Here is a 69,061-nt window from a genome sequence, read left to right on the forward strand (position 1 = left end):
ACCATTTACATCAAACTCAGTGCTTTTCTTTGAGCCTTCAGCAACTCTTTCTATCAGCCAGTCCCTCAACCTGCTTCTCAATATCATCTCAAGAACACCCTCTCTTGCTTGTGGAATTGGAGTTTTATTTTCTGTAACTGATTTTAACAAATAAATCCAACCATCAGAAATGCCAGAAGTTTTGACAGCTAGTTTCTTGGCGTCGTTCAGGGCAGTGGGTGACAATTTAGTTGACATGATGCTCAAGCTCTTGGATGTAGAGAACATCAGATGAGCAAGCCGCATCTGAACTTGAAACTCCTCCCACTTGAGGATCTGTTCTGAAGTAACTTCAGGCACTTGTAAAAGTGGTGCACGATACTCAAAATTCAGGACTTGACTAATAGGTTTGTGACCATCTAAGCTCAGGTATAAATGTACAAGTCCCGGTGAATGTGGTTCTACCAGACAGCGATAAACTCCAGGTTGAACAAAATCAGCATTAATACTAGTATCACCACAAACAACAGATATATTGGACTTCGCTAGATGTACGTACTCATCAGAAAAATATCCAATGATTACAATCTGCAAAAAGTACAAAGAATGCCATTAGTATCTTTGCAAGTTGTAAGCAAATTAGCAGCAAGATGGTGTATTCACCATTCTGACTTTGACTTTAACACGCTAAAGTGAAAATGCGCCATATCAACTGAGAAAAAGTTAACCATCCAAGGGTCATGTTCACTGTACTGATCATGAAAAGATCATATTGTCAATCTTTTCAAAGTTCATGTAATGAATTGGTAAGGATCGACCATATTTATTAAAATAAATTCCCACAAAAACAACTGCACTTCACGTTTATAATGTTGATCGGTCACGTTCACAATACTGATCATGGGAGGAAAACATACCCAACAACAGCGGACAATAGCTAAGTTTTCAAATGTTGGCATTCCATCAACAAAATTCATAAACCTATTGTACTAAATTAGAGATGAATACTGTCTAAATATTCAAAAGGATAAATGGGAAATGGCCGAACCAGCCTAGCGGACACTCAAAACTATGTGGATTCACAGGGAAGAATAATACTGCAAGTACCAAATTAACTACTCAAAGGAAGTGCCTATTATTTAGAAAAGAGGAAACAAATTCAAAAGCCCTTCAAACTGTAAATTGCTTGAAAAAAATCACACTAACAGATCACAAAACCCAAGGATGTCTCCATGTTAAATTCACTTGGTCTACTACAACGATTTAAAAAAGAAAGTTCACTTCACCTAATACAGAAATGTAATGGGACTAATTAAGAGTAGCTACACAAAATAGGTCAATCATAGACTTTCTTTTTGTAAGAGAATTCTAAACTTAATTTAAACAACAAAAAATAAAAAATAAAGAGTGTGTTCTCGAATTGCAATGGCTAGCAAAAAAGAAGAATTGACAAAACCAATAAAAAAAAAGTAGCAAATAGCAGTAATAGGTTATATAATCAGATAACAAAACTAGTTTGACACTTCCACAAACTCATAAATGATGATGTTTCTTTTCTCTGTTCCTTGTTGCAGCAAATGCTCCATCCATCCAGTATCAATGTATTTCTACAAGTAAACTTATAGCTTACAGTTTAAGGCTTTGATTTATCACCTCTAAAAAATTTATTAACAAAATATGGGTCCATATTGGTATATGTTAAATAGTTTATTAGGATTAAAGGCAAAGATTGTAACAGACTCTTGTGCGAAGTTTAAATATGAAACAGGATGGTTAAAAGATTACCAACCAAATAAAACATGGACCAAACTAGGATTTAAACCTAATAATAATACTAATAACAATAATAATAGTGTAACATAAAAGGGAATGCTTTCCTTGCCTGCACGAGAAGAAATAGAAAAAAGCCCAATAAACACCGTAATATGATGCTGATATAATGTCAAATAAGTAAAGAAAATGTGAAAAGTTGGTACTAGTAAAAGAGAGAACCTTTGTTTTTTCTGTTGAAAAGGCCCACGCAGGTGAGACCTCAGTTATGTTAAAAATTTGCTCCACCGAAGATTGATGGTGATATAATGTCGAATCACAATAGGAATTGTGAACAGATGAAATGGACGGCTCAATAGCAGGATCAATGACTGAACCAGGCGAGTCAGTGATGACTTCATTTATCCATTGTCCTAAGCTATCCTGACTTTGCAATCCATTGTTTAACAAATTGTCCAACAAATTAATTGGAATGGATTCCCTACTCTCAACATTCAAATTCGTTTGACCACCCATTAATGACATATTCACACTTCCTATGCTGTTGGCACTCCCAGTTGACTCAACTGGATTATTAAATGAAGTTATCACCCCGAAGATCTTGTTGGCCACCTGCAAGGATGGACCATAAGAGTCCATAATCCATATATAAGGCAATAACCACTAGAGAAGAAGAAAATTTAAGCACCTGTATAAAATTGTGCAGAAAGAAAGATGTTCAACATAAGTAGCAGATTGCTTGATAAAAAAATATTATCAAGTAATGAAGCAAAATAAACTTGACCATAATTAGCTATCAGCCTTCTTTATCACTTATAAATATAAAAGTGAAGCAAGTTATACCTCCCATCCGCTTGGTCATGGAGTCAGACCGAGCAGTGAAGAGTAACATGCTCCGACAAATGGAATAAGAAAAGGAGGAAGGCAAGGGAGCAAACAGAAATCAAAATTCCAAATAGTAATTCACTCTACTCACACTTATTGGGACTTGGTTCTGTTGGTCAAAGCATGAAAGTTTATCTGGTGAATGAGAAGGAAAGAGTTAAAAGAATTAGTAATCTAGCCATTCACTATTCAATTCGGCAGTTGTTTTTGCATCATTCAGAATTTTTACTTCGTTACCTTCTTTAGGCATAGCAGGTTTGAGAGGCTCGTTCGTCACAAGAAGTTCATCCCACTCAAGTGTGTTGATCTCATGAAGCCGTTGTTCATGAACCATGACTGTTGTAGTGTCACTAGGCTCTGTTCATTATACATGTAAAAAAATAAAAAATAAAAACTTTTGTCTCGACCAGAATTTTCTTTAAGTGAATTCACCACAGTTTCTTCTGTTACAAGTACTCTGAAGCACATGCTTGATAATCAATCACTTTCCTGTTTGGTTCTAATATTTAAAAAATGATTTTATCTAGTTAAAAGTGCTCTTTTGAATTACTAGTATTTATTGAATAAGTATTTCTACAATTAACCATCTAAAATATAACCGATCAATATAAAAAAGAATAAAATAAGCAAGGACAGTGTGTGCATAGAGAGATTAATTTGAGAGGGCATGAGTAGAAAGAGAGTGCTAAAAGGAACTGTATTTGAGGTCAGAAATTAGACAGAGAATATGTGGAGTAAAAAGCTAATGAGAAAAGGGCATAGAAATCAGTGAGAGAGTGTGCGCAAGAAGAAGGTAATGGGAGAGTGTGTTCTTGGAAATCAGTGACATAAAGCGTGAAAAAGAAAGCTAGTAAGAGCAACAGAGTACAGAGAAGTTAGTAAAAGAAAGTGTGTGAGATTGAAATGATGCTTCAGGCCAATGTTAACTGCTTCTTTGAAAATCAATTCCAGTGCTTTTTTTAAAAGAAAAAATTATATCTCATTTGAAGTTCAACACAATTAGAAAATCATTTTGGTCATCAATCATATAAGTTCTATTTGGTATGACATCTGGATTCTATTTCTTGTTTTCAGTACTAAAGTATTTGCTCACTAAATAAACTATAAATGCAACAGAAAGTTGTAAATATGAACTACATGCTTGATCAATTAAAGTAAGAAATATTAGAAAAGAATGATCAAACAAACTACTTTTTTCTTTTTTCTTTTTTTTTTTGACAGGTTCAGCCAGTATCACCTGACAATTCATTTCCACCAACAGAATAGACATTAGTAGCCCTGGAATCTAGTTCTTCCGATAAAAGCCAATGAGCTGATGGGTTAGAGACAGAACCAGAATTTGAATTCATCGACGTGGATGGAGAACTCTGCCACTAGCAGCAGTAGGGAGTTAATACGGCAAATTTTTCTCAATACAGAAGACTAAATGGAAGAAGTTGTTCATGAAGTGTTCCAATGCATGCTATAGAAATATCACGAGCATAATGTTAGGAAGCTTTAACCATACGCTATAAAGAACTACAAAGCTGATTCATATGATATGAAGACTGATTATCGGACGAATATTTTCCCATCAAATAGTGTCACGATCATTGTCTTTTCCATTCCAGGAAAAATTTATGCATATCAGAACAAAGAGAATCCTTGTCACTCGAAGCACCATATAGCACTCTACATCTAGGTGGTGCCTTAATTTTTGGAAATTAAGTCAGAGTAATAAAATTGTTACATAAATTACAATGGCATTTAGAGTAGCACTAACAGAAACTTAAAAGGCAATAATCATGATGAAAGTTGAATTCTTAAAATGTAAAAGAGTAGTAGGAAACACATGTATTCAATGGTTGACTTTATCCTCAACAAATATTGGATTAAATCATCGAACTACAACACAAACATGTAATTTTCCAGTTTTTGAATGGAGAAGAGAGAGAGAGAGATGCATGCACGACTGCTATATGATGCCAGACTACAAGAAAAAAAATTAAAGAAATGTAAGATAACACTATTTTAAATGAAAATAATAATAGCCATGGAGGAAAAATCAGCAAATCTTAAATAGATGAAGTAGTCCAAATGATAGAGGCTCATCTCATGATAATATTTCAATAGCTGGAGATGCATTATGCTGAAACTAACCTCTTTTGTTTCGCGGTAATGAACAAGGACAATGTGTTCAAGAGACCTAAACAAAAAGCATCAACAAATCATCAACTAAACAAATATGACATGCTATACAGCTACAGTTTGATTTTATTTTTCTTTGCCAGTGGCATTTTTGGGATAAACCTACTAAAACAACTGGTGGCAACCAATATACCAATGTACGTTCAACAATAACATACTTATCAAGGAGCCAATAACATCGACGAACAAAGGTTGGGTTATCAAGGCCATGGGCATAGTATACATGTATCCTTTCTACATTACCAACCTGCCAAAGAAAAAGGAAAAAAAATTATCAAAACAGTGTTTTTTTTTCTTGGTGATTAATGCTATAACAGAAGAACAATTACCATATCTAAACACAGTTAATACTAGACATTGACCAACCAATAGACTCGAAAAAAGACTAGTAATAAATTGAATTATTTAAAATGATCTCCAACAACTTCCCTTCACATTGTGGAATCGTATGGTGGTTGATTAATAAGACATAGATAGTAGACAAGATATATGAAATGAAGATGATAACTGAGAAAATTGAAAAGATCTACGAAATAAAATTGTAGGGGTTTGAATTTATATATTTTTTCACTCGTATAGACTCTAGACTCAAATGCTTAAGCTGATTAACTACATCCAGTTTAACTATTTAATATATTCTATATCCAAACAGACATGATTATACAACTATACTTCGAATAAGCTTTGGAGAATATTGGCAGAAACAATAGAAATTACTTCAAATTTGTGGAGAAAAAGGACATATAAATTATATTATAGAAAAAGAGCATCTGATTATTTATACAGAAACACACGAACCCACATATATCAATGGTAATGCTGAAGGTAATGGAAGTAACCTAACTCATAAACCCCTTCCTCATATCTGACCAAATTCTTTCACAAAATGCAAAAGTATCGAGCTATTTAAGCATTGGTCACTCCAAAAATTTAAAGACGTCAAGCTCGTATATATCACCAAAAGACAAATTCCAATAGTCCATTTGGAACTAATTGATGACTTCAACGTTAAAAGAGTCGCGACTTACTTCCTCACCTGCCACCACTAAGTCTAGGACAACATGTTCTTATCAGATCTTCAGATAATCTTTAAGAGTGTTGTGTTCCTTGTTTAAACATTTCAAAGGGGGGAGATTGAATTAACCATATGCCATAAATGCAACCATCTGAGTCAGAAAAATGTATATGTAAAGAATGAAAACAGATCTGAGGTCTCCACCAGCTTTTCAATTATGAAATAGTGCCCAATAAAACAAGACATGCTCACTTTTAGGTGTTCATGAGCTTCTTTTACTGTCTTTCCATCCTTTTTTTTCTTCCAATTATGTCCATCTTTGCGAAAATTCCTAAGCATCTTGCGATCAAATAGTACAATGGTTCCACCTGTTGCGCATTTCCAACATTAGATTTCTGAGACATCACTGCCTACACCCAGTTTTCTATATTAAATATCGAAATATAAATGTGATTATCATGCAAAATGCAAGGAAGACTTATAATTGAATATGATATAACTTGCATCAGACATTAAACAGTAAAATTCTTTTAGGACAATTTATTACTAGTAAAATAGAGTTGGAAGGAGTTGCAGAGCACAATCTCGCGAAATTACTTTTGGGCAAGTTCACTGGCTTGACATGGATGACAAAATATTTGTAGTTACATAGTATTGCATGGATTTCATTTGGACGAAGCCATCTTGCACTTGCTTCCTCCCTGATGTTTTTAACATCCAAATCTGTTCACAGAAGAGAAAACAACTGATGAATTCATAAACTAGCATTTTTGCAACGCAGATAACATATACTAAATGTGAACAATTAAAGATAATTAGAATAATTGTTCAAAGTAGTTCATTAATTTGTCGATAAAGCTTCAAGTCCTGCCCGATAAAGGTTATTAGGATCCCCTTGTTGTTTGGAGGTGATGATTCTGCCAATGGCCACTATGTTCTTTACCTATCTAGTCTCTGGGCATGTTTAACCTAAAATGATAGTTTTTACTTACCTTGAAACAGTTTAACTGGTTTTTCTATGATTTCTCTCATGCCCCTAGCAGGGTATATGTCGAACTCAAAAATCAAAACTCAAATGTTTCCCAGATTTTGACTTCAGAAATTTCGAGTATTTCCTTCTTTCTCGTCTAAACTTAAAGCATTCTGGGAAGATCAATTCTTCGCCCTCTCTATTATCCTTCTAGTTGATGATTATTGTGCTGTATTTGCACATATTACTTCGGACTTATATAATTAAGCTCTAGCAATCAAATACACATGCCTAATTCTACTGAACTCACACATGACGAAAATTTTAAACCAAACCGAAACAATTGTTCAATGAAAACAAATACGAATTCCATAAACAGTAGCATGAAGCCATAGGCATAGCAGTTAGCAGTACGTTGATTTTGCTTTCGTCAATCAACTCACTCAAAACTAAGAAGCAATAAAAAGTCCTCCTAAGCACAGTCTAGCTGACACACAGACGTTTCAAAAAAACTCCATCGCAGTTCAGGAGCGCAAAACTTCAACGCCTATATGCCGACAGCCATTCAAAAAGCTACACAATCAGAACATGTAAACAGGCTACGATCACGACAGTACCTTGCAATGTATGGAAGCCATGAATCTCCGAGCCAACAAGGCTTCCTTGAACATCATCTTTCATGGAAAGAGACATCGATGATTCCTATTAGAAGCTGAACCTCAACAAAAATGCATCGGATTTTCAAAAAATGAACCTGCGAGCAAACAATACTGAAGAGTATGATACAAAGCGGCAGAATCAAGCAGAGGCGATCAGTGCAGATTACCTGATTACGGACAGAATTTGATTTGGGACCGAAATAGATGGAAGAATTCGCAGCACAATTATAGTCTTCTTTTTGACTCCCTGTTCTCTCTCTCTCTATACAGGAACTCAGCAATAGACGGTGGCTGCCGTCTACCTGGGTCGGGCTGGCGGGGCCTTGCCTTATTTTTAGTCTTTTTTTTTTTATCTTTTTTCTTTTTAGGGAAATGTATTTATTTTTAATTCTATATTATTAATTTTCATATCTATTAATAGATATAATTCGAGTGAATAATTAATCAATTATCACTTAAAAAGCTTGCTTTGACCCTCGTTTTTATAATGCTTAAATTGAAGAAAATATATATATATATATATATAATTCCAAATAAATAAACCATCCATTACAGTTTCAAATGTACCGTACAATTTCAATTTCTCTTACCCAATAATTTTTTTTTTTAAATTCAAGAATATGGAACACATCAAAACCGTCAAAAAAAAATTAGAGCCCAGGCGGTCCGGGGGACCACCTCGGCTCCTCTCTTCTCTCGAGAGCGATTGGGTTGAAAAAATAAAGGATGAATTCAAAAGGATCAGATAGAAATGATACTCTGAATCAAAAGATTTGATTCGGAACTATTATATGTCCAAGGTCCAATATTGAAATAATTTCAGTAAGAAGGCTCGACAAGTTCAGCTCTTTCTTTTTTTGGGCGTGAAGTGAAATTGTATTATATTTCAGTTTACGAGTTGGCGAAATACTACGATCTACTGATTCCCATCGATACACGATCCCAACCAGAATAGAAGCGAGTAGCTTCTGATTTTGTTTATAATCGTTGTCTTTAGCTTATGTAGTGGTCGACCTTCCTTTCCTAAAAGCACGCACTCGTCAGACTGCTTCCTTGGTTTTGCACGAAACCAAGCCAATACATGCACAGCAAAAGTAAAGATCTCCATTTCATAGTGCTTGGAGAACGCAAGTTTGATCGAGGATCAAAGAGGAGAGGTGGAAGAAAAGGTTCGGGATGGATTTATGAGTCTTTCATGCGAGCTGTATGCAATGAAAGTCGCACGTATAGTAACGAAGGGGCTCATGTCATTTGAGAATATGGAAGACAAAAAAAATTGAACTGCTAGCATCAATTATATATGTTTTGTACCAGTCAAGTACGCTCACACAGTTAAGTTACCTAATACAATCATCTGCATTTATGAGATGTAACAAATAATATTCTATCTATTGAAGTGTGCTAATTAAATTTTAACACTCTCCGTATCTATTTTTATCTTAAAAGTTTAAATTTTTTGTGTATAAAAAAAAATATTTTTTAATTTATTTGGATTAACTCTTTATATATATATATATTATATATATTGCATTTTAAAACATTTTTTAAGTTTTAAAATCCGTCGATTATCTATATTTTACTTTAATCAATGTATTTAAATAATTTAAATAGATAATACTTGAACTCAGTAAAATTTAACGATACAAATTAATTTAAAAAAATAAAATAAAATTTAGTACGAAATATTTTTAATGGAGATTTAAATTTAATTCATGAAAAATAAATACAGATAATTCATAGGGAAAGGTCAGTTTCAGTAAAACGACATCGTACGGACACCAAGCTACACACGTGTCGGAAATTGGCCGTTCGTGGGCCGATAATTCTGGACCAAACCACATTTATTTTGTTATTTTCTTTGGATGCATTGATTGTTCTAGTCGATAATTCCACGTTGGAATTATATTCACAATTTTTAATTAAAAATAATTGATTTATAAATTATTTATTACTATGATTATTATTATTTAAAATATTGTTGACGTGGACATGTGTTTCATTTGATCATTAAGATTTTTTTTTTTTCAAAAAAAATATATTTATTCAATTTCCTATAAAAACGTTTATTCAACTTATTGCCTATCTTTTCGGGAGCATAGAGATAGAGACGCGTCATAAACACGAATCTTTTTTTCTTTTTCTTTTTTTAATTTTATTACACTTTAAATAAATTAAATAACAATTTATTTTACGAGAGCTATTTACAAAATAAATACGTGTTTAAATTATGACACTGTTGGCTTATTGGCCCTTGATCTCACATTAATTAATTTCAATGAATTAATTATTGATGTTTTGATGATAACAAACCTACTTTTAATTATTAACTATTTTCAGTTTTTTGAACTGTCCACAGTATAAGGTCGGGAATAGCGATTACAACAACTTTTCAATTACTCAAATCAGAGCTAAAACGAAGAAATTAGAGTCGAAACAACATACCCGACGTGATGATGTGGCAACAAAATCAAAATGATGGACAAATCAAAATATATCAAAGTATGACATTTATAATATTGGAAGAGTAACAAAAGGTGGAGTTTTTCTTATTATTACATTTCTAAATAAAATTATTTTTACAAAATATAAATTTGAATATAACCGTTTACTCACATCGAATTTTATTATTACTATATTATATTATTATATTATTATATTTTAAAATTTTGGTAGTTACTCACATCATTTTTATTATTATTATATTATTATATTTATAATAAATTTTGAATTTCATTTGACCGTTACTCACCTAACTTTTTATTATTATTATATTATATTACTATTATATTAAAATTTTGAAATAAATGAATTTAGAAAATTTTCTTATTTAATTACTTTTAATCTCCACCTTCCATTATTCCTAACACAATCCAATGGTCAATATTCAATCCTACATTTTGCCACTTTTCTCCTCTATATAAACTCATCTTCCCCACATTTTTAAAACACACAACTTACATACATTCTTCAATCCTCATTTGTTCAAAGTCTTCATTGTTTGTTGCTCTCTCCAAGCTTACAAGTTTATTTCTTTTCATCTTATTCTTGAGAGGGATTATTATTATATTGTGAGGAAATAGTTGTGAGTATCCCAAATTGTAAATCTACTCTTTGAGAGAATTGTGGTGTGTTATTATCAAACTCAAATACTTGTATCGGTTTGATTCTGCGCCGTGGAAAGGATTGAGTTTGCTCTTGAACTCGTAAAAAGAGCAGTGTACCGGTTTGGCTCTGATTCGTGGAAAGAGTCGGAAAAGTTCTTTATTCAAATTCCCAAGAGGCGCTTTGGGAGTGGAGTAGGTCGAGTTTGACCGAACCACTATAAAACTACGGTGTCATTTTCTCTAACTCTTTCCTATTTAATTTCAAGATTATTATTATGATTTATTGCATGTTCTACTTGATTATTGTTTTGACTTGAATTATTTTGTTTTAGTAATTATCATCTTCTACTTATTTGTAAAAAGTTTTATCATTAGAAAAATTAATCAAGTTTAAACAATTTTATCGTTAAAACCCTATTCACCCCCCTCTAGGGTTGCCATACCGATCCAACAGACACAAGCATAAATAATTTTTTCAACTCAAATAATTATTGTTAAATAATAAACCCAACCCAACCCAAACTTATTATTGGGTTCGATGGTTCAGTTGTTTGAATCATTTATTTAATTTTTTTTTTAATTGAGTAAACCCGTTTTTTGAAAATAATCTCGAGATGGAAATGAGAGTGGAGAGCCCCAACCCAACTTGAAAGTAGTTGGTGCTTGAATCGAGATACTTTCTCGTTCTCTTCCTCAATTCGTTCATTCGAATGAGAGCGACAATTCATACACTTTTTCATTAGTAGAAACAAAAATGGTGGAACAAAGTCTTTCGAAACTATTTTAACTATTATTATAATTATTTTTTCTTCAAATTTTAGTATATTTTAACAATTATGCATCTTCTAAATCTTAATTATTATTATTATTAAAATTTCAATCCTTAAATTTATTATTAAATTATCCATTTTTAATTTTTTAAAATGATCTAAAATAAAAGGTTTAAAGTTTAATATCTAAAGAAAAAAGCAACTAAATTTTAAAATTTTTTATTTTAAATTTATAATTTATTAAATACTTTTAAAATTTAGACATAAAATCTCATCCTCAAGTTTAATTGTCTAAAATCTAAACTAATGGTCTAATTCTTTCTAAAATCTAAAAGAAAAAATTAAATTAAATTAAGCGGAGAATAGTAAAAAAAAAATTGAAATATCAATGTAAATCTCAATTTTAATCTATTTTAATTTTAACTGTTGCATTGACCCTTTAAATACTACATCTCAAGATTAATTTATTACAAACAAAACAATAAAAAAGAAAAATTATTCTACGAGAGCATCATATGCTGTTCGTTCACACCGTAATTATTTTCTTCAAACAATGCAACTTTTAATACATACATACACGCCGAACTTTATAAAATTTACAAATTATCTATATCTGTTTGTAGGTCTAAAAATTAGCAATTTTGAATTCTTGAATTTATAATAACTCTCGTAATTGCGTACATAAGTATGGGCAAAATGTAATTTATTTTGATTTTGATTGTTTTTTTATTAAAAATAAATGATTTTGGAACAACAACCCATCAAAACTAAAATTTATACCAATCATTTAATTTATTTAGTTTATATCATATAAAATCGTTCATACTTTTTGTACCGTTCAATCTATGAAAGAAAAAAAAATAAAAGTAAAACTCGTTTAAATTTGTATAAATTTTTTTTAGTCAACTATTGAACAATTTTACGAAAAAATCAAATTTGACCATAAATTTGTCAGAGTATCGAGTATGATTCTAAATTTTTTATTTCATCAAATTGAAGGACAAATTTAAATATTTGTTTAAATTTCATCTTAAAATTCTAAAAAAAAATTGTAAATTTAAATTACTAATAAGTCATTGCTATAAAATAATAGAAATTATATTTAAAAATTTAAGGTCTAAATAGAAATAAAATTTAGAGTGAAAATTAATTTTTTAAAAAATAATTATTTTTCACGAGGCTTCTTGTTTTTCAAAGTACACAGTGTTTCAGAAGTTAAGTCTGTTGGAATCAGATTATCACAAGAAGCCTCTAACAAATGTCTTTTGACTTTTTTACTGTTTCAAACCCAAATGGCTCTGCCGTCCTACTTCATTCATTGGTCGCCCTCAATTTTAATTATTTTAATTTCAATGGTTTGGATTTAATGGGCTAAAATATTATAATATTCTTCAATTTTACTAATTATCTCAAAAATATTTTAAGAAAATTTCAATAATACCTTTCAATTAAAAAAAAAATACCCTTAAATCTTAAAAGTCACAAAAATATCCTTAAATTTAAAAATGTCTTTTAAGCTTTTTTTTTTTTAGAAAATAAAAAAAGAAAATACATTTACTATTATTACTACTTTTCAAAAATACTTATTAACTTTTTAAAGTAACATTAAAATATTTGTAGATAATTGATGGTCAAATTTTATTTTTAACTTTTCTTTTTTAAGGTAAATTGTGTTAATATTACTTTGAAACAATAAAGGTATTTTTTTCAACTTTTTTAAGAAATTGAGGGATATTAATGAAATTTTTTAAAGTTCGAGTGTATTTTTAAAACGCTATTAAAAATTTGAGAATTTTTTTTTAAACAAAGTAATTTAAAAAAATAAAAAAATAAATAACTTTATTACAAAATATTATAGGGACTTAGTAGAGCTCACATTTATGAATTTTCAAAGTGCAATGAGAAAAATTTAGATTCTTTTTCCTTTGGCATCAAATAATGAATGAAAGAAAGATAATTTACCCTTAAAAAAAGAGAGAAAATGATAAAGTTATTTTTCCCCTTTATTTTCACTTTATTATTTAAAACAATTTTCTTTTTCCAAAAAGTGATAATTAACCGTTTGGGTTTGGAATATATATATATATAAAACTTTTGAAACAAAATTAAATTTTCGGTTATTACTTTTAACTTTCGTACTAGTCGGGGTCAATATGTTAGATGAACACGACTCTCCATAATAGTATGATATTGTCTATTATGAGTTTAAATTCTCATAGTTTTGTTTTGGACTTCTCTGCTAGTATCTTATCCTAGAGTGAGTATTCATTGATTATAAACTCATAAACATTCTATAAATGGGGGACGTGGGACTTTCATTATCCAATACAATATTTTAATAAATGATTTTTTTAGTCAAAATTTTATGAATAAAACATTTTTACCAAAAATAAAAGAGGAAAAAAAGAAAATTCCCATTTCCTATAAAAACCCACTGGGGTTTTCACTTACGTGATTAAGCCCACTCGCTCCAAAGGATATTATTATTATTATTATGGATTGTGGTTTTAGAAAGTCGGTGGCGATCTGGGTGGTGGTGGTGGTGGTGATAGCGGCGGCGGCGGGGACGGCGGAGGGGATGGCGGCGTTTGCATGCGACGGGCGGAATGTGGAGACAAGAAATATGGGGTTTTGTAAGGCGTCATTGGGGATAGAAGAGAGAGTGAAGGATTTGATCGGAAGATTAACGGCGGAGGAAAAAATAAGGCTTTTGGTTAACAACGCCGTCGCGGTGCCGCGGCTGGGAATTAGAGGCTATGAGTGGTGGTCCGAAGCTCTTCATGGAGTCTCCAATGTGGGCCCCGGTACTACGTTTGGTGGGCCCTTCCCTGGGGCCACTAGCTTTCCTCAAGTCATCACCACCGTTGCTTCTTTCAATCAATCGCTTTGGCACGAGATCGGACGGGTCAGAATTCTCTCCTCTTTATCCCTTCACATTCCTCTCATATTATTCGTTTTGGAATTACTTTATTATATAAAAGAAATTATAAACTTTATTTTTGTTTTTTTTCCTTAAAAATTTACATATTTTTATATAATAAAGATAGAAATTGATTATAAAGCACAATTTTAGAAAATAAAAAAGATTATCAAATAGCATAGGAAAAATAATAATAAATTATTTTTTCACATTACGACGACTTTATTAAATAATTTTTATGAGACAACGTTATTAAATAATTTTTATGTGATTTACAAATATTTTCAGCGGACTATTTAAACTAATATTGTAAATATAATGCAATAGTTTTTTAAAAATTAAATAAATATTTAAAACACTGTTTCACGTTAAATTACCATTTTAGCCCTGAGAGGATTGAAATAGTAAATACTAATAAAAATAAAATTCCTCTGTCAAATATATTATTTAAATTTAATAAATAATATTGATTTATCGGACACAGTCGTGCTATCAAATTCAGAATTGACAGAGCTTGCGTGTCCCACGTGTGAGGAAAATTACAGAGGTTAAAAGTTAAATTTTACCGTATTTCCATTTCTTACACGTGAATTTTTAATCTCAATGTTACTTTTAAAATGTAGACATAAATATTAAATAGATTTTTATAAATATAATTATTTTTTGGATAGTTAAAGTTGAGGATTATTGGGAGTGAGTCTCACGTTCGTTAATTTAGTGGAAGATCATGAGTTTATAAGTGGGGAATACTATTTTCATTGATACGAGGTATTTTGGAGAAGCCCAAAACAAAGCCATGAGAGTTTATGCTCAAAGTGGACAATATCATATCATTGTGGAGAGTCGTGATTCCTAACATGATATCAGAGCCATGCCCTAAACTTAACCATGTCAATAGAATTCTCGAATATATAGTCAAAAGTGACTAAAGTGTCAAACAAATGGTGTACTTTGTTTGTTCAAGGTCTCCAAAAAAAGGAGTCGAGCCTCAATTAAGGGGAGGCTTATAGTGGTTCAATATCCAGTTCGATCTTACGACCTAGGGCTTAATTTATTATAAATTAAATTAAGCTTTATATTCTATAATTTTTAGCTATATATTGAAACTAGTTGAATTATACGTACAGGTGGTTTCGGACGAAGCGAGAGCGATGTATAATGGAGGAATGGCAGGTTTAACGTATTGGAGCCCGAACGTGAACATATTCCGAGACCCACGGTGGGGGCGGGGCCAAGAAACTCCAGGCGAGGATCCAATCTTGGCCGGGAAATACGCGACCAACTATGTCCGAGGGCTGCAGGGCAAGGCTGGAGGAGGGAAGAGGCTTAAGGTGGCTGCTTGTTGCAAGCATTATACTGCCTATGATCTTGACAATTGGAATGGCGTAGACCGGTACCATTTCAACGCTAAGGTATGATTTGGGCTTTTGAAAGCCCATATAGTGAAACGGAAGGCCTTAATGGGCCGAAGCCCATTTCCTCATCCAAATCTTAATGGGCTTTTTGTATGTTGGGCAGGTGAGTAAACAGGATTTAGAGGACACTTATAATGTGCCTTTCAAAGCTTGTGTGGTGGAGGGAAACGTGGCGAGTGTGATGTGCTCTTATAATCAGGTCAACGGGAAGCCAACTTGTGCTGACCGTGATTTACTCAAAAACACCATCCGGGGCGCTTGGGGGCTTGATGGGTGAGTAGCCATGGTATTGATATGCACATCGTCACACTCGATTACTCGACTTATATTAGGTCTTTTTATTGACGGATGGTCACGTGAAATAGGTATATCGTATCTGATTGCGATTCTGTTGGAGTTTTGTATGATAGCCAACATTTTACTCGCACTCCAGAAGAAGCTGTTGCTTCCACGATCAAAGCCGGTAAGTACTTTTTCTTTTGAAATTGACTTAGTTCAACATTACGTGACGGGTTTGGTTGGGCTAACTCGACCCATATCGAAAAATAGAGGGTTTGAGTTGGATTAGATTGTGAACTCCGTTCAGATCATCAACTCAAAAAAATTCGATTGGTTCAAAAAAAATTATAATTGATGTATGCCACTATCTAATATCTTTAATAGGCCTCTCCAAAATTATATATATATATATATATATCAACTCCTCCGTACCCAAGGTTATATACTGTGAGCTGTTATTGTTACTCTCTTGCTTGCTTATATAATGTTTTTTTCAAAAAAATTATATTTAAAAAATCTCTCTCTGCCCTCGTTTTCTAAAATCATCTCTTAAATTGAGGCCAGAGGCTCGAGCATACGTCGCTGGGCTGTAAGCAACGTAAGAACGAATTGACTTAGCGCACTTGTGTTGGGCAGGGAGATATATATATATATATATATATTTATATTTATTTATTTAATAAAAGGACCTAATTGTAGAAATAATTTGCAGGCTTGGACTTGGACTGTGGACCATTCTTGGCGGTGCACACAGCAACGGCGGTGGGAAAAGGACTCCTAAAAGAAGCTGATCTCAACAACGCCTTAGCCGACTTACTTTCCGTCCAAATGAGACTCGGGATGTTCGACGGCGAGCCCACGGCCCAAACCTACGGCAACTTGGGCCCGAAAGACGTCTGCACGCCGGCTCACAAACAGCTAGCCCTTGAAGCTGCAAGACAAGGCATAGTCCTTCTCAAAAACCGAGCGGCATCTCTACCTCTCTCCCCCACGCGCCACCGCACAGTGGCAGTGATTGGCCCAAACTCCGATGCCACCGTCACAATGATCGGGAATTACGCCGGAGTGACATGTGAATACACTTCGCCGCTACAAGGAATCTCGAAATACGCTAAGACCATCCATGAGAAAGGTTGTACCGACGTGGGGTGTGGTGGGGATCAGCTGATCACAGCGGCGGAGGAGGCGGCGCGTGAGGCAGACGCGGTGGTGCTGGTGGTGGGTTTGGACTAGTCCATTGAAGCGGAGTTTAGAGATAGAAATGGGCTGCTTTTGCCTGGGCATCAACAGAAATTGGTTTCGAGAGTTGCGAGGGCTTGTAGAGGGCCGACCGTGGTGGTTTTGATGTCGGGTGGGCCCATTGATGTTTCGTTTGCGAAAAATGATGCCAAAATCAGTGCCATTCTTTGGGTTGGGTATCCCGGGCAAGCCGGTGGCGAAGCCATTGCCGATGTGTTGTTTGGGGCCACTAATCCTGGTACTCATTCATTTCCTCTTCTTTTAATTTTTTTAAATTTTGATAGACTAACATGGAATCATAGAGTTGTGTTCGTCTAACATGGTATCAGAGTCATGTCCTAAAACTTAGTTGCGTCAATAGATTGGTAAATCCTCAAATGTCGAACAAAGGACTCCAAAAGAAAATGAGTCGAACCTCCTCGAATGGATGATGAAAGTCCCATATCGGCTAATTTAAGGAATGATCATGGGTTCCTCCTCGAATGGATGATGAAAGTCTCGACTAATTTAGGGAATGATTATGGGTTCCTCTTGGATGATGAAATGATGAAAGTCCTGGTTAATTTAGGAAATGATCATGGATTCCTCGATGAAATAATGAAAGTCCCGCCTAATTTAGGGAATGATCATGGGTTCCTTCTGGATGATGAAAGTCCGGGCTAATTTAGAGAATGATCATGGGTTCCTCCTCAAATGGATGATGAAAATCCCGACTAATTTAGGGAATGATCATGGGTTCCTCCTCGATGATGAAAGTCCAGACTAATTTAGGAAATGATCATGGGTTCCTCCTCAAATGGATGATGAAAATCTCGACTAATTTAGGGAATGATCATGGGTTCCTTCTGGATGATGAAAGTCCGGGCTAATTTAGAGAATGATCATGGGTTCCTCCTCGACGATGAAAGTCCCGGCTAATTTAGAGAATGATCATGGGTTCCTCCTCGACGATGAAAGTCCCGGCTAATTTAGAGAATGATCATGGGTTCCTCCTCGACGATGAAAGTCCCGGCTAATTTAGAGAATGATCATGGGTTCCTCCTCGACGATGAAAGTCCCGGCTAATTTAGAGAATGATCATGGGTTCCTCCTCGACGATGAAAGTCCCGGCTAATTTAGAGAATGATCATGGGTTCCTCCTCGACGATGAAAGTCCCGACTAATTTAGAGAATGATCATGGGTTCCTCCTCGACGATGAAAGTCCCGACTAATTTAGGGAATGATCAGGGGTTCCTCCTCGATGATGAAAGTCTCAACTAATTTAGGGAATGATCACGGGTTCCTCCTCGATGATGAAAGTCCCGACTAATTTAGGGAATGATCACGGGTTCCTCCTCGATGATGAAAGTCCCGACTAATTTAGGGAATAGGGAATGATCATGGGTTCCTCCTGGATGATGAAAATCCCAACTAATTTAGGAAATGATCATGGTTTCCTCCCGAATGATGAAAATTCCGAGATGAAAGTTCATCATCCGCTAATATAGGAAATGATTATGGGTTTATAATAAAAAATACTCTCTCCATCCATTAGTAATCGTCCTTTTATAAATTTTTCTAAAATTTTATAAATTCTAAAAATTAAATAGCTATTAAATTCACCCATTTTAAAATTTGAAGCTTTTATATTACGATCTCTTGGAATTCTTCAGGAGGAAAATTGCCGATGACTTGGTACCCACAGAGCTACCTGGCGAAGGTCCCAAGGACAAATATGGGCCTAAGACCCGACCCATCAACCGGCTATCCGGGTCGAACCTACCGGTTCTACAAGGGCCCAGTCGTCTTCCCATTCGGGTTCGGGTTAAGCTACTCAAAATTCTCCCATTCCATAGCCGAAGCCCCAACAAGAATCTCAATTCCTCTCTCAAATTTCTCTCCCAATTCCACCTCCTCTTTCGACGCAATCAAAGTCTCACACACCGATTGCGCCGCCATCTCCGATCTCGGCCTTCAAATCGACGTCAAGAACACCGGAACCGCCGATGGATCTCATACCATTCTTGTATTCGCCTCGGCTCCGAATGAGATCTGGTCGCCGGAAAAGCACTTGATTGGATTCGAAAAGGTTCATCTGATGGCCGGATCTCTGCAGCGAGTTCGAATCGGAATCCGTGTTTGCGATCATCTCAGCCGAGTCGATCAGTTTGGAAGTCGAAGAATTCCGACTGGTGAGCATAAACTCCATATTGGAGATCTTACTCATTTGATTTCTCTTCACGCTGATTTAAAGAACATTAAATTCTGATCGAGTATGAACAATGTCGAAATGTTGATGGTGTTTTGCCCTAATTACGTAAAGCTAAATTACAGAATTGATCGTGGATAAAATCAATTAGGTTGAAAAAGAATTGGTGTTTTGCCCTAATTACGTAATTCTAAATTACAGAATTGAATTAGGTTGAAAAAGAATGGGGAATGATTGATTGTGAAGAAATTTGGAATGATAATCTTCTTCAATGGTAAGAACTGCTATATTATAAAATTAGTATTTGGTGCAAATTTTCAAATATTTTTAACAAAAAATAATTAAAAATAGAAGGTGGGAAGTCAAATATATATGGTAGGTAAGATACAAGATTCACAATTTGGATGAAAGTAAAGTCCGATATCCCCTAATTTAGGGAATATTTAAGGAATGATTAGGTTTATAATTAAAGAATACTCTCTCAATTGGTAAGAGGATATTTGCGGGCAAAGTGGACAATATAATACCATTGTGGAGAGTCGAGTTGTCTAACATAGTATTAAAGTCATGTCCTAAACTTAGTCGTGCCAATAGATTGGTAAATTCTCAAGTATCGAGTAAAGAACTCTCAAGTATCGAGTAAAGAACTCCAAAAGAAAAGGAGTCGAGTAAAGAACTCCAAAAGAAAAGGAGTCGAGCAAAGAACTCCAAAAAAAAAAAGGAGCAAAAAAAAAAGGAGTCAGCAAAGAACTCCAAAAAAAAAAGGAGTCAGCAAAGAACTCCAAAAAAGAAAGGAGTCAGCAAAGAACTCCAAAAAAGAAAGGAGTCAGCAAAGAACTCCAAAAAAGAAAGGAGTCAGCAAAGAACTCCAAAAAAGAAAGGAGTCAGCAAAGAACTCCAAAAAAGAAAGGAGTCAGCAAAGAACTCCAAAAAAGAAAGGAGTCAGCAAAGAACTCCAAAAAAGAAAGGAGTCAGCAAAGAACTCCAAAAAAGAAAGGAGTCAGCAAAGAACTCCAAAAAAGAAAGGAGTCAGCAAAGAACTCCAAAAAAGAAAGGAGTCAGCAAAGAACTCCAAAAAAGAAAGGAGTCAGCAAAGAACTCCAAAAAAGAAAGGAGTCAGCAAAGAACTCCAAAAAAGAAAGGAGTCAGCAAAGAACTCCAAAAAAGAAAGGAGTCAGCAAAGAACTCCAAAAAAGAAAGGAGTCAGCAAAGAACTCCAAAAAAGAAAGGAGTCAGCAAAGAACTCCAAAAAAGAAAGGAGTCAGCAAAGAACTCCAAAAAAGAAAGGAGTCAGCAAAGAACTCCAAAAAAGAAAGGAGTCAGCAAAGAACTCCAAAAAAGAAAGGAGTCAGCAAAGAACTCCAAAAAAGAAAGGAGTCAGCAAAGAACTCCAAAAAAGAAAGGAGTCAGCAAAGAACTCCAAAAAAGAAAGGAGTCAGCAAAGAACTCCAAAAAAGAAAGGAGTCAGCAAAGAACTCCAAAAAAGAAAGGAGTCAGCAAAGAACTCCAAAAAAGAAAGGAGTCAGCAAAGAACTCCAAAAAAGAAAGGAGTCAGCAAAGAACTCCAAAAAAGAAAGGAGTCAGCAAAGAACTCCAAAAAAGAAAGGAGTCAGCAAAGAACTCCAAAAAAGAAAGGAGTCAGCAAAGAACTCCAAAAAAGAAAGGAGTCAGCAAAGAACTCCAAAAAAGAAAGGAGTCAGCAAAGAACTCCAAAAAAGAAAGGAGTCAGCAAAGAACTCCAAAAAAGAAAGGAGTCAGCAAAGAACTCCAAAAAAGAAAGGAGTCAGCAAAGAACTCCAAAAAAGAAAGGAGTCAGCAAAGAACTCCAAAAAAGAAAGGAGTCAGCAAAGAACTCCAAAAAAGAAAGGAGTCAGCAAAGAACTCCAAAAAAGAAAGGAGTCAGCAAAGAACTCCAAAAAAGAAAGGAGTCAGCAAAGAACTCCAAAAAAGAAAGGAGTCAGCAAAGAACTCCAAAAAAGAAAGGAGTCAGCAAAGAACTCCAAAAAAGAAAGGAGTCAGCAAAGAACTCCAAAAAAGAAAGGAGTCAGCAAAGAACTCCAAAAAAGAAAGGAGTCAGCAAAGAACTCCAAAAAAGAAAGGAGTCAGCAAAGAACTCCAAAAAAGAAAGGAGTCAGCAAAGAACTCCAAAAAAGAAAGGAGTCAGCAAAGAACTCCAAAAAAGAAAGGAGTCAGCAAAGAACTCCAAAAAAGAAAGGAGTCAGCAAAGAACTCCAAAAAAGAAAGGAGTCAGCAAAGAACTCCAAAAAAGAAAGGAGTCAGCAAAGAACTCCAAAAAAGAAAGGAGTCAGCAAAGAACTCCAAAAAAGAAAGGAGTCAGCAAAGAACTCCAAAAAAGAAAGGAGTCAGCAAAGAACTCCAAAAAAGAAAGGAGTCAGCAAAGAACTCCAAAAAAGAAAGGAGTCAGCAAAGAACTCCAAAAAAGAAAGGAGTCAGCAAAGAACTCCAAAAAAGAAAGGAGTCAGCAAAGAACTCCAAAAAAGAAAGGAGTCAGCAAAGAACTCCAAAAAAGAAAGGAGTCAGCAAAGAACTCCAAAAAAGAAAGGAGTCAGCAAAGAACTCCAAAAAAGAAAGGAGTCAGCAAAGAACTCCAAAAAAGAAAGGAGTCAGCAAAGAACTCCAAAAAAGAAAGGAGTCAGCAAAGAACTCCAAAAAAGAAAGGAGTCAGCAAAGAACTCCAAAAAAGAAAGGAGTCAGCAAAGAACTCCAAAAAAGAAAGGAGTCAGCAAAGAACTCCAAAAAAGAAAGGAGTCAGCAAAGAACTCCAAAAAAGAAAGGAGTCAGCAAAGAACTCCAAAAAAGAAAGGAGTCAGCAAAGAACTCCAAAAAAGAAAGGAGTCAGCAAAGAACTCCAAAAAAGAAAGGAGTCAGCAAAGAACTCCAAAAAAGAAAGGAGTCAGCAAAGAACTCCAAAAAAGAAAGGAGTCAGCAAAGAACTCCAAAAAAGAAAGGAGTCAGCAAAGAACTCCAAAAAAGAAAGGAGTCAGCAAAGAACTCCAAAAAAGAAAGGAGTCAGCAAAGAACTCCAAAAAAGAAAGGAGTCAGCAAAGAACTCCAAAAAAGAAAGGAGTCAGCAAAGAACTCCAAAAAAGAAAGGAGTCAGCAAAGAACTCCAAAAAAGAAAGGAGTCAGCAAAGAACTCCAAAAAAGAAAGGAGTCAGCAAAGAACTCCAAAAAAGAAAGGAGTCAGCAAAGAACTCCAAAAAAGAAAGGAGTCAGCAAAGAACTCCAAAAAAGAAAGGAGTCAGCAAAGAACTCCAAAAAAGAAAGGAGTCAGCAAAGAACTCCAAAAAAGAAAGGAGTCAGCAAAGAACTCCAAAAAAGAAAGGAGTCAGCAAAGAACTCCAAAAAAGAAAGGAGTCAGCAAAGAACTCCAAAAAAGAAAGGAGTCAGCAAAGAACTCCAAAAAAGAAAGGAGTCAGCAAAGAACTCCAAAAAAGAAAGGAGTCAGCAAAGAACTCCAAAAAAGAAAGGAGTCAGCAAAGAACTCCAAAAAAGAAAGGAGTCAGCAAAGAACTCCAAAAAAGAAAGGAGTCAGCAAAGAACTCCAAAAAAGAAAGGAGTCAGCAAAGAACTCCAAAAAAGAAAGGAGTCAGCAAAGAACTCCAAAAAAGAAAGGAGTCAGCAAAGAACTCCAAAAAAGAAAGGAGTCAGCAAAGAACTCCAAAAAAGAAAGGAGTCAGCAAAGAACTCCAAAAAAGAAAGGAGTCAGCAAAGAACTCCAAAAAAGAAAGGAGTCAGCAAAGAACTCCAAAAAAGAAAGGAGTCAGCAAAGAACTCCAAAAAAGAAAGGAGTCAGCAAAGAACTCCAAAAAAGAAAGGAGTCAGCAAAGAACTCCAAAAAAGAAAGGAGTCAGCAAAGAACTCCAAAAAAGAAAGGAGTCAGCAAAGAACTCCAAAAAAGAAAGGAGTCAGCAAAGAACTCCAAAAAAGAAAGGAGTCAGCAAAGAACTCCAAAAAAGAAAGGAGTCAGCAAAGAACTCCAAAAAAGAAAGGAGTCAGCAAAGAACTCCAAAAAAGAAAGGAGTCAGCAAAGAACTCCAAAAAAGAAAGGAGTCAGCAAAGAACTCCAAAAAAGAAAGGAGTCAGCAAAGAACTCCAAAAAAGAAAGGAGTCAGCAAAGAACTCCAAAAAAGAAAGGAGTCAGCAAAGAACTCCAAAAAAGAAAGGAGTCAGCAAAGAACTCCAAAAAAGAAAGGAGTCAGCAAAGAACTCCAAAAAAAAAAGGAGTCAGCAAAGAACTCCAAAAAAAAAAGGAGTCAACAAAGAACTCCAAAAAAAAAAGGAGTCAACAAAGAACTCCAAAAAAAAAAAGGAGTCAGCAAAGAACTCCAAAAAAGAAAGGAGTCAGCAAAGAACTCCAAAAAAAAAGAGTCGAGCAAAGAAAAAAGAGTCGAGCAAATAACTCCAAAAAAAAAGGAGTCGAGCAAAGAACTCTAAAAGAAAGAGCGTCGCTTCTATTATTCGGACAATATCATACATTATGGACAGTCATGTTCGTCTAACATGCTTGACTCCTTTGGTCTTAGTTATTTAAATTTATCTAGAACACAGATATTTTACACTATTAATTATTGTCAATTATTTTATTTTTATTCTAAATTATTTAAATTTACCTAGAACACAGATATTTTACGCTATTAATTATTGTCAATTATTTTATTTTTATTCTAAATTATTAAAACAATTTAATTTAATGTTAGTGATAATACCTTAAATTTTAGGTTAGTTTGCAATAAATCTTAATAATTATCATTAAATTAATTAGATAATAAAAATAAAGAAATTTCTATTCTATTTTCTAAAAATAACGATTTTTTTTTTATATAATATATATATATATATAATTCAATTCAATATCCGGTAACTATTTGACCTTTCAATGCTTAGTAATAATTTGAAGTTTTAATTTAAAATTTTAAAAATAATATTTAGAAATGTTTTTTTTTAATAAAGAGGCTCATAAGTGAGATAAATAAATAAATAAATAAATAAAAACTCACGTGCTATAAGCATCCCAAATTCTAGATTAATATTGAAAAATTATATAATGCATTTAAATTATTTAAAAATTAAAAAGTTACCGACTTTAATTTTTTCACTCGAAATAGTTGCATTCGACTGGTTGGTATCTATTCGACTCAACAGACATATATGTATGCTCGAAGAGTCGCATCTCATCAAACATCGATTATATCTTAAGTTATTTGTTTAAAGATTTGAGTCTCTTCGAAAAATGATAAAATAAAAATTAAAAGAAAACAAAAATAAATAATATGCTAATTAATGGAATTAAATTAAAGTGGGTGAAGTTAGAAAATATTTTTCATATTTTTAAACGTTTTTATTATTTAATAAGTTTTGAGAGGTTTCTTTTACCAATAAAACTCAAACAATATTTTTCATTAAATGAATTTAGACGGTTTAATGGTGAAGTAAATGCTTTTTTAGCTTAAAAGGAAACCATAGTCATGAATCTCCTAATTCCGCCTAACTTTCAAAATTCAAAATAATACGTGTTTATTTTTTGACCACCAATTTCAAACGCTATTTTTATTTCTCAGTTCCCGTCAAAACAATAGGGAATTTGATATTTATTTTTTTATTTCTATAATTATTTAAACTTACTTTTTTTTTATTCTCGTATTTCAGATATATTATTAAAAAAAAATATATCATTAAGCTCGGATGACTTTGCTTTGGGATTTCCCAAAAAGTCTTATACCAATGGAGATAATATTCCTCACTTATAAACCCATGATCTTCCACTAAATTAACCAACGTGTAACTCACTCCCAATAATCGTCAATAATCGTCAACAATCCTCCCCTCGAACAAAGTACACTATAAACCTCCCTTTAATCAAGGCTCGACTCCTTTCTCTAGAGCCCTCGAACAAATTACACCATTTGTTCGACACTTTAGTTACTTTTGACTACACTTTCGAGGCTCAAAATTCTTTGTTCAATATTTGAGAATTCTATTAACATGGTTAAGTTTAGGGCATGACTCTGATACCATGTTAGAAATAAAGACTCTCCACAGTGATATATGATATTGTCCATTTTGAGCATAAGCTCTCTTGCACTTCTCCAAAAGACCTCATACTAATGGAGATAGTATTCCTTATTTATAAACCCATGATTTTCCACTAAATTAACCAATGTAAGACTCACTCTCAATAATCTTCAACATCATACGCTCCGTCTTTATTCAAAATGTTTTGGAGTTAACTTATCTATCTAAAATTAAGATGTACTTTGTTGATATATATATTCATCTTAATTTAGATAGAGGGTAGGTATGTATTTTATTTATTTATTTATTAAAAAATAGACTAATGTCACCGACAAATTTTTATTTTATTTTATTTCAAATATTGTGTATATATTTAAAAAAAAAACTGAAAAAGTATATAACCTCAAAAGGATCCTGTACAATTTCTTGTGAGATATCCTCTTTACTCAACCGCCCGTTATTTTTCTCCCCCTTCCACATCTATCCATTTCTTCATTTCATCTCTCCCTCGCCGCTTCCGCTCTCTCTCTCTATCTCTCTCTCTCTCTCTCAAGGTACGAAAATCTCTCTCTAGAATTCGTTCTTCCTTTTCGCCATGGCCGAACTCGTTTTTTGTCTTCAGAACTCGAACGAAATCGATTCATCGATCGAATAAAGTTCGATTTCAGAGCGAGTCGTTGCCCTAAGATGACTCGGCCGAGTCGAGTCGAGTTCAGTTTTTGTTTATGAATCGGTGAATTTCTTCATCCTTTTGGTTAACTATGGCGGCGTTCTTGATTTCGTTTCTTTTTTTCTTACAGGAAATCAGTCATGGCGGATCATCAAAGCGACGGAGAAGAAAACTCCTTCCCCTTCCGTCAAAACCAGGTACGTTCAATTCAATTTATTTTTCATCTTTTATTAATTTATTTAGAAAATTAAAATTCTATGAATTTATTGACGACAAATAAAAAAATTTAAATATTATTTTAATAAAAATTTTAATTAAAAAAAATGAAAAGTAAAATTTAAACCTAACCTAATTTAATATTTAACCGCCCTATAATTTAGTGTTTTAATACTTCTATTAAATTTAGTAAAATATTAATGTATATGTATATATAAAAACATATATATGTGCATATATATATATATATATATATATTTTTTTTCGGTGTTAGAAATTACGAATCTTGATATGATATTGTTCATCTTGAGCATGAGCTCCCATATTTTGCTTTGTGCTCTCAAAAGGCTTCATACCAAGTAGACCTTTTAATTTTTTACCAAGCTTTTTCGAATTAAACTGTTTCTGGGTATGATTGAAATTTGTCTCAAAATTTACGAGGAATTTTTAGGATTTAATGTAAATATTATTGAGGTTTATATGGTAAAAAGTAAATTAAATACAGGAAGCAACGGCAGGAAGTGGGAACAGATATGGAGGACTTGCCCCAAAGAAGAAGCCATTGATTTCAAAGGTAATAATAATAAATGAGTGGTTTCGCCTTTGGGGCTTTGTGACTCCGGTTGCTTACATAATTTGGGGTTTATATAGGACCATGAACGAGCCTTCTTTGACTCTGCTGATTGGGCATTATGCAAGGTACACTTTTCATCCCACACTTTTCTTCGCTAAATAAATAATAATAATTATTAGATGATGAAAGTCTTACCTCCGCTAATTTAAGGAATGATCATGGGTTTATAAACATAGAATACTCTCTTCATTGGTACGAGACCTCTTGGGGAAGCCCAAATCAAAGCAATGAGAGCTTATGCTCAAAGTGGACAATATCATACGATTGTGGAGAGTCGTGTTCGTCTAACATGGTATCAGAGTCATGCCCTAAACCTAGTCGTGCCAATAGATAGATTGGTAAATCCTCAAACATCGAACAAAGGACTCCAAAAGAAAAAAGAGTCAAGCCTCGATTAAGAGGAGACGCACTTTGTTCGAGGGAAGGTGTTAGATGATGAATAGGTTTATAAACAAAGAATACTCTCTCCAAATCTTTTGGAAAGTCCAAAGCAAAACTAGAGCTTATGCTCAAAGTGGACAATATCATACCACTGTGGAGAGTTCTGTTCGTCTAACAATGATAATAAAGATTTATCATAATGATCGGATTGAGTTAGATTTTTTAGAACTAAATAATTTGATCCAGTTTGCAGGTTAAAAAATCAATTTTCTGGTTCAACGATTTTTCTCTTCAGCCACAATTAGTCACTTGTCTCAATCTCTCCCTTTCTATCTCTTGTTCGTTAGTCATGACCACGAGTCTCTTGACGTCGTGTTGTCAAGTTTGTCAGCGTTTGATGTCTTTCATCGTCTATGAGTTTTTGAATATCAAACATTTTTTGTCGGGCCAAAATCACCCTTTTGTCGCATTGCCCCATATGACCCCAATAAAGAATGAAAAGACCAATTTAACCCCAATAAAGAAAGAAAAGACGGAAGCTCGAAAGTATAAGAGCTGGTTTTGAGTTGAATTGTCCTCTTTAACTAGTTACTCGAGTCGAGAATCGATCGACTCAACCTTGTTAACCATGGTAAAAGAAAAGGAAAATTTGAATTGTTTGTGTGTGGTGTTGTAAGCAGCAGGGAGCAGGGCTCTGTAGCAGTGTGGCCGTAGAAAAGCTCCAGCCTAAACTTCAGGTGATCATATGGCTTCCATAATTATTTATTATTATTATTAGTTTTTTTTTTTTTGTGAATTTAGGCTAAATTAAAAAAAATATTTGTAACTTCACTTTTTTTAAAACAAATTTTGATAATACCTTAAAATTGAAAAAAAAAAATCTCAAAATAACTTATATGAAGTGTCCGATTTTGATTTTTTTTTGTTTGTAAAAGTAAAAGTGTTAATATTACGTTTAAAATTTAATAAATATTTTTTTTAAATATAATATTAAAGGTAAGAATATTTTTTGATATTATTAAAATAAAATTTAAGAATATTTTTTAAAATATTATTTAATTTTTAGGGTATTTTAAAAATAAAATATTAACCTTTTTCATTTAAAACTAACTTTAAAAATATTTTCTAGATTTATTTTAATGTTTAAGAGTATTATTAAAAATTCTGAGATAAAAGTATAAATTTAGTGGTGTTTTTATTAATTTAGATTTTTTATTTACATTTATATACAAATATGACCTGACTTTTTTTTTTTTTTTTTTTTATAATTACCAGAGGACCCCTAAGCCACGGCTTCCACCAAGGAGGCCGGTATGCACATCTGAGAAGGGCAATATTGTAAGGGAAAAAAAACCGATTTAAAGCTCTTAATTGTTTATTTTCTAATGATGTTTTATTTATTATTTTTTCTTCTAGTAAAATTTGACTTTGAGTTTTATGGTAACGCAGGTAGAATAGATAAATTAAAAGGCGACGTGGCATCCTAGAGGAAAACATCTTTGGAAGCATTGATTTTTTTTTTTTTGTTAATTTTTTTTTATGAAATTTGTTGCAATTATTTATATAGTTGAAATCGAATTCGAGATATTTTATGATTTTAATTTTCAGAAAAATGACATTTGATTAATAGTTTTAAAAAGTTTAAATTTGTAATTTAACGATAAAACAAAAATACACGATAAAAAAGTCCAAGACTTAACTACCGTAATTGCCAGACTTTGGAAATGAAGCGGATTACCAAGGAAGAACAACACACACCCCAAACACTGGGGGCAAAACATATAAACCGCCAAGTCATCGAAATGGAAGTCCCAATAGGCCAAACGAAAGTAACAACAAACCAAGCTGGTGGACAGATAGGTCGTTATCCTCAAAAGAACTACTCGATGACATCTTTACAATGCCTGTTGTGTGAAGGCTCTCATAGATTGTCCTACTGTCTTCGGCTTCTCTTAGTGCACTCCAAGTGTCCATCGCCAAACAATAATTTGAGATTTAAACTTTTGATAAGTAAGCAATATCTAGATCTATTCACTTAAAAAAAATTATTTATTTATATGGTCAATTATGTAAATAAATAAATAATAATAATTAAATATATATATATATATATATATATATATATATATATATATATATATAATACTGTTTATCTTTAATTATTATTGAACTAAATGTGATTTTATATAATTAGAAACAATTTTGAAAACAATTTTAAAATTTTCAGACTTTTAAAAATGTTTAACTTTATAATTAATAAATTTAAAATTTTATTTTTAAATAATATTTGACTTTTCAAAAAAAAAAATTTTGTCACATAAATCCTTGAAGGTTTGGGGCTCATCAACATTATTTTTATTTCTTTATTTTATTCATTTGATAAATTAATTAATAATTAAATTTGATTTTTAAATTATAAAGATCGAGTCGTTAGTAATAAAAATTAGATAATTATAAATTTGAAAGTATAGAGATAGATTTTAAACCAAAATAAATATTTATTTTTATTATTATTCTTATTGTTTTTTTTTTTTAAGGAAAGTAAGTAAACAGTATCTCAAGGCCAAAGTAGAAAATGACTAAAATGGTCTACAGCGGAGGGAAAGATATTCTCGCACAAAACTACATGTCGAAAATTGGTACGACATATCGTTTATAACGAAGGACGGGTCCTGGTTGCATCAAGGAATCGCGTGTGGCGTGAGAAGTCAAAAACGAGCACGGCGGCGAGTCGCGTTTGTGAATTCGCCTCTCGAAAATTTCACGGCCAAAGGCCGCGCCGCGCGCCCTCTTCTGCAGGCTGCAACCTCATCATGTTGGGATTCGAGTGACAGCTTCAACTTCAATTCTTCAGCCCGAAACAATCTGGTTTAGATACACCGTTCATAGAGGAGTTTCTACGGGGAGTTCTTCAGATTGATTGCTAGCTTTTGCCTTCAATTGAAAATGAAAATCAACATCGATAGGGAGGCACGAAAAGTTGCGGTTGATAATCGAATTCCTCTCCGGAATTACTTTCGGATCGCCGATAATCTCTTAAAACAGGTGATCTTTTCGGAACTGTTATTCGCAATTGTTCTAATTGATTATTGATACTGAATTGTTAATGGTCGATGATTGATTAGAAGTTTTGCTAATTTTCATTTCTTTCTCTATATATGGATGTTGAAGTGATCTTCATAGGAGTTTCCTTTATCGGTGGTTTAAGTATTAGAATTGCGCACTAATTGCCATGGATCCATTTCTACTTGCCTCTCATTGTATTTTGATGTTATTGAGTTGTTTTCCTTAAAATGGCAGGCTGATATTTATCGGGAGGAGAATAATGTTGTGGATTTGTTCATTATACTTCTTAGGTTTTCAAGGTAAGGATATGGTTGATACTTGTGTTTTCCATTGCCTAGAGATGCCGATTCTTTGTGTAGGGAACACGCTTCTCAACTTGTTCTTGTTTTCTCAGCTTGGTTTCCGAAACCATACCTCGGCATCGTGATTACCAGGCTTTTTTCCCAAAGGAGAAGATATTTTACAAGAAGGTGAGTTAAAACGCCACATCTCGCTCCTTTTTTCAAGAACGGTGTATGAATGTTTTGTAATATTGTTTCATGTTGTCCTACTAGAAACTGCTGAGTGTAGTAGATGAACTTGAGTCCTTGAAACCTGAATTTGATCGCCGAGTAAATGAACTGGAGAAAGTGTCTGGACGACCTCGTCTTCCTCCATCCGATGAGCAGAGAGGAGTTTCAAACAGTCTGCGGCCGTCTTCTATGATACAGCCCTATGCAAATGGAAACTATTCATTGGTCTTGGATCAAAAGCAGGTATCAACTCAAATTTTTTTAATGATGCTTTCTATTCTTGTAAGTGTATCAATCGTTCATGGAAATTCCACCAATTATTTAGGTTTTTTATTTAATTCTTGTTGTTTACGGTTTCTGTTCTTGTATTACTTACAAATTTTCCCATGGACATGTGATTATTGTTATATTGCTTGTGATTTAACTCTAGTAATTCACATCCTCCCCTCTCCTCTTGATTCTTAGCATGCCAATTCACAGCTACAATCTTCATGGAGGTATCATGATGGCCGAGGTCAAGTTTCTCAATCAAGTTACTCAAGGATTGAGAATAGGTTATCAAATCTGTGAGTATAATTTTTGCCCATTTATTTCGTACCTGTTTATATGAATCCATTAACGGCATAGTAGTACGTACTCCTCTGATGATGTATGGAGTTAAATCATTCTAATATTTATGTTTTAGTGTGAGCCAAAAGGTCGTTTTGTAGTTTATGTAGCTAGTTAGAGTTGAAGTCAGAAACTTCAATGGCTACAACTTGACTCTTAACATAGTTGACTAAAAAAACAAAAAAGGAAAGTATGTTGATGTGAGATCCCACATCAATTGGAGAGGGAAACGAGTGCCAGCGAGGACGCTGAGCCTTGAAGGGGGGTGGATTGTGAGATCCCACATCGGTTGGAGAGGGGAACGAAACATTCTTTATAAGGGTGTGGAAACATCTCCCTAGCAGACGTGGAAGCCCGGAAGGGAAAACCCAAAGAGGACAATATCTGCTAGTGGTGGGCCTGAGCCGTTACAGTTGATGGTGTCAAAGTTCTTCTGCAACTGGTGTCATGTTTGAATAGGACACTGTCTTCAGAACAAGTGCTATAAATCATATATTGTCATATCTTGAATGTTTGTGTCTTCTTCTCCGATGGAGGCCATAGAAATTCAATTCTGGGCGTATATCCAGTAACCTGTTCTAATAAACATGCACGGATGATCTTATAATTGGTGCTGGGAATTTGCAGGTCTCTTAATGTACCACTTCCGAAACCCGAAACTCTGTCTAGACACTCTATTTTGGGACCTAGTGGTTTTCAGGGCCAATGGAAGGGACCAAGTACAGATAAGGTGAGTTTTTTGCACATTTTGTTGTTTTCTCTTGTTTCTGCCAATTGTGATATCCATAACTGGTTAATCCTATTGTTGTATACAGATTCACTATCCAAGAAATCAGGACTTTACTCCTTTCGATTCAAGGTTAGACGCGTGTATAACTTGTATAACTATCTGCAAATTTAAAAATTTTCGTCTTCTGTGTTTTTAATGTTTACTTTCCTGATGACAAACATGTAATCATATTAATATCTTGGTATTGTTGCTTTACATTTTCTTTGATCATCTTTTCTTGAAATATTCATGTGGAACGTTCGAATTCTTTCAGACTGAATCAAATTGAACAATGTGATCTAGTGGCGCATAAAGATAGTGGTCCAGGAGGTGTCGTGTCGATGATGGAATCAGTGCTCTCACTAGATGATGGTAGATGGCCTCATCCTGCAGACATTTCTATTACTCCATTGATAACAGAAGTAAGGGAGGATCCTTTCCCATTGGTTAAACAACCTTCTCCTCCTCCTGTACTTGCAAAGGTTCAGCAGGAATATGCGGCAATTCCCTCATCTAAAGTTGCAGATCCAAGGCCTGGAGTGGCAAAACAATCGTTGGACGAGTCTGAGTCGTTCCAACGCTTACACATTGTAGGCCTTTTCCTTTTCATTTTCGTTATATAACTTCAAAAGGCAATTAATTGTTCACTAGTTTCTTTTGCTATGTAGTAATTCCTTTTGTCATATCTATGCTGCAAACATGTTTACCTTGCGATATGATATTGGTTACTTTTACTCATTCCCGCAGCCAGTAAAAATGCTGGATGATTTCTTGAGATTGGCTCGAGAAAATACAAATAAGAATCTGGAGACTTGTGGTGTTTTAGCTGGCTCTCTGGTAAGGAGCAATGTAACGGTTTAATGTTCATTTTTTTTTTGTAAAGATTTTCTTATATTGCTCTCATACTTCATCATATGTTTGCAGAAAAACAGGGTTTTTTACATATCTACGCTCATAATCCCAAAGCAAGAATCAACATCAGATTCCGTAAGAATATAATTACTTTTCATCTGTTTCAAGTTTAAATTAGCCATTCCTTCCATGTCATTGATTTTCACTACTTTTGAATTTTGGTTTTCATTGGACTGTTGATTAGGTTGTGCATATGTTTGAGTTTTAATTGTTTTATATTGTTCATCTTTTGTTACTTTATGTACATCCCTATGCTATTGATTCATATATGGTAATAACTGACTTGAGGATTACTTGATTTAGCTTCAGCTAGTTACGACTGTTGTGTTGCCTTTAATCAAAACTTAGAAATCATTTTTTGTAATGTTCAGTGCCAGACGTTGAACGAAGAGGAAATATTCGAGGTTCAAGACAGATTATCACTTTTTCCCCTTGGTTGGATCCATGTAAGCTTTCTGGCTCTCTATGCAATAGATAGTTTATGATTACAGAATTTGGGAACACAAACTTAGGAAGTAATCTGCCTTTGTATTTACTGTTCAGCATATTTTCTTCGGATAGAACAGGACGAACAACCACGTATAGACAAACATAACTACCCTAGAGATAAACGTAAATCAATGGAGATACCTACAAGATAACTGTCTATAACCACCCATAACAGCTCAAAACCACCCGAAATACTGACTTTTCTCACCCTTTCTAGTCTTCTTCACAATCTTTCCCTCGTAGAATAGTTATGATGGACGCTGGTTTTGCTCCTCTCGTAGGATTCAGTAGAATACTCATCTGATTATATTGTGTCATTTGTATTTTATAATTCACCCTTTCAGTAGTCCGTCATCTCATCGGTCATCTGATCGAGTGACCTAGTACCTAGAGTTTCCTTGAGAAATATTTTCCAATTCTTTGCGATTTTATGTGCAGAACTTCAAGGAATATGTAAATGGGGAGACTTCAGTTTGTATTAAAATTGTAATCATACACTAGCTTATCGGATTTTATTTGGATTGGGCAGTCCACTTACTTCTTACTATCCTGAACAACCGTTCTTTATTATTCATAAGCCTTGCATTGTGTTACTTAAGTTGACTTGCTCTGTAGTGATGTCTTGAGATTAATGCTCTAAATAAAACTGGAATTTTTGTTCTTGAGAATATAGAAATTTTCGGTTTTTAACGTTTCGATTTGGTCGTATTAGTTATACAAGAAACTTTTCTTTTACTTGTCCCTGATTCTTGTTTGATTCTCAGACACATCCATCACAAACCTGTTTCATGTCATCTGTGGATTTGCACACGCATTACTCGTACCAGGTAAGATGACGATTCGACCCATTTTTGTTATTCAGAACAATCACTTTTGTTTTTGTTTTTTGAGTGTCCAATCAAAGAACAGGTTAGATCATTTTGGTAATGTAGAAAGTTTGCATCATGAAAGAGAAGTTACAACTTGTGAAGACATTAACCATTACAATCAACGGAAAAGCTTTGTGGTTTTGCCTGTTTGCATTATTTGTTCTTCCTGTTCTAGTTTCTTTGGCCTCTTTTAAGGAGATTTTCGCTTCTTCAGATTATGCTACCAGAAGCAATTGCAATCGTCATGGCTCCGACCGATGCGTCAAGGTGTTCTTTCTCCTCCATTCATTCAACATTCACCGTTCTCAATTCTCTGACCTTGTATTTGTATCATTGTGCAGCCCATATGGAATATTTCATTTGTCCGATCCAGGTGGCGTGTCGGTCATCCGCAACTGCCAACAGCGTGGATTTCATCCCCACGAGGAGCCTGAAGATGGGAGTCCACTCTATGAACACTGCTCTCATGTTTTGATGAATCCGAATGCGAAGTTTGACGTTACCGATTTGAGGTAAGATTTCGATGGCTGAAATTATTTAAAGGAAGAACTTGTATAGCACCATGGAATTGGGCAAAAGCTTCACTCACTCACCCACTCCAACAGACTGCTCTGTAAATTTTGTAATTTACAAATCCAGTTGAGTTACTTCCATTGTTGGGAGACTTCAGGCAGTGGCCATGGCCATTGTTGTGCCGAGATCTCACTGCTTGAAGGCTTCTCTTTGTTGAAAGAATAGGCTAAGTTATATAAATATAGATGACGACTTCATTTCTTTCAATGCCTGAGCGGTCTTTTCCTTCTTTATATGTAAGCTTCTGTTGTTATTTGTGATTATATTATTTAAGGTTATAATGCATCTCTACTTTTTTTTAACTACTTTGTCTAACAAGTTATAGGTTTAAATCTCCGTGCCCTAGTCGTCGGTTTGATTTATGAAGCCTCAAATTCGTTGGATGAAAGTGTCCCACATCGGTTAATTTAGGGAATGATCATGGGTTTATAATTAAAGAACTCTCGTAGTTATATGAGGCATTCTGGGGAAATCCAAAGCAAAGTCATGAGAGCTTATGCTCAAAGTGGACAATATCATACCATTGTGGAGAGTCGTGTTCGTCTAACCTGGTATCAGAGTCATGCCTAAACTTAGTCGTGTCAATAGATTGGTAACTCCTCAAATATCGAACAAAGGACTCCAAAAGAAAATGAGTCAAGCCTCTTCGAAGGCAGTAAAAAATGACTAAGACTCCAAAAGAGTCAAGCCTCGATTAAGAGGAGACGCACTTTGTTCGAGGGGAGGTGTTGGATGAAAGTGTCCCACGTCGGTAGAATGGTCATGGGTTTATAATTAAAGAATACACTCTCCATTTGTATGAGGCCTTTTGGGGAAGCCCAAAGCAAACCCATGAGAGCTTACACTCAAAGTGAATAATATCATATCATTGTGGAGAGTCGTGTTGTCTAACACCAGTTATTGTTATTTTCGAGTCAAAGGAAAACACGCTTTTAACTCACTTCCTTCAATTTAATGTCAATTTTAAGGTACGTTTCAGTTGTGTTTCTAAATTTTGATAAATTTTACTTTTACTCTTAAACCTCGAAATTTGTTTCAAAAAGTATTCTTTGGCTCTGAATTTCTTCCTCGTTGAAATAGAGGATGGATATTGCCACGGTGTTATGGTGTATATGATTTTATTTTTAAAAACCATATAGAAAATGAAGATTGTAATTACAATTTTATTTTATCTATTTGGCTTCTAAATTTAAATTTTTTTTAATATCTCTAATATTTATTTGGTTTAACCTTCACTTTTTATGTCAAATAAAATTTTTAAATTTATTTTTTGTTTAATTTATTTAATGTTTTTTTAAATTTTATGAATTTAAAGCTACTATTAGACATAAAATTCAATATTATAAAAATTAAATATTTTAATACTCGATAGACAAAAGAATATTAAAAATTCAAGAATTTGGCTTTCTAATTTATGTTATGAGATTAACTTTTCTTATAATATTAATGGAAAAGCTAATATCTAAGGGTCAGCTAAGAATTTATAATTTGAATAAAATAAATAAATAATATTGACACGTGGGAAATGTAAGAGAAAATATAGGATTCATTATTAATGAGCAACCTAGGGATGACGTGGCACCTCCAAAATTGCACGCCATAAATTAGGCTCAAGGGGAAATAGGATAAAATTAAATTAGAAAATATATATTAGAATTAGGACCACATTCTACATATTGCATTTTTTTAAAAAAATTATGCATAAGAATTATATTTATTATTGATGTGTTTTTTACTAATTTATTGAATGATAATTAATTATGATTTTCTAAAAATCAACAATTATGTATAAATTGTTGTAGCCTAAAAGGAAAAAATGAACGTGACACGATATTTAATAATTAATGAAATTATAATTTTTAAGATAAAGTCTTGCAAATAATATTTGAAAGAATCGAATTTATGAATGGTTTTGAATTTTAGTATAAAGTTGACGGATCCAAAATAAAATTATATATATATATATATAATTTAGCACTTAGCTCTAATTTTCTAATTTCTTTTTTTTTGTTACCCTACATGTGTCTGCACTTAGAATATCCTACTTGCAAAAATAGGTTAGATTAACACCGACATGGGGCGAAAAAAGGAAAGAGAGGGATGAGGAACAATAGCGGGAAACAATCGCTAATATCCCGTACGCTAAGGAGCAAAAGTAGGAATCCGCCTGAAGAGGGCTCGCGTCTGATTAGCTAGTTGGTGAGGCAATAGCTTACTAAGGTGATGATTAGTAGCTGGTCCGAGAGGATGATCAACCACACTGGGACTGAGACACGATCCAGACTCCTATGGGAGGCAGCAGTGGAGAATTTTCCATAATAGGTGAAAGCCTGACAGAGTAATGCTGCGTGGAGGTAGAAGGCCTATCCTACTTGCGAAAATAGGTTCGATTTTTTTCTGGTTTGATTGGATTGGGATGAATTTTTTAAAAATCGAAAATTCGGGTTAGTTTGCTAGTTGACATTTTTTTAGTTGGGTGGCCTAATCAACCCGAAAAAAGTTACAAGCTAACCTTACCCTACTATACTTTTAAAATTATTATGAAAATTAAGAATATTTGACATTTGTAACCAATGTTAATAATGCAGCGTGACTCGTAAATGTTTGATATTTGAGTTTTAAGTTATTAGTGTAACATGTACAGTGAATAAATAGTATTTTTTAAATAATAATAAAAAAAATAGGACAATCCAACTCAACCAACCGCTGTCAAGTTGGTCCAATTTAAATTGATTAAAATAGATATTAGAGTTAATAATTATTGGGGTAAAAAGTAAAAAGTAATTATTGGGGTAAAAAGTAAAAAGTAAAAAGAAAAAAAGAATTAAAGAAGACTGAATTAAATTAGACTATAAGGGCAAATTTGTCCTCGAGAATTTTTAGGGTCTCTAAACTTCAATGGCAGTGCCAATTAAAATTGCTTTATATAAAAGAATAGGTTCATAGACTCATAGCTTAGCCATTTTCATTGCTAAAGCTTAGTCGTACTGCTGCCTCTTCCATTCACGAGCATTTCCACTATTTTACAGTGAGAGAGAGAGAGATTTCAGAGAGAGAAGTTAGAGAAAGAGAGATCTTCCATTGATGCGGCTTGTGGAGGAAGATGAAGAGACTCTGTAAGGCGTTTTGAGAAGGTTTTGTCGATCTTATTTGAGGCAGTGTTTGTTTAGTTTAAGGGGATGGGGAAAACGCCGTGCTGTGCGAAGGAAGGGCTGAGAAGAGGCCGTTGGACGGCGGAGGAAGATGATAAACTGAAGAAGTATATCGAAGCGAACGGAGAAGGTTCATGGAAATCGTTGCCGAAGAATGCTGGTGAGATTGATTTTGATTTGCTGTTTGATTTTTTGTGCGATTAACTGCTGCGATTCTTCTGGTTGTTCTATCTGATCTGAGACTTTGAATTAATTGATCTGAAACTGCTTCTTCTCGTTCTATCTGAGACTGTGAATTAATTGATCTGAAACTGCTTCTTCTTGTTCTATCTGAGATTATGAATTAATCTGAAATTGCTTCCTCTAGTTCTATGTGAGAATATGAACTGATCCGAGTATATGCGCGTGAAAATTTAGGGCTGTTGAGGTGCGGAAAGAGTTGTAGGTTGAGATGGATTAATTACTTGAGAACGGATTTGAAGCGAGGGAATATCACTCCTCAAGAAGACGAAACTATTCTCAAGTTGCACACGACTTTAGGCAACCGGTTCGTCTCTCTCTCTCCTCTCTTAATTAAGCATGGAATTTCTTGCGCATCTCATTGCCATTCTTTTCAAAACAGTTTTACTGCCCGATTATAATTATTGATGAAATAATCGTATAGGTTTTAATTAGAGTATAAAATTTCAAATAAACGGCATTTGTATGAGGTAATCACCATTTGAAACTCCAAACAACTGACATTTTGCTTTGTTGTTCTTGTCTAATCGTTCTCTTCTTGATCATCATACCTTTTTTTTTGGCACATTTGAACTTTTAATTTCATTTTCTTTATTCTCTTTTTTTTTTTTTTTGTACTATTATTTTTTCCACTTCTGATTTTCATTTTGAGCTTTACAACTGACAACATTGTTCTGGTCCAAGTCGTTACTTTCTTGACGGTAATCATTCTTTTGGCACATTCGATCGTTTTCTTTAATTTTTTTCTCCTTTTTTCCCTTCTTTTTGAGATTCTCATTTGAAGCTTCACTAACTGACCTCTGATTTGTTGTTCTTGTCCACATCGTTCTCTCTCTCTCTCGTTTTTAATCATCATAATCAGTTTTTAGGCACATTTTAACTTGTTTTTATTATCACTTACTTTTGATTTTTGATTTTGCAAAATTATTATAGACAGAATCCCGATGACTCATACATATAGTATTAAAGATCATTAATAACTTTTCATAGGATATCCTTCTGAACTTTAAAGAAATTCATCTTTGGATAATAACATGAAATTTATTCTGAAACAGTTGAACTTGAAAATGAATTTACGCTAAAAAGAATGAAAAGCAGAGAAACTTTGGAAGAGATTCCAAAGTTAGGAAAAAGTAATTGAAAAAGACAAAAAGGAGAATAGCAAACTATCATTTAAGGGTGATAAAAGATGTTAGAAATAAGGAAGGTTTTGTAATACTCTCCATAAATTCATTAGTTTTTGCATAAAATTAAATTTGACAAATTCATTACTAAACTATGAAATATTTTTTTTAATTCATAAGTTTTAATTAAAAATCTAATTTTAATGTTGGTTTTTTCCCAAATTTAAATTTAACTTTAATTTTTCTTATGTTTTGTAGCTCATGAAATTGAGGCAATTAATTTATTTAATTTATTTTCCAGCAGTCAATTAATTTATTTTCCCTCTCTAGAAAATTGGTTGTTTTTTCTTTTTTGTTTTTTTTTATTCGGTTAAAATATAAATTTGATCCTCTTGCTTGTTTATTCTATTTGTCTCTTGATTCCTATTTTTTTTTCTTCATAAATCTTAAAATTAGTGTTTATTATTAGTATCGTTAATATTTTAAACAAAATTATTAAATGAAAATTATTATTATTATTAGAGTTCAGAAAAGAAAAAAAAGAAACTTATTAGAAGTTTAAAATATATGAATCAAATTTAAACATTCACATTAAAATGAGATTTTTAAGTTTTGACTTTTGTGTTTATTTAATTATAAATTTAAAATAACTAATTTAATTTAAAATTAAGATTTATGTTTATGAAACAATAAAATTTTATAAATATCTATATTAAATTCAATAACCTTTTAAATTCATAAACTAAATTTACTTCATTTTGGTTGTAAGTTTAATGAGTCTTTAGTCTTTTCACGCTTTCATATTAAATGTTTTTGACATTATAAAGAAAGATAATAAAATTAATTAATTTTTTTTCAAAAAAAAGGACACGACCACGTGTAACACATTTTCCATGTAATGACATAAAGATTTCCTTTTTGTGTTGGGCTCACGGGCCTAAGGCTAGAAAGGAGGCATCACTTTCATGCCCTTTCGAATTGCGTGTCTCATCATCCTCCTCCTCCTTTAAAACAATCAAATATGCTATTAAAAGTTTTCATATTTTTATTTTTATTTTTATTTTTATTTTTATTTTTGTCGGAGGGAGAATTTTCTCTTTTAGTAATAATTATTATTGGTATTTTTGGTAATATTTCAACTTTCCACACGTGTGGTTATTTAGTGGTTAGCTCATTCATGGATGCCAGCTAATTAAAGAGTACTGGGCCTCTTCAATTAATTAGCTAGCTTAATAAATCGTCTAGAGGTCATAAATTTATTTTATTTTAGTTCATTTGTTATTATTCATCATTTAAGTATATTTTTTTAGTATATATATATATATATTTTTTAATTTAAAATTTAAAATTTTTTCATTATATTTTTTTCAATAAATCTATAAATGGGTCATTACACACTTAGCTTTTATATATTATTCTTTTTTTTTTCTCATCATTTAAGCATTATTTTTTTAGTATATATATATATATTTTTAAATTTAAAATTAAAATTTTTTTGTTATATTTTTTTTCAATAAATCTTGATCATTACACACTTGGCTTTTATATTCGAGAAGCGAAATTTATTATTATTTTTTTTCCTATATGTTAAAGTTTGAGCTAAGCATAAAGTTTTTAAATTGTTGTCTCAAGAAAATATGATAATTTTAGATAAATATTGAATGTGATGGTATATCTTTGTTTGGTGTAATATATTGAATGTGATAGTATATCTTTGCTTGGTGTAATGTTGTAGTGTCAATCGCTTTCTTACCTACTGTCCTTTTTTGGAAGGAGTTTCTAGCTCGAGAAATAATTATGAATTACTATTGCATGCTAAAAACAACTAATTTGTTTTTTTTAATTAAAATACTATATTTATTTTTATTTTATTTTTTATTTCACTTTATTTTAATCCCTTTACTTATTCGCCTTTTCCATTTTTGTTCTCTTTATGCAATAAATAGAGATAGGAAGATTAACCCTACATAAAAATTTCACAATTATAGTTAATATTATGGTTTTAAAAATAAGAAATTCGACTTCATTTTATAAATAGTATGGCTCGTAGAATTCTAATTAATGGTCTATTTATGAGCGTTATAATCGGAAAATTTAATCTAAGATTAATCATCCTACAATAAGAGATATAATATATTTTCAAAATTGGAAGAGGACAGGTTTGATTCACACGAACTCCAAACTAAAATTTAATGTAAAAATTACTAATCACATTTCAATTACCAAACCCTTTAATTTATCAATAAAACCATTCTTCTTAAATATTTAATTTTAAAAACCAAATCATTAAATAAAAAACACTTTTTCCTAATTTTTTTATTCCCTGTACCAAATCCTCTCTAAATAATTTTTCTAATTATTTAGAACCAAAAAACTGCTACCAAAATTCAGAATGAGAACAGTATGATAATGAAAATAAAAATAAATACCTTTTTTTTTTTTTCTTCCCCTAGAATTTTGTGCTCATGCAATGAATTGTGGATGATTTGGTGTAGGTGGTCACTAATTGCTGGACATTTACCCGGACGAACAGATAATGAAATAAAAAACTACTGGAATTCTCATTTGAGTAAGAAACTCTACAGCTCCCCCAAAAAGAATTCTGGCATTCCAAAGCGAACCACCAGCCGTCGCCGAGGTCAACAACCAAGCAGCAGCATCAAACCATCTATTTTACAGAAGAAGAACATGAAGAAGGCCATGCCAAGAGAAGAAGGTTCCCAACCTAATTCCATACCTGAGGGACCTGAAACATCCAAGCCTAATCAAGAAGAAGAAGAAGAAGAAGAAGAACAGGCTACCACCACCACTTCTGGATTGGACTGTGACGATGAGGAGAAAAAACTAGAGACCCATAATTCCACTATGAAGGATCCAAAGCTAGAGGAAGAAAATTGGGACCTGGGATCATGTGAATTCACGGCTGATGCTGAGAAACGAGGTAACGGGTTCACAATTGTGGAGAGTGTGGAATGGTGCTACTCTGCTTGGCCTTCATCCATGAATTCCAGCTTTAATAATAATGAATGGCTGAATTGGGAGTGGGAAGATGATGGGGTTTTAGGTTAAGGGCTCTAAATATAATACTTCCAATGGGGAAAAAAGGAATAAGGTCAATAGGCTCTTCAAATTTGCTGTAATAAGGTCAAAGTACTGTCCTTCAAAATGACCAGTGTCCCCCCGGACAATAATTATTTTATCTCACCCAATTTCATGTTCGGTAGAGTCGAAGATTCTTCTAGTACCGCTCTCGTGACCTGCACCGAGACATATCAGACTCAGGGATTAGTTAATATCTATATTTTGGATTATCGATCTCATTCATTCAAATGAGAAGAGTTTTGCAAAGTTCACGTATTTGATCCACCTGTTCAAGTCCACGTGACAATAGTTATGATTCCCCCACAATTTGAATTTCTCAAGTTTAAAGTAAAACGAAATCATTTCAATTGAAGAATCGGTTGTATTTCGTCCAAAATATATATATATATATATATATATATATATATATATTTAATTTGATGACTTATTAAAGATGATCCACTTTCAAATGGTGTTGGTTCAACAAATCCATACCAAAGCTTCACTAGATAGGATTTGAAAATTTAATATTTTTGCTCGCTTGTGGCCTTGAAAATTTGTAAAAATCCCAACAAGAGAATATCAAATATTAAATAGGGATGAAACGACGCTGCAGAAGTTTGAACACATGACCTTTAACCTAAAAGCTTAAGTTTTTAGGTTTTCGGTTATATTTGAACAAATTTTATCAGCGGCATGGAAGACAGTGGACAAACCCATGTGCATTCTCAAATCATTTTCGGGCCTACGATGTCTCCCAACTAAAAAAGAAACCTACGAAATTATGGTACCCTGCCCTCAAAAACTACCAAACAGTGGCCGGATGAGTGTACAAAGGGTGTTGGACGATGAAAGTCCCACGTCCGTTAATTTAGGGAATGAATTTAGGGAATGATCATGAGTTTATAAACAAAGAATACTCTCTCCATTGGTACGAGGCTTTTTGGGGAAGCTCAGAGCAAAAAGCCATAAGAACTTATGTTCAAAGTGGACAATATCATACCATTGTGGAGACTCATGTTAGTCTAACATAGTATAAGAGCCATAGGGACCCAGCCCTAAACTTAGTTGTGTCAATAGATTGGTAAATCCTCAAATGTCGAACAAAGGACTCCAAAAGAAAAAGAGTCGAGCCTCCTCGAAGGCAGTAATAAATGATTAAGACTCCAAAGGAGTCGAGACTCGATTAAGAGGAGGCGTACTTTGTTTGAGGGGAGGTGTTGGATAAAAGTCCCACATCGGCTAATTTAGGGAATGGATTTAGAGAATGATCATGGGTTTATAAACAAAGAATACTCTCTCCACTGATACGAGGCCTTTTAGGGAAACCCAGAGCAAAGCCACGAGAGCTTATACTCAAAGTGGACAATATCATACTATTGTGGAAAGTCGTGTTCGTCTAATAAAGGACAGTGTTAGTTCTACCTTCCTATTTTGTGCACCGTGTTAAAGAGTTTAACTAAGCGAAATTTCAGAAATACTTCACAAAATACAGTTTAATTTAGAGGGGGAAGAGAATACCTGGAAAATATGGTTGGCTGAGTTTAATTCAAGGAAGCACAATATCAGCAAGCACTTCTTCAACTAAAGAATCGAGAATTTGAGTCTCGACTTCGACTCCGATCGTAAACGCATCAACGTCGAAGTCCATCCATCTTCCATACCAGCAACTCATGTCCTTATCTACCAGTTCATCCACCATACAATCCCCCATTCCTCTCCAATCTGAAATCTCCTTCACAACCTCTTTGGCTAACTGCTCCTTTCTTCCCAAAACTCCCACTCCTTTCTCCCACATTTTAAATCCTCCACCTACATACTGTCTACATCTCAAGTCCAAACATTCACGAACGCAATCAAATAACGCCTTCCGTCTAAGCCTCGATTCGTCGCAGCTTTGTCCCGATCCTTTGTTTCGATTCTCTAATATATTGAATAGATAAGGATTTATAACTTCATGAGAACGCCCCAATACATAGTCCTTAAACATCAACTCCACATTGCTGAGTATATCCGTTATGTATTCAAGTTCCCATTCGATCTGTTGTTTCGTACCTTTCGAGGTAGATGAAGCAGTGAACTTACTGGCTGAAGCTTCATCGGTTATGGAGGATGCAGAATCTAGTAACTCTGTGTCAACAGTAACTGGATTAAACTTGAAGAAACCTATGCCAAGAACATCTTGACCTTGGACTGAAGAACAAAGCTTGTTACCTGTAAATTGGAAGATTCAGAACGAATGATCAACTTGGAGTAATGCAAACAAGAGTAAATTTTTCTTAGCACAGAAAAATCATCTACCTTCTCTGCTGTTACTATCTGATGAGTCACAGCTTTCTGAAGAAAACGAATGATCAAGAATCGAGACGGGACTCGGATGTCGAACTTTGAGCGACTGCCCAGTGTGAGGAACAAAACTATTACTGCTGCTACATTCTTCAATCTCATCAGCTAACTGAAAAAACGATGTTCCAGAACAAATAGATGATCTTTAGCATATCAAGGATATATTTTAAGGCAACACGCATGAAGAACTATAATTAACAATTGCTTGTCCCTAGAATCGAATGAAATTAACAAATGAATCTTCAAGAAGATGAGAACAAAGTTCACGTACCGGGAATTCATGCTTTAATCCTTGTGACAAAGAATCAGTTGAAGCGCAATCAAAATTATATTGGCCAGCCGGCTTGCTGTGAACAGAACTACTGTGTTGGTTCCTCTCATTCAACTCTGATGACATTGTATCGAGTGTATCAAGAGAGTGTGAAAGATAATCAGACGTCGATAAACAAGAACTCTCGGATCCTCCAACGATGGATCCAAGGCTAGGGGACTCGACCTTATCAATCAATTCTCTTAGCTTCTGCTCTAAAAGTGCACTCAAGGCATTTTCTCCAATAATATTGCACTCCATTGAGGATGACTTCAAACTATCTGGTCCAAGCGACCCTTTAAATTTTGATTCAATGTGCCCAGAGGTGTCAGATCCAGGCACCTTCCTTGTAAGTGGTGCAGAAAATGTAAAAGAAACAACATCTGTGCCATTTTTTCTGCATTCTTGAGCCAAACTACTAGAAGATCTATCAATAATATTATTTGAATGAACTGACATCTGGTTTTTATCATTTAACATATTCTCCGTGGCCTGTTTCTTGTCAAAGCGTTGATCTCTATCTATTGACCGTTTCTTCCTAGGGATATTTTTTGCATTAGAATTCAAGTCTTCCTTTTCCCTGTCAGATGTTTCTAAGGCTGACTTCCTGACACCAACTCTTGAGCCAACGACAACTCGTCCTACATTTCTTCGACGTCCAAAAGACGAATCTCCAGTAAGTGGTTTCTGGCCCTCAATGTTGGAAAATGAGTTCTTTGATTTTACTCTATCAACATGGCAGTTTTGTTTCTGGTTGTTCTGCTTGAGAGGTTGGTTACAAGAAGCATTGGAAGCAGAGGATTGCACATGCAGATTTTTCCTAGTGTTTGTCTGTGTCTTAAAGGGCTGGCTTGACTTGACCTCAGTCTGTTGTTTCGGGCCGGTAAAATTTCTATGGCCATCGGTATTCACATTTTCTCTTCTTTGTACATTAACTTTTGCTTGTATTGCAAGTGATATGGATTTTCCCTTGTTCTTTGAACCGTGTTCCACATCAGGTAAGACCTTGAATGATGATGCATCTTGAGATCCATCCCAGCTTTTGTTCATAGATTGTCCCTTCAAAAGCCTGGAAGCATTTGATTCAGTAGGCTTTCTAGAAGTTTCAAGAAACCTGGTTGATTTATGAGAGGCTTCGGTCCTTTCTTTTAATTCTTTGACCTTCAAGCTAACTGAAGAGGACCTAACTGAAGGCGGTCTTTGTGGTATATCTATCTTTTCTTTTGGAGCTTGTAATTTCAAGGGTGCTGAAGAAGATCCAATCAGAGACATTTTACTCTTGGTAGTTGCTGAAGGTCCAGAATCTATTATTTTTGCAGCAGCTTCCATTATGAGAGCAGCATTCTTACTTGGTATGAAAGCAGGACTCTTAATAGGGGACAAAAGCTTATGGTGAGTAATTGGAATTGATTTTGCTGATTTAGGAGGGAGGATTTCTGTTTGGAACTTCTCTATTGGCCTGCTGAGAGTTTTCTGAGGTTTTGGTTCTGAAGGTTTCCTGGCAGGGGCAGCTGCACGGTCATCAACCTGATCAAGCAAATTACCAGAGAACATGATTTGGCGGTCATGACCATAATTGAAACTTCCCCTATGACTGTGAGCTTCTTGAAGAGACTGAGTATCAAATGATGGGGCAAAGTAGGACTCTGAAAAATGGGATGACGGTAATGAATCTAGTCCCATAAGCCTAGCGACTACCCCAGGGGCCTTAACTCCGTATCCTTCATCTTCAGTCACAGATGAAGAACAACTATAATCACTGCTTCCTTTAATACTTTTCCTTTTTCCACATTCATCCAAATCTATCTGGAAATATTCGAAGGAATCAACCAGAAATCTAGACAAACGGAAAAGATATCAAAATACAAATGGTGCTCCACTTACCAGATGAACCTGTGACAATGGAGAGTTTCCAGCACTTCTATTCCCTTGTCTAAAACGCTCTGCAGAGAGAAGCAAAGGTATAGTTCAAAGACAATATAATATATATATACATGCATATACTGCACTTAAGAAATTGATATAGTACCTTGTACGTCCGGTTTGCTAGAGAACAATCTCTTCCGCGATTTAGCACTCCAATCAAACAACTGGAAGAATCCCCCAACACCACTTTTCAAACCTTCTTTCTCAACTCCCATTTTCTTATATGAAAACAGAGGTCATCAGCAGATACGGGGAAAAGAAACAAGATAGGATAAAGTAATCGATGGTTCTGTCCACCGATCCATCTGGATTTGTAACCTGTTCATTTCGTAATGAATTAGCATATGAAATTGCATTTCAGTCCATCAACTGTCAAAATTGTACCGAATCCAGAATTTAATTAGGGTTAGCCTTTCGAATAATCCGCGAGCACATGAGGGAAACACAGTAAAAAAATAAAAGAGATATGGACGTTTTGATTTCATCTATTGCATAGACCGATGTAGAGGTGATGGTAACATCTCAACTAAACCAAAATGCGCACTAATTCGAAATCCGAAATCCGAAATCGACGGAATAACATCTATTGCATCGACCGATGTAGAGGTGATGTAGAGCGAGTTAATTGAATGACCTAACAGAGAAAAATCGAAGAGATCAAACAATGAGATTCTAGAATCCAAAAATTAATCGAGAAGATTTCCAAGCCAAAACCTAAATATAAAAGTAAGATCAGTTAAGCATTGCGTTTTTCTTCTAGCTGCTATCTCTTTCTTTCTAGTGGAAATGCTTCTTGTCTAGTACATTCATCGATGTAAACGCAATGACAACATCTCATCTAAACCAGACTCAGAAATTTTTAACCCAATTTGATGGAACAGAAATTAATTGATCATTTCAAGCTTACTATGACTACGTCTTTCACAGAAACTAAGCAGTCCAAAAAATTCAAAGACAAAAGAAAAAACGCCGAAAACGAATAGAAAGTTATCAACAAACTCAAGGAAAACAACAGAACAGGCGAATCAATCGACTAAGCCTTCTCGTTTCATGTTTTGTTCACAGAATTACATAAATCAAGCAGTGATAATCTACATCCAAAAGTTAAACAGGAAGATTTCAAAGCCATACCTTACACAGAAACAAGTACCAAAATCAGAAGCTTCGCGCTCTTCTTCTCGCTACTATCTCTTTCTTTCTCCTCAAAGTGCACTTCAATCGATTAAGATTCACAGAGATTCGCAAGTCGGAACAAGTGTAGACTGATCGGCCGCAGTCGAGAGAGAGAGAGAGAGAGAGAGATCGAACAGGCGAAAGCTCTCTTAAGGGTTACTACGGGCGCACAGAGGAAGTGGGTCTCCGAAGAAATGAGAACGTTATTTCTGTATTCTTTTTCACAAATTTCAAAAACTAATTTAAAAAATATATATATAAATTCAAAAGTTATTTATCTATTCATTTTTTTAAAGAATCGAAAGAGTTTCATAACGTCTCTTTAGATCGTAAGAGAGAGAGAGAGAGAGAGAGAGATTTCAAATTCAAAACGCTGGAGCCCACTGATTGGTGGAGAAAGGCAATGATAAAATCACCTGCCTCAAATGGATAACGGTCTCTACGATTAGTGACGGGCAGTTCCTGAAGATTTAATTGGCTAATCCCAACTCACGAAATAGCCACGTGTCGTATGAAGGAGTAGAAAGCACACAAAATTTTCAAACCTCACCGCGAAATTGATATTTTTCTCTACTTTGCTTTAACAAATAAATTCAAAAGAAAAATTAAAAAGTAACTAAATTTAACAAGAAATTAAATTTAATTAATTTAGGTATTTTATTAAAACATATAGCTAATAAGCGTGTGAATAAATAAATATTCCTCTTTTTAAAAGGAAACAAAATCCAGGTTAGATTAAACTTTTTTTTAATTATATTTAGAGACAAAACTTATTAAAAGGTTAATATAATAATATTTATAAGTTTTAGGTGTAATTTAATAATTTTTAAATTTAGAAAATTTGTGGAAACATTTTTTTTCTATTATTTTTTTTTAACTCTTTAATACATTTTTAAGTACAAATCTCCAACTTAAAAAAATGAGTAATTTTTAAAATTATTAGGCATACGATTTCATTATATAAATAAGCAGAGAAACCTCTAATAGAAGTGTTCATATGATCGAGAACACGACCAATCCGACCAGCTCAACTTATAATTTTTTCTGAGATTTGGGTTATGTTGAATTTTATTAAAATCGAAAACTTGGATTGGTTTGCGGGCTTTTTTTTATTAAGTCAACACAACTAACCCAAAAACATGTATTTGACGTTTATAATTGATGTTAAGTTTGATTTTTATGATAACTAATAATATTTGACGTTTATAATTGACGTTAAATTTATAAAATTTTAGTTATTAATATAAATAAGTAATATTTCTTTTAAATAATTAAAAAATTCAATTTAATCTAACTTTTCCATTACTAAACTAAGATCGATATTGTAAATAAAATTTAATTGATTAAATTGGGATTCAAAATTTATTTGCTATCAAATATATATTTATATTTATGAACATGGAATCCAATTAAATCAATTATATTTTAAAAATTCTATTTTAATTTGCCAGAATTTTTTTAAAAATTAAAATGTAATAATAATTTTTTTTAAGTTTTATGGATATTAATAAAGAAAAAAAAAGTAAAAATTTAGAAATATTTTCCATAATTTAGTTTTACAATAATTTTTCTCACCTAATTTAAAAAAATTAAAAAATATTAAGCCGTTCGAATAAACTTATAGTGAATTTTGAAAAATGTAAATAATAATAAGTTGAGAAAAAAAAAAAAATATATATATATATATATATATATATATATATATTTATTTATTTATTTATTTATTTATTTATTTATTTTGTCCTCTATAGACTTTCCTTTCGAGGAGCTTTAAAACAAGGTTTTCATACCCTTATCAATAGTGGTTTGTTCTCCTCACCAGATATTAGAGAAAGGTTTTGATACCCTTATTAATAGTGGTGTGTTCTCCTCACCAGATATCACAATCTATCCTTTCAGGGCCAACATCCGTTTCTCCAAATCCACCCCCTTTGGGCCCAGCGTCCTTCCTGTCACACCGCTCGTGTATACACCCTTCGGGGAAGAGGGATACCATTTGTAACGACCAGACCCACCACTAGCAGATATTGTTCTCTTTGAACTTTTCCTTTCGGACTTCCCGGCCTCCTCCAAGCTTTAAAACTCATCTGTTAAGGGTTTTCACGCTCTTGTATTGTGGTTTGTTCTCCTCCCCATCCAATATGGAAAGAAGACTAATATATATTACAGGTAAATCTCTAAATTTCTTTGCGTGAGAAGACCAATAATGTAATCAAATAAATTGATAAAATTTTAAATAATTCAATTAAAATATCAACGGTTAAGAAGCTCACTACACTTGATCTTAACCCACCGAATCCCATTCCTAAGCGATGCTTTGAATTTGCTTTCGACGGCGTAGGCCTTGTACTTCGCAACCCGCCGTTGCCTTTTAGCCTCCGGTTCATCGTGGCACGCCGCCGTTGAAGCCGCCGGTAGCTGGTGGTTCTCACTGCTTACGTACGTATCTGATCTACAAGGTTTTTTTAGCTCTCTTCCTCTGCCTCTGTTTCCGTTGGCAGCCATTGGAAATTCACGAGAGAGCGAGGGGCAAAAAGGGGAAAATGAATTTTGAGTTTTTTTATTTTTTTGGGATTTGAAATTGAGGTGTGGAAGAGGCAAATAATGAGAGAAATAGAGAAGTGGTTACCGGCAAACGCCGGTGGGGGTAACCCCTTGACTGTCGCCTGACATTTTGGGGACCGCAAATACTCAACTGATTTCTTTAATTAGGACTAATTAAATACCTAAAAATATTTTTATGATGTAATTTTATGAAATTTGATTGGTTAGTGATGTTACACGTGTCGAATAATTTTATGGAATTTTTTCTATTTTTTAACTTGATTGTTTTAAGTTATTTAAAACAAGAAAGTATTTAAATTAATAAACAATTATTTATTATTTTTAAATATATTAAAATGCTAATTATTAATAAGAGAGAGAAAGCTAGAAAAAATTAAGAGAAGATCCTGGTCGAGGACGGTGCGAGACTGAGATGGAGATCAACGCCATTATTTTCGCCGTTAATTTCACCGCCGCCAACCGAGGGCGGCGCTTCCACCGGCATTTCATAATTTGGCGGAGGAGATCTTCCGGCGGCGGAGGGCGGCGGCGTGGGAGTGAAAAAATTACGAGGGAGGAGTTGTTTGGCGAGCTGGCGCTCGCGCTTGTGGGCGTTCTGGTGGCCGCCGAGGGCTTGAGAATTGGCGAACTCACGGCCGCAGAATTGGCACTGGAATCTCTTGATGTGGTTCGCACATGGCGCACCCAAGCTGGGTTCGGCACTAGCGTTCACTGAATAACCAAACAGCTTCATCGTCACTTTTCTGCAACTTCTGGAACCCCAACGTTACTTGTTTTTATAGACCCTCAGATACTTTGACTGCTTTGACTCCTCATTTGGGTAGCTAATCTAACCGACCCAAAAAATATTGTCCGCTTTGTCACATTACCTATCGACGTCAGCCTCATGGTTCACGGTTTTAAAACTGATGCGAGATCTCATAATCCACTCTCCTTGGGGTCCAGCGTCCTCATTGGCACACCGCCCGATATTTAGCTCTAATACTATTTGTAATACAGGCCTACCACTAGCAGGTATCCGCCTTCGTTTGTTACGTATCCCCGTCAGACTCAATTCTAAAATGTGTCTATTAGGGAGAGGTTTTATAAAAAAATATTTTAAAAAAAAGAACATTTAATAAATTATTTTAGATAAACAAAATATTAATTAAAAATAAATAAGCATTTTAATTAATAAAATACTAATTTGACATGTTAATTGCGTGATGTATATTCCAATAATTTGGAAGGCTTAAAATTGTGTGAAATTTAATAAATTATTTTTCTATTTTTAGAACAATTAGGCATTTACTATCTTTCTAATAATAATTATTTTTAAATTAATTTTCTTAAATCTATTTTGTCATTTTGTAAGTTGGCCCTTAAATTAGAGGGACATGACTCTAAAAGATAAGAGTTCAAAGAATCGATCACATCCATTAGGTAAGACTATCGATTTTTTTTTTTTTTTTTTTGTATTTTCTTTTTTCTTATTATTATTATTATTATTATTTTGAATTCAGTTATGGTCGGAGTGATGATAAAAAATAATAATAGTAATAATAATAATAAAATAAAAAATTCATCTTAAAATTATTTTAAAATTGACAACTTTATTCATAAATATTTATAAATGAAAAAAACATTTAAGTATTTTTTTAAATGATTAAAATTATTTTTGTCATTTTTAAAATAATTATAAAATATATTTTTAATAATAGTTAAGAATAAGAAATAAAATTGGAATTAAGAGTGTGTTCATGGATATTCATAATCTTTAAATAAGATACAAGCTACCAACTAATATCGAGAAATAAGAAATATATAAATTAATTAAATATTAAGAATAAAATATGCTATAAATCAAATTATAAAATAAAAAAATATATATAATATATTAGATATATTTTATTATTAATATATTCTCTAAATATTACATTTCAAGAATAATTTAAAAATTAATTTTGGACGATTAAATATAAATTTGTGAACAAATTTAAATCCTATAAAAATAATTTTAAATATTAAAAAAAAAATTAAAAATTTGTATAAACTGGAGGCGAACAAAGCCAAATTTCCATTTCTGTCCTTTCAAGCCGACCAATTTCACTTTATAAAATCACATTCTAATTCATGTGTGGAGGAAGGGTTTCGTGTTCCATTTTGAGAGGTCTCCCAAAACCAAACGCTTTTACTTGTAAATTCTTCCCATTATCGTCCTTTATGGCTTGTACGTCTGGGTTGAATTTTTTAAAGCATATCCGTTTGAATTTCTATGATGAGATCTCACGTCGGTTAGAGGAAAGAATAAAAAATTTCTTAGAAGAACGTGAAAATCTCTCTATAACAGACGCATTTTGCAATTGTGAGGCTAACGACGATAAGTAACGAGTCAAAATGGACAATGTCTACTAGCAATAGACTTGGATCGTAATAAATTGTATCAGAGCTAGACATCGAGTGATGTGGTAACAAGGACACTGTCCCCCAAGAAGAAACAGAGCATTTCTTATAAGGTAGTGGACTTAGATTTCTTGTTAATTTTTTGTCGATTTTTACTCAGACCTGTAAAAATGTCGAGATGCTATACCGGGTTTAATGCCTTTATCTTATAATTTAGATCCAATAATTTGGTTATTGTGGTGGGTGAGTTTAAACCAATAATGTGAGACGGGAGAGAGGAAAAGTGGAAGGGTTATATCAAAACGACAATGGACTAAAAGAAAACGATTGTCGGTTAGGTGGGGTGAATAAGACACTCATCAACAACACTATTTGAGTCACCATAAATGTTTTGGGTTGGATTGTTCAGGTTGTTCGGGTCATTCATTCAAAAAAAAATTATAATAAAAGTAAAATATTAGTTCATAGAATATTTATTTATTTTTCTAACCATTAATTAATTCTATTTCAAAATATTTTGAAAAATCTTTCAAATGAAAATTATTTTTAAGAGATATTAAAAAATAATAAATAAATAAATAATTGTAAAACTAAATATATGTATATATAATTGTACAGTAAAAAATATATTTTTTAAAATTAATAATAAATCTAAGTTGGTTCCTTTTCGCGCTCCGGATAAGAATAAAAAAAATTGAAAATGATAGCTTGAAAAAGCTATTCATCCAAGTTTGTTAATAGTCTTTATCACGATCACTTCTTTATTTATTTTACATTACGAGTCTAATCCTAGAAAAGTTTTTTTGTTTGGTAGATTTTCCATTCTATAATGTAACAATCTAAGCCAATAGCAGATATTGTCCGCTTTGACACATTACGTATCGTCATTAGCCTCATGATTTTAAAATGCGTCTACTGGAGGAGATTTTCACACCCTTGTAAAGAATGTTTTATTCTCCTCTACCGACTGATATAAGATCTCACAATCCACCCCCTTAGGGTCTAGCGTTCTTTTTGGCATCCGTCTATAAATTTTCAAAACTTTTTCATTTTCGTCTGAGAAAGAAATAATAATAACTTCATTCATATAAATAGTGATTTTCAATTATTTTAAACATTTATCAGTTATGTATATGTTCACGAACTTCCACCTTAGTTCGTCCCTAAACCACATCTATCTGAGAGATATATCGTTGATACTATTTCTATCGTCTCATACCCGAGATTTGAAATTCGAATTCAATGCCTGATGACTCCGACGTTCTCTTGCAGCATGGTCACGTTATCAAATGATTTGTAATGTTGCATGGGGTGTTACAAAAAATATGGTGATCGAAAATTCATGATATCTTAATTGAGAATAAATATCTTAACTAGAAGAATTGAATTTAGGTCGCTAACTTATAAATTTTGTCTCAATATTTTAAAATCAAATTTATTTACGTTAGAAAATTATATGTAGAAATTAAATTCAAATTTTCTCCTTAATTAAGGATTAAAATAGACTTTTTTTTTTTAATGATATAATTCAATAGTTATTTATTCCTATTTGATAATTATTTAAAAAAAAAAACATTGCATCGATTAGGATTCAATGAACTATTAGAAATTATTAAGTGGTTTTGTTGTTGTTCTAATAATTTTTTTTTTAAAATAATAGTTTTTTTTTTATAAAATGTTTCTAGATAATTAAAAAATAATAATTAATTCTTCCCACATTGATCTCCATCCTTTGTATATTATTTTTGCCATATTCAAAATTTTAGTTATATTTAAAATCATTTAATTTTACGCTTATATCATAATTTTTTAATAATTAAAAAAAGTAAAATAATTAAAAAAAATGATTTTAACCAATTAAAAATTACTTTTCCATATTTTTCCTTTTTATTATTTGAAGGACTGGCAATGGGCCTTTCTCAGCCCACAAAGAGAGATTCCTTGGGCTTGATTTTATTTTTGGATCTTAAAAATCACGAAATAATAAATTAATTATAAATATTAAAAGAAAAACCAATCCGGATAAAATTTCCAAAATAAAATACCAATAAAATATTATTTAGGCTATAAATATTTTTAGTTCTAATTAAATATTTTTTTAATTCAATTATTGCAGCATTGAGATATAATATTTTTAATGTAAATATTGTGGTATTAGATTTTAAAGATTAACACGTGTATATTTGATTTCTAGATAATAATTTTTTAACATATTAATTTTGATTTTTAATTTTTTTTTTTAATTTTGTACTTAATATGTTAATATATTCGGAACATACCATTTTTTAAAGTTTAAAATTTTTAGATTAAACTCGTAATGTACTAATATTGATAATTAGGGAAAAACATTCATGATAATAACGAGATCGAGAGAAAGACGACATCCTAATGGTCGGGGAAACTAATTACTAAAACTTTCAAAGAACGGAAGTCTTATTAAATTCAAGCTATTTATAGGCTTACAACAAAATTAGAAATACCTAATTTAATTCAAATTACTAATTATATATAATACAATATTCCAAGTCATAGGTCCATATATATATATATATACTGAAAAGTCAAATCTAAGTCAAAGGGATGAAAATTACTATTTTAACCCTGGAATCAATGTGATATGTTTGAGGATTTTGACTTCTTAAATGGAATGAAATAAAAGAATGAAGAAAAGGAAAAGGAAAAGGAAGAAAGTTTGGTGGAGACGGGCAGACGGGCAGCTGTTAGGGTAAGGGATTAGGGTTAGGGTTGGGGTTCGGGCAGGTAGTGGAAAGTGTGGAGACGGAGGGGGGAGCGTACCCAACCAATGGAAACTATAAATGATGTTTGTAGCCTTTTCGGTAAAACGACAACGCTTCCTTTTTTACTGTCTCCCTTTTAGTTATGATATGACGTTTAATTATATTCCCTCTCTCTCTCTCCTCCTTCATAAATTATTTCCAACTTTGTTTGTTTATTTATTTATTTATTTTTGCATTATTTGAGTTTGAAAAATTGCATCAAATTTCCCCTAAATTAATTATCAACTTAAAAAAAATATATATATTTAAAAGTTTGGTGATAATTTACCATTTTTTTCTTCAATATATTGACGGTAAAAAAAATTTAACTTTTCTTTTTTATTACGGTAAAAAGATGTTGTTACTTTCAAAATTTTATGGGTATTTTTTAAATATGTATTCACTGTAAGAATATTTTTTATTTTTTTTTAAGTAGTTGGAAGAGTATTAATAATTATTTTTAAATTTAAAATATTTTTGAAAAATTATTAAAAATTTAAAGGTAGTTTTCATCCAAAACAAATAATAAAATTATTTTTTAGATTTTTATTTATTTATTTATTTTTTTTACGATCGGAGAGTATTATTCAAATTTTGTTTTAGGGGCATTTTTATTAATTTAGCCTTAAATTTTCGTTTATATTTTAATAATCATTTATTTTTAGAAAATTACAATATTTGGCTTTGAAATTGAGCGTATTTATTTATTAATTTAAATACATATTTTTCAAAATTAATTATTTTTATAATTTTTCAGAAGTATCTATCTATGGACATCGACATTTTATAAATATTTTCATTAACATGTTCATAAATTTGAGATTTACCCAACGACTTTGTACTTAATTTTACAAACTTGATGTGCACGAAAAAAGAAATAAATGATATTTAGCATATCGAATCTAATACCTAATAAAGAACAATTCATTTAATAAACGATATTATGATATGAATCTCACAGTACAAATTGCAAAAATTAGTAATTTCAAACCTAACTTAATAAATAAAAAAAATTCTATTATTAACTTCCATAAATGCGTGATCTTGATCCCACATTATTTGACTTAAAAACTAAGTTTAAATTGCATTTTGGTCCTTAATATAATTTGTTATATTTCGGTCACTAATCTTTTGAAATATCTATTTTAGCCCCTAATATTCTTTTAAATAACGGTCCAATTTTGAACCATTTGTGGTTAATTATGGAATGGGAACATTCCTTTATAAAAGAAAAAAAAAATAAAAAATAGAACCAAAGGTTCAGAGTCAGACGGAAGGGAATGTTTTCAATTACTTGTATTCTCACAATTTGACCAATTTTTTGAAATTCAACTGTTGGTCAACAGTAGCCCAATCAGCCACCTATTAGTGGTGGGATGGATTTAAATATTAAAAAAATAACACACGTTCAAATCTCGACCACTCATTTCTAATCTTAATCTCTTAAACAAAAATTAGAGATGTTCATAAGACGGGCAGGAACGAGAAAACTTTCCTGTCTCCATCCATACAAGTTCCACATTTATTTTTGTGGAAATCCAATTTTTCTAATTCATTATTAAAAAAATTATAATTATTTTAAAATTTTAATTTTTCAATATAATTTTCCTTTAAATTATTATTATTTAAATATATTTATGATTTTATTGATTTTTAGTAACAAAATGTGAACAATTTTGTCCCTATCTATATATAAATAAATAAATAAATAAATAAATAAATATATATATATAAAAAGTTTAAATCCTAAAAGAGTGAAATTGCACACTAAATTGGAGAAGCAGTTTGAGGTTCTCTTTGAGTTTCCGCGTGAGTGAATACACGCACCTTATGTCGGAGGAGCATCATGGCATAGGTCAAAGGGAACGAGGAGGCAAGCCCCCCAATACTCTCCTGTAAAGACTATTTATGACTGAGAGTGAACTCAGAGCGGGCTACTAGCGTTGACCTTGCCGAGCTACTCTAAAGGGTAACACTTTTCGTGGGGTACTAAATATTAAGTTAGTGTTAAATGAACACTACTCTCCACAATAGTAAGATATTTTCAACTTAGATATTAAGTTGTTACTTTTAGATAAACACGACTCTCTACAATGGTATGATATTGTCGACTTTAAGCATAATCTCTGGTAATTTTGTTTTAGACTTTCCGAGGAGCTTTGTACCAATGGAGAGAGTATTTTTTTATTATAAACCCATGACCATTTCAATGGCCGACGTCGGACCGACTTTCATCGTCAACCATTACAAATTTGGGAAAAAATTATTTTAACACAAAGGACATAAAAGAAATTGGAGATTTCTTACCCAAAAAAAAAATAATAATAAATAAGGAAATTACAGAAAAAAAAAGAGAGAATCAATCCATTGAAGAAGCAAATGCTACATTACAGTTGAAGGTTAAGGACTCTAGAAATCATAAAGCTAAAAAAAAGGCTATTCCAATATATTAGAATTTCAGGCATAAACAGATCCATAAGAAAGAGCCATTAGTAAAACAGCAGCTTGTTCTTCCTCACCCAACTGTCTCCTTTGCATTAAATCTTTTCTACCAAACGCTGTTGATCTCCATTTCAAGCTATCTCCGCCCAATTTTGCCTGATTTCCACCGCCATTGCTGTTTCTGTTACTGCTTCCCTTGCTTTTTCTCTCCGCTTCGCTTCCTCTGTTTAAACCTAGAAGCGATCTTCTCTTTTTCCTGCTTCTGATCCCACACGCATTGCAAAGAGACTGAAAAAAAAAAAAAGGAAAAAGTAAGCTCTGATCGTAGTAATCGAGTAGCAAAATGAAGAACTAAACAGAAGATTCGAACAAATAGAGAGATGGAGATGAAGAAATCACCTTAGGGCCGGCTGGACCTCCACGCCAGAGAGGAGTCTTCGTCGTACCGCAATCGGCGCAGGTCTTCTTATTCTGCTCACTTTCCGCTGGCGAAGACATCCTCGGAGAGTTTTCGGCGTCCTTGAACTCCGATCCCTATTTTCCAGTACAGTACAGTAGAATAAGTACTCTTTAATTTCAAGATCAGAAATAAAATCAACTCAAGAACAGGCTCGAGAATCGCGATCACTCACTTCCTCAATCAGATCCATCATTTTCAGAAGAAATCTCAGAGATCTGAAATGAAACGAGAAAATAAGCACGGAAACTCGAAGTGGAAAGCGGATATTGACGATTGAAAGCGGTGGAGACGAATTGGAGTCATAAAATCGAATTCGAACGAAGTAAATGATAGCTTGAACAGAAGATCAGACGAACAAAGGCACTCGAGAATCAATACTGGAACAGAAAATGTGATGAACAGAAACTACTACAACAGTGAAAAAGGAGATAATCGAAATCTGAGGAAGACGAAAAAGATGAAACCGACATGCAGGGAGAGAGAGAAAGAACAGAGTGAGAACAATCAGTGACACGAAGAAAGAGAGAAGAAGAGGAAGAAGATCAAGATCAGGAAGAAGATGATGATGAAGAATCGAACCGACAGAAGCTCGCGGTTTAGCAGCCGCTTTAGGTTAGAAAAAAAAACCGACTTAATATACAACCGGATAACGAAACCCTAGCCATCGATAAATTTGAAAATGACGAAAGTACCCCCAGACAACTTTCAACGTACCCGCCAAAATAATGCTGGAAAAGGAATCCCCCCAAAATTTGATTATTAAATATTAAAATGTAAAACGCGCTATATTTCAATTTCAAATTCTTTTATTATCATTATTATTATTATTATTTAAATAAAAACGCTTCTCGCATGTTTCTCTATATTCACCTTTCCTTCCTTCAGCCTTCCATTATGTTTTATTTATCAATAAAACGTTTACACCTATTAATATATTTTTAAAAAAATTATTCTAAAAGTAATGAAAAGGAATTGAGCGTATGAGAAATTTTTCAAGGAATCAGTTTGATTTGATCGATGTTCATTTTCGTTGAAGAAAGTAAGGTTCCAAAAATATCGATCTATCTTTCTTTTAGTTGTTGAATTTATCGATGACTCTTAGTTGATCAGAAAATCCTTTCAATTAGCCAGAACCCATAGGTTTGAGGTTCGAATCTATCACCCTAGGTCTTCAAGCTGAGTCTAAAAAAATGTTCATTTCCTATTCCATTTCATATTCACTTAACTTTTTTTTTTTGATGTTGAGCTCGATCATTTTCATTTAAACAATCTATCACCCAAGCACGTTGATGTTGTCTTCTTTGGACTTCCACTCAAGGTTTTTTAAACATGTCTGATAGGGAGAGGTTTCCACATCCTTATAAAAAAAATTATTCGTTTCCTTCTCCCATCAACGTTAGATCTCACAATCCACCCATTTGGGCCCAGCATCCTCGTTGGCCTCTCCAATCGATATAGGATTTCACAATTCACCCTTCTTCGGGACCAATGTCCTTGTGCCTTGTAAGATTTCACAATTCACCCCCCTTCGGGCTAGTATCCATGTGCCTTGTAGGATTTCACAATTCACCTCCCTTCAGGGCCAGTGTACTTGTGGAACATACCATCCAAGGTCCGACTTTGATATCATTTGTAAATCCATAGCTAACAGATATTGTTCTCAAGCTCCCTCGAGTAGGGCCAATGTACTATGAATAGACACGGCAAGAAACATCCGTATCTGGGATACTAAAGTAGGCCCACAATATTTAAAAAGGGCCGATGGCCCAAAGTATCCCAATAAAAAGTGGACCAACCGCAGATCTAAAATTACGTGGGCCCATGAATTTTGTAATAATAAAAAAAAATAAAAATAAAAACTCAACAAAGGGCCCAATTTGGGCCATATCTGGTTGCTAAAACATAGGCCAAGAGTCCAATGGGACACTATTTGAGAGTGAAAAGGACTGAACAAAAGACATAGGAGCATCTGGAGACGATCACAGAAACCTATTTCTTTTAAAACATACAACATTAAATAAAAATGAAGAGCTCAAAACTCTTTCTTCACTAACTAAAACCGTACCGAAATGGCGTTACTAAATGTTACCAAATCTTAAACACGAGCAAAGTGAAAACAAGCACCTACCAAAAGCAAAAGTCCCGATCAACAAATAGATCACATGCTATACAATGAATCATTTTTACGACAATTTGAACATAGCTCATCAACTAAGACACCAGATAAATACTTGAACGAGCTCATCACGTGCATCAGATAAAAGTACAAAAGCGCCGATTTCTTTCCTTACGATAAGGAAGTATATAATAAAAATACTATATTCACTCGAAAAGTCTGAAACAAATCCCAACTCCTAAGCAATTGGCAGTAAAAACAACAATGGTGAATGACCAAAATATGGTAAAGAACAAAAAATGACAGACTCTGATGCAAAAATGAGAAGAAAAAAGGAACAAAAAGAACACCCTGCTACCAGACCCATCCCAACTAAGTACAAATAAAATGCTTATGATGCAACCCATAATGCCCAGTTTTGCAAATTATTATTACATGGTACAATGCAGATATATTTTGTGATCACGTGCTACGACTTCTTGCCAAAACGACCTACCTTTTCCCAATATGATTGTTTTGGCCGTCGTCGAACCAAACTCTGCCTCTTTAAGCATCTCCTTGAACACAATGTAAACTCGACGAGACCAGACCAAACTAAAAACTCGATATTAAGATGCCAAGATTGGACCCGAATTGAATCCAATCGACCTCGAAATATAAGCTTGTGAGCCGACACATGTACTACTCTCCCTTCGTATCATCAAAAGTGCTGCAATTCAAGTAAATAATGAAGCAATTACATTGACACATATAGCACTTATCATCTAAACCTTAAGAAATTGATGTAGTTTTAAAGTAAAGGTGATGGCCAGCATACCTATCATATCCTTCAAGCCTTCAACTAAAGTTGAACCCACCAGAAGGAACTGGAAGTTCGTTACCACCAAAGCGGAAACCAGGCTGATCCCCACCATCAGTTGTGGGCAACGACTCGTCCTCTTCCTCCAACCAATACGTCTCGAGTATTTTAACAGCCTTCTCATAGATTTCATGGTTGTCATGACTCTGGAGATTTTCAATCTTTTCTAAACCCTCAGCATCGTCGATCATCTGTGCGTATATATTAACGTCTCCATTGGTACCCAGATTCTTTTCGGCTTCTCCAACCTTCAAAATGTTCTCTAGCCCCTCTAAACAGACCGTAACAATCCTTGGATCTGGGCATACAAGAAGATCACACAATGGTTTGATGCACCCTTGACTGACAAGGTACCTGTACAGAAAGAAAGGTGGTCAATAAAAATAAGAAAATCCCGAGATGGGGGAGAACGAAGCTTCTGACACGACTTACTTAATTTGCTCATGAGAGCCACCAGATGTTGCATTTGAAATTGCCCATGCAGCCTCTTTCTTTATATCAAACTCTGCATTTTGAAGCAAATTGACTAGTGGAGGTATTAAACCAGCTTCAATGACAGCCTGCATAATGGACACATATCTTAGGTTTAATCTCGCAAGTCGGCCGAGGAATCAGTAATTAACAGGCAGAGATTACAGTAATTGACATAATTTCCGTTCAAAACTATAGACCAAGTCAAATACACAAATCCTAAGTTCGATTAGCATGGTTGACGTTGCTAAACATAAAAAAAAAGCCCAATCTTACCTGGATTTGTTCCTTGTTTCCGGCAGTGATGTTAGATATCGTCCAGCAAGCTTCTTTCTTGATACTCTTTTTATGATTGTGAGTCAATAAGCTCAGAAGGCATGGAAGCGCACCGTCATTAATTATACACTGATAAGATAAACAATCAGACAAATGATGAAATCATACACAGATGTATCAACATAAACAAGGCAATAACAGTATACAAACTCCAGTTATACAGTCATAATTACAGTTTGTTTCTCTTTTTGCTGTATTTACTTCATATATCGAGAAGAAAACTTAGAGATGAGATTTAAAACATACCCAAAATACTAGAGAGCTAATCTAGATCTATAGCATTCTTGAAATTACACACATTGTGGATCTAATGTATATGAAAGTGAGTTAAAATAGCTGTGATTGGTATGGAAATCTGCATTCATACCTGAGTTTGAATGTCATCTCCGGTCACAATATTCCCTACTGTGCGAAGGGCAGGAATGAGGACTGATGGCGAAGGATGTCTGAAGTAACAATTACATGATTCCAAAATAAGAAAAATGAAAAGGGAGCAATGTCATACAGATAAAACTTGTACGTGCAAGATATATGCTTACAATAGGAGTTGTACAAGTCGTCCGCACACCCCTGCCTCGATCACGGTTTGGATTTTATCATTAGTACCATCAGATAGATAAGAGAGTGCCCAGCAGGCATCCGTAAGAACTTCTTCATCATTTGAGTGAACTAGGCGCTCAAGAGCTGGAAGAGCTGGCTTTACCTGTCCAAGACAAATTCAAAGGTTATACATAAGCAAAGGAAGAACGATGGAAACATTTAAATCTCAAACTTCACTGTAATTACAAAAGGTAACCTGATCGAATGGAGGTTGTGGCTTGCCCCTGCAGAAGTTTGAAAGTGTCCAAGTTGCATTTCTCAACATGGAAAGCTTAGCATGTTCATTCAACTGTGAAAGAAGTGGAACCAAAGCTCCATGGCGGAGGACAAGATCACGACAAGTAGGTGAATCTCCAGCAACATTGCCCAAGGCCCAAACAGCCTACAAATTCAGAAACCATGTTCTTCAAGTTTAATATTCCATCCAGAAACAACGGGGCACACAAAAAAAACACTCACAGTTTGACCAAGTTCTAAGATATACCTGCTCTCGGACATCATCACTAGGAGAAGCGAGTAGCTTAACAAAAATTGGCACTGCACCATGATCAATAACCACCTTTGTGTGTTCTGAGGTCCCAGATGCTATGTTTGTGAGCGCCCAAGCAGCCTCGAACTTCAGGTGACATTCATCCAAGTCATTACAAAGAGAACAGTTGATATGAATTCAAGCCCACTTAGAAAGAATGTAATTAAAACCTGAAGTTGAGGGAAATCCTCCCTCACAAGAAATTCTACAAAACGCGGAACAACTCCAGATTGAATCACTTCCTCAATGGGAGGGCTTCGTTCTGCAATCGTCAATACAGTAATCAAAACGATATAAACTTTCATATCAAAAGAAGACGAACAAGAAAACAAACATATTACACAGTGTAATGCACAAAAAGTACCGATCGAAAGTAATTTCCGAAACTGAGTTGTTGCTTCCAGCTGAAGATTGCTATTATCAGACCAGACCCCCGCAACCATAGACGGAAGGCTCTCTAACTGCAACCAAAGACCAAATAACCCCTAAATCATAAAACCCCTAATATCCACATCCATAACTCCTTAAGGAAAAGTTCAAAGGTTCGAAAGATCAGATACCAAAACCTCAAGAATCACACATAGATCCGAGATCATTTACAACCAACACAATGGACAGAGTAACGTGTACAAGCAGATAGAAACGGAAATTGAAACAATCGAATGCGACAATACCTTCTTCTCGACAGTGGATGTAAGGACAGGAGAAGGAAATTGCTGTGCTTGAAGGCCTTCCCTACGCTTCTTCTGAAGGCTCTCTTCGCGTTTACTCTTCCTGATCTCCACCATATTATCTTCTCGCCGGCGTCGGCCCTCTTCGGCATCGACAGAAACCTTATACCGGTTCCGTCGAACCTCGGTTCTAGCAGTCGGCCTCAACGACATGGCTTCTTCGACGATTAACTTCGGATTGCTTCGAGTGCTCGATTCCAAAACCCTAACAGAAATCGCAATTTACAGAAAGAAATTCAAAAAATGATCGGAATCGCCGGAATCAAGAAAAACCCTAGCAACGACAATAATTGAAATCCTAGAACCGAACCTTGTTTTGTATTCGAAATACAGACTAAAAGGAGTGGTCAAGAGTTCGGACAAATTTATATAGATCGATGGTTTCAGAAAATAAAAAATAAAAAATAATATATAATTATATCAAATTAATAAATTTTTTTTTTTTTAAATTGCCATTTCAGTCCTGTTAATATATTTCTTCCATGATTATTATTATTATTTTCTTAATTTTGTATTTGTTTAATATAGATTATATTCTAAAATTTTAATTTGGTATATTTTTAAGATTTTCGATTTTGTATCTAATAAGCTCTCACATTTTCGATGGTAAGTCTAATAAGTCATAGGATGAACTGCAATTAGAATCCCGACGTTTGTCTTTCTCCTCTCGGGCACTTTAGGACTACATTAAGCCGCTTCATCCTTTTCTGGGTTGCAATTTTTCAAATTTCACTACTAATTTAACGAAGCTCGAGATGGGTCTCCCCTTACGTAACCAACCTATTCGATAGTTTTTAAATTTCACAAATTTATTAGACCCAAAAGGCACAATATTGAAGGGCGTGTTGAGGATTTCACATCGACTGATAAAATTATCTCACAATATTCATAGAGATAGCGAGTTACTCCTCTCGTCTTCTTCATTGCAAATTGATTTAAAAATAATTATAAAAAATCATTTATCTAAATAAAAAACATTGGCAAAAAAAAAAAAAAAAAATCAATATTTTAAAATTAATATATATTTTTATTGATGAGTTTATGATAACAAATATAGTCTATTTATATATAATAAATAGATATTAGATATGATGATAAGAGATATAATTAATTTAGGTTTCAATATTTTAGTTTACTATAATTGCATTTAATATTTAAATTAATGAGATAATAAATATTATAAACCACTTAAAATTTTGAAATGTAAGTCATTGTTTTGTATATAGTAAATAATAAATAACATAACAAACTTTAATACTATTTTGGATCATGACAATGTAAATAATTATTGAATCATCTTCGACTTGTTCGCCTAAACAAACTTTATACTAATTCCATTCTATTTTTTTCTCGTGTTTGCTAACTATTGGTTAAAGTAGGAAACTACATTGTTAGATGCTCTGTTTTATTTTTCCCTTGAGGCCGAACCTAAACTTGTGCTCTGGAGATATCTGTCCATATACTGATAAGGGATGTATGGATTCTCGAGAAGAGAGGAGCTGAGGTGGTCCCCCCAGACTGCTCGGATCCCACGAATGAATAGAAAGTTGGATCTATATTGGATCTCACCTGAATCGACCCATCTAGTCTCGTAAGGAGAAGTTTGGTTTCAAACCCCAATCTCAGGGTCAAACTAAGTATTGGTTAAAGTAGGAAACATTCGGGAATTGTAAGGGGTCGTGTTGAAGCATTAGTTGATCTTTATCTTGATCTTTACCATCAAATCACACACATTACAGGGGAATAATCTGGGCAGAAGTCAAAATAATTCATCATCATACATTTGTGGGAAAAGTAGATGAGAATCTAAGAGAAGCTGCAAGAACAAGAAAAACAAGAACATAAACGTAAACAAACAAGAAGAATATTTACATTGAAGATGATTTTTCATGAGGTTTTAATTAGAGAGATGAGAAATCTCCTAAAAGGTCCCACTGCAATGGAGCTGAGCCGAGCTTAGCATCGACGATCGAGCGATCTGCCCGTTATAACCAAATAGTTTCACACACATCGTGATTCGGGCTTCGAATGCCAACCGTACTTGGCGAAAGATTTGCATCTTTTTGTGTGAGCATTCTGAGGAAGATTGCTAAAGATTGAAATTTGACATTTCAAAGTTGCAACTAAAGCTAAGCTAAGCATACTATTCACAATGAACTTGTTGACAAGAATGATGAACTACCTCTCTCTGTTGTCTAATGTGGGAGTACTTTGATCTTGAGAGTTACAACAAAGTGATGGGGAACAAAACCAAGAAGCTTTCTAAACACAAATATTCTCCGTTTGGTATCCGCTAAAGTCGACCGATCCGTTGTCTTCTTGTTGCTGGGAAACAGAAAACATCGATCGAGTTAACGATGATATATGGTAAGAATTCCAGTTTTCAGAACAATCAAACAAAATATTCATAACAAGGAAAAAAACAGAAGACAAAACTAACTTCTTGTTTGAGAAAGACACCAAGAAGTTCATCCTGGCCAAAGTCCTCAGATAACAGGTCGGTTTGATAGCTTGCATCAGGGATGATCTGGTTCTTGACCTCCCCGGGATCGAAAAACGAGTTATGGTCGACACTTTGAGGAATCCCGGGTTGAGTTGAATCCAAAAACGAAAAGTTCGTCTTCCCATTGACTGATGAGTTATGATTCTCTCCATTTGTTTGGCTTGAAGGAAAACCGTGATGAATCAAAGATGAGGGTGAGATATCAAAGCTATGGTGAATGAAGTTTCCATGGTGTGGAGTACCAAAGGCCAAAGTGCTTACATTTTGAGAATCCCAGTCATGGGATTTCTGCATATGCAAGTCACTAAAAACACCATAACTCGACATTACTCCGCTCGATACTTTTAGATTTGAGTTCATTTCTTCTTGAAACACTTCTGTGGTTTGGCTCATTGGATAGTTCACCATAACCGACGTGGGCGAAACTAGGTTGTATCGAGGTCCGTGGCTATTATCAGCAGTCCCGTTTCCCGTTGTAACGCTACCTGATATGATCAGGTTCCTTAATGTCGATGGAATTCCAGGTAGGTGGGTAACATTAGAGTTATTTAGAGTCTGTCCTACAGTTTGCTGCTGAGACAAATGCATTAGCTGAGTGCCACCATGTTCGCTCTTGATATTGAGTGCCATGTTCATGTTCATGTTCATGTTCATGTTCATGTTCCTCTGAGTCTGCACAGAAGGGTGCTGCATATTGGCAAGCTGCTTTGGCTCCATTTTTGTTGGAATCCCATGAAACAAGCTTACAGGTTTAGTGTTGTTCAGGTGTTGTGTTTGGTCCTCACCAAACCTCAGCTTTGGATTTTCAAAGCTGAATATGTTGTTCTGATCAACAAGGGCCATCGGTAAGCTAGATTTCGCGGTAGGTCGACGAAGTCCGGTGGCTTGGAGGGCAGCGAGACTTTGCGGCGAGAGTTGACCGGTGACCAAAAGCGTCTGAAGATCAATGCCATTGTATGATGAAGCCATTGACCCAAAAGGAGGATGATCTTGAGGGTTCATAAAAGAATTGTTCAGATTACTTGGATGTGGCGATACTCCACTAAGCCTTCTAAGATATAAGCGATATTTCTACAGAACCATCAAATAAATACAACAATTCAGATACCTATTCTGTTAGACACAACAAAGAGCCCTTCAAAAAAATTTATACCTGAAGGTGACTCGCAACGTTTTCTCGAGAAAGCCCCGGAACGTTCATCAACTCCAGTATCTTTTTAGGGACAGCCTCTGTATTTTCAAAACAAGATTGAAAACATAGCCAACAAATGATTATTGATTCATCAAACTTTCAAACAAACACAAAATAAGATAAAAAGGAATGCTTTAAGAAAATGGGAACATAGCAGCAATGGATGTGTTCTTACGTTAAATTATAAGTTTAATTCTAGAAACGCTCATATCATAAGTACCTTAACTTTAGAAAATATCTAATAGGTCCTTAAACTTTTGATCTTTTGTGTCTAATACATCTCTGGCACGTTCAATATTTTTATAAAACCAACAAATTTGTTAAATATTGTGTCCAATAGGTCTGTGAATCTTCAAAATTGTCTAATAGATCAAGGATGTTAGAAATAAAATTGAAAGTTCAAGGGCTAATGTGAGATTTCACATCGGTTGAGGAGAAGAACGGAGCATTTTTTATAAGGGTGTGGAAATCTTTCCCTAGCAGATGTGTTTTAAAAACCTCGAGAGAAAGCTCGAAAGGAAAAGCCCAAAAAGGACAATATCGGCTAGCAGTGGGTTTGGACTGTAACAAATGGTATTAGAGCCAGATACCAAACGATGTGCCAGCGAGGAGGCTGAACCTCAAAGGGG

At 33.8% G+C, this 69,061-nt stretch overlaps 9 protein-coding genes and 1 pseudogene across 16 annotated transcripts in view; 4 read left to right on the forward strand and 6 right to left on the reverse strand.

Moving 5' to 3' along the window:
- LOC111460176 (calmodulin-binding transcription activator 5-like) overlaps positions 1-7,766 on the reverse strand; it is a 10,447-nt gene extending 2,681 nt beyond the window's left edge. For 2 of the 5 annotated variants that reach the window (XR_002713383.1, XM_023103307.1), the window contains exons 1-11: positions 7,633-7,766; positions 7,424-7,560; positions 6,434-6,559; positions 6,089-6,204; positions 4,980-5,068; positions 4,774-4,819; positions 3,872-4,007; positions 2,872-2,991; positions 2,726-2,769; positions 1,972-2,361; positions 1-567 (exon numbers count right to left, since the gene is read on the reverse strand). The exon at positions 1-567 is cut by the window's left edge and continues 134 nt beyond it. Coding sequence is in view for 1 of the 5 variants with exons in the window: in XM_023103307.1 (XP_022959075.1) it covers positions 1-567; positions 1,972-2,361; positions 2,726-2,769; positions 2,872-2,991; positions 3,872-4,007; positions 4,774-4,819; positions 4,980-5,068; positions 6,089-6,204; positions 6,434-6,559; positions 7,424-7,499 (1,710 nt within the window). In the remaining 4 variants the exon portion in view is untranslated. Of the gene's footprint in view, positions 568-1,971; positions 2,362-2,725; positions 2,770-2,871; positions 2,992-3,871; positions 4,008-4,773; positions 4,820-4,979; positions 5,069-6,088; positions 6,205-6,433; positions 6,560-7,423; positions 7,561-7,632 lie in introns of those variants that run through there. The other 3 variants (XR_002713384.1, XR_002713385.1, XR_002713386.1) reach the window with 3 other exon arrangements.
- Positions 7,767-13,830: 6,064 nt separating this feature from the next.
- Positions 13,831-19,485, forward strand: LOC111460044 (annotated as a pseudogene).
- A 6,397-nt stretch (positions 19,486-25,882) lies between these two features.
- On the forward strand, positions 25,883-28,918 carry LOC111460302. Its single transcript, XM_023103504.1, has 7 exons — positions 25,883-25,971; positions 26,218-26,284; positions 26,809-26,877; positions 26,955-27,002; positions 27,999-28,055; positions 28,594-28,656; positions 28,768-28,918. Exons 2-7 carry the CDS (start codon positions 26,228-26,230, stop codon positions 28,774-28,776), a joined length of 303 nt encoding a protein of 100 aa, XP_022959272.1. The 5' UTR covers positions 25,883-25,971; positions 26,218-26,227; the 3' UTR covers positions 28,777-28,918.
- Positions 28,919-29,996: 1,078 nt separating this feature from the next.
- LOC111460414 (AMSH-like ubiquitin thioesterase 3) lies at positions 29,997-35,324 on the forward strand. 2 transcript variants are annotated; one of them, XM_023103668.1, is made up of 14 exons: positions 29,997-30,363; positions 30,619-30,683; positions 30,779-30,854; positions 30,939-31,139; positions 31,377-31,462; positions 32,133-32,235; positions 32,321-32,364; positions 32,549-32,864; positions 33,022-33,111; positions 33,199-33,261; positions 33,558-33,632; positions 34,440-34,502; positions 34,759-34,811; positions 34,886-35,324. In XM_023103668.1, exons 1-14 carry the CDS (start codon positions 30,265-30,267, stop codon positions 35,058-35,060), a joined length of 1,509 nt encoding a protein of 502 aa, XP_022959436.1. In that variant the 5' UTR covers positions 29,997-30,264; the 3' UTR covers positions 35,061-35,324. The 2 variants fall into 2 exon arrangements, with proteins under 2 accessions (XP_022959436.1, XP_022959435.1); XM_023103667.1 differs by having other exon boundaries at positions 29,998-30,363; positions 31,362-31,462.
- Positions 35,325-38,055: 2,731 nt separating this feature from the next.
- On the forward strand, positions 38,056-42,852 carry LOC111460330 (transcription factor MYB8-like). Its single transcript, XM_023103551.1, has 3 exons — positions 38,056-38,429; positions 38,687-38,816; positions 42,129-42,852. The coding sequence occupies exons 1-3, from the start codon at positions 38,297-38,299 to the stop codon at positions 42,700-42,702; spliced, it is 837 nt and encodes a 278-aa protein (XP_022959319.1). The 5' UTR covers positions 38,056-38,296; the 3' UTR covers positions 42,703-42,852.
- On the reverse strand, positions 42,666-48,675 carry LOC111460329. The gene is made up of 7 exons (XM_023103550.1): positions 48,428-48,675; positions 47,400-47,614; positions 47,255-47,313; positions 45,332-47,176; positions 45,016-45,169; positions 44,236-44,928; positions 42,666-42,890 (listed from the first exon to the last, which is right to left on the reverse strand). The coding sequence occupies exons 2-6, from the start codon at positions 47,509-47,511 to the stop codon at positions 44,264-44,266; spliced, it is 2,835 nt and encodes a 944-aa protein (XP_022959318.1). The 5' UTR covers positions 47,512-47,614; positions 48,428-48,675; the 3' UTR covers positions 42,666-42,890; positions 44,236-44,263.
- A 2,698-nt stretch (positions 48,676-51,373) lies between these two features.
- Positions 51,374-51,782, reverse strand: LOC111460380 (zinc finger protein 6-like). The gene has a single exon (XM_023103626.1). The coding sequence runs from the start codon at positions 51,765-51,767 to the stop codon at positions 51,408-51,410; it is 360 nt and encodes a 119-aa protein (XP_022959394.1). The 5' UTR covers positions 51,768-51,782; the 3' UTR covers positions 51,374-51,407.
- A 6,748-nt stretch (positions 51,783-58,530) lies between these two features.
- LOC111460239 (GATA transcription factor 16-like) lies at positions 58,531-59,736 on the reverse strand. Its single transcript, XM_023103399.1, has 3 exons — positions 59,268-59,736; positions 59,035-59,169; positions 58,531-58,923 (listed from the first exon to the last, which is right to left on the reverse strand). The coding sequence occupies exons 1-3, from the start codon at positions 59,286-59,288 to the stop codon at positions 58,651-58,653; spliced, it is 429 nt and encodes a 142-aa protein (XP_022959167.1). The 5' UTR covers positions 59,289-59,736; the 3' UTR covers positions 58,531-58,650.
- Positions 59,737-61,355: 1,619 nt separating this feature from the next.
- Positions 61,356-65,096, reverse strand: LOC111460238 (importin subunit alpha-1-like). Its single transcript, XM_023103398.1, has 12 exons — positions 65,048-65,096; positions 64,681-64,942; positions 64,371-64,467; positions 64,177-64,268; positions 63,962-64,093; positions 63,674-63,859; positions 63,417-63,580; positions 63,245-63,323; positions 62,818-62,946; positions 62,503-62,630; positions 62,029-62,424; positions 61,356-61,920 (listed from the first exon to the last, which is right to left on the reverse strand). Exons 2-11 carry the CDS (start codon positions 64,888-64,890, stop codon positions 62,049-62,051), a joined length of 1,593 nt encoding a protein of 530 aa, XP_022959166.1. The 5' UTR covers positions 64,891-64,942; positions 65,048-65,096; the 3' UTR covers positions 61,356-61,920; positions 62,029-62,048.
- Positions 65,097-66,581: 1,485 nt separating this feature from the next.
- LOC111460165 (two-component response regulator ARR14-like) overlaps positions 66,582-69,061 on the reverse strand; it is a 6,403-nt gene continuing 3,923 nt past the window's right edge. For 2 of the 3 annotated variants that reach the window (XM_023103292.1, XM_023103293.1), the window contains 3 exons: positions 68,394-68,470; positions 67,178-68,311; positions 66,586-67,062 (listed from right to left, as the gene is read on the reverse strand). In XM_023103292.1, coding sequence (XP_022959060.1) covers positions 67,000-67,062; positions 67,178-68,311; positions 68,394-68,470 — 1,274 coding nt within the window. In that variant the 3' untranslated portion in view covers positions 66,586-66,999. Of the gene's footprint in view, positions 67,063-67,177; positions 68,312-68,393; positions 68,471-69,061 lie in introns of all 3 variants that reach the window. The other variant, XR_002713381.1, reaches the window with a different exon arrangement.

Source organism: Cucurbita moschata, unplaced genomic scaffold, assembly GCF_002738365.1.
Source record: "Cucurbita moschata cultivar Rifu unplaced genomic scaffold, Cmos_1.0 Cmo_Scf00023, whole genome shotgun sequence".
In the NCBI taxonomy this organism is placed as follows: domain Eukaryota; kingdom Viridiplantae; phylum Streptophyta; class Magnoliopsida; order Cucurbitales; family Cucurbitaceae; genus Cucurbita; species Cucurbita moschata.

What these genes read in the sequence shown, in the direction of transcription:
- LOC111460302 (XM_023103504.1), top strand. Translation starts at nt 26,228, where the DNA reads ATGGCGGATCATCAAAGCGACGGAGAAGAAAACTCCTTCCCCTTCCGT. An exon ending in AGAAGCCATTGATTTCAAAG is followed by an intron (nt 26,878 to 26,954) that starts GTAATAATAATA and finishes GGGTTTATATAG; the next exon opens with GACCATGAACGAGCCTTCTT. An exon ending in AGCTCCAGCCTAAACTTCAG is followed by an intron (nt 28,056 to 28,593) that starts GTGATCATATGG and finishes TATAATTACCAG; the next exon opens with AGGACCCCTAAGCCACGGCT.
- LOC111460414 (XM_023103667.1), top strand. Translation starts at nt 30,265, where the DNA reads ATGAAAATCAACATCGATAGGGAGGCACGAAAAGTTGCGGTTGATAAT. An exon ending in TTTACTCCTTTCGATTCAAG is followed by an intron (nt 32,365 to 32,548) that starts GTTAGACGCGTG and finishes GAATTCTTTCAG; the next exon opens with ACTGAATCAAATTGAACAAT. An exon ending in CGTTCCAACGCTTACACATT is followed by an intron (nt 32,865 to 33,021) that starts GTAGGCCTTTTC and finishes TCATTCCCGCAG; the next exon opens with CCAGTAAAAATGCTGGATGA.
- LOC111460330 (XM_023103551.1), top strand. Translation starts at nt 38,297, where the DNA reads ATGGGGAAAACGCCGTGCTGTGCGAAGGAAGGGCTGAGAAGAGGCCGT. An exon ending in ATCGTTGCCGAAGAATGCTG is followed by an intron (nt 38,430 to 38,686) that starts GTGAGATTGATT and finishes GTGAAAATTTAG; the next exon opens with GGCTGTTGAGGTGCGGAAAG. An exon ending in CACACGACTTTAGGCAACCG is followed by an intron (nt 38,817 to 42,128) that starts GTTCGTCTCTCT and finishes GATTTGGTGTAG; the next exon opens with GTGGTCACTAATTGCTGGAC.
- LOC111460329 (XM_023103550.1), bottom strand. Translation starts at nt 47,511, where the DNA reads ATGGGAGTTGAGAAAGAAGGTTTGAAAAGTGGTGTTGGGGGATTCTTC. An exon ending in TAGCAAACCGGACGTACAAG is followed by an intron (nt 47,314 to 47,399) that starts GTACTATATCAA and finishes TTCTCTCTGCAG; the next exon opens with AGCGTTTTAGACAAGGGAAT. An exon ending in CATTGTCACAGGTTCATCTG is followed by an intron (nt 47,177 to 47,254) that starts GTAAGTGGAGCA and finishes GAATATTTCCAG; the next exon opens with ATAGATTTGGATGAATGTGG.
- LOC111460380 (XM_023103626.1), bottom strand. Translation starts at nt 51,767, where the DNA reads ATGAAGCTGTTTGGTTATTCAGTGAACGCTAGTGCCGAACCCAGCTTG.
- LOC111460239 (XM_023103399.1), bottom strand. Translation starts at nt 59,288, where the DNA reads ATGATGGATCTGATTGAGGAA. An exon ending in TGATGGATCTGATTGAGGAA is followed by an intron (nt 59,170 to 59,267) that starts GTGAGTGATCGC and finishes ACTGGAAAATAG; the next exon opens with GGATCGGAGTTCAAGGACGC. An exon ending in GAGGTCCAGCCGGCCCTAAG is followed by an intron (nt 58,924 to 59,034) that starts GTGATTTCTTCA and finishes TTTTTTTTTCAG; the next exon opens with TCTCTTTGCAATGCGTGTGG.
- LOC111460238 (XM_023103398.1), bottom strand. Translation starts at nt 64,890, where the DNA reads ATGTCGTTGAGGCCGACTGCTAGAACCGAGGTTCGACGGAACCGGTAT. An exon ending in TCGGAAATTACTTTCGATCG is followed by an intron (nt 64,269 to 64,370) that starts GTACTTTTTGTG and finishes TGACGATTGCAG; the next exon opens with AACGAAGCCCTCCCATTGAG. An exon ending in GTGATGATGTCCGAGAGCAG is followed by an intron (nt 63,860 to 63,961) that starts GTATATCTTAGA and finishes CTGAATTTGTAG; the next exon opens with GCTGTTTGGGCCTTGGGCAA.